Source organism: Budorcas taxicolor, chromosome 2 (genome assembly GCF_023091745.1).
Source record: "Budorcas taxicolor isolate Tak-1 chromosome 2, Takin1.1, whole genome shotgun sequence".
Lineage (NCBI taxonomy): Eukaryota > Metazoa > Chordata > Mammalia > Artiodactyla > Bovidae > Budorcas > Budorcas taxicolor.
Window position 1 is genome coordinate 155,661,866 of NC_068911.1, and position 72,089 is coordinate 155,733,954.

Consider the following 72,089-nt stretch of genomic DNA (forward strand, 5'->3'; position numbering starts at 1 on the left):
AATTTGGGGTCCTTAATACCCTGCCCTCATCTCCTCATACCTACCCTGCTCTCCTGGGTGGTTGATTGTTTCCTGAACTTTTGGTGTTTATTCACGCTATATGGTATCATCTATTCAAAATCTCTCTTCCTTTGTCCACACTTTGAAGATCATAGTAAATTACTGTTTGGGCCAAGAAGACTTTTCAGAAAAGGCCTGAACCCACCTCTTCCTTTTACTGTACTCTTCCTGAAACACTGCTTATTCTCAGTGATTAGTACTTACTGAAGTTTTTATAGTTTCAGCTCCTATATTTAGGTCTATGATCTGTTTTAAGTTAATTTTTTTGTATGGTATACGGGGTTCATCTTTGTTATTTTACATGTAGCTGTCCAGTTGTTCACTGTTTGTTGAAGACTATTTTTTCCCCATTGAGTTTTTTGCTGTCTTATTGAAAATCAGTTGCCCTAAGGTTTATTTCTGGATTCTCAGTTTTGTTCCATTAGTCTGTATGTCCTTTTGCTTGTAGCACAGTGTCTTGATTAATACTGCTTTGTATTAAGTTTTGAAATTAAGATGTGTGAGCCCTTTAACTTTGTTCTTTTTCAGAAGTTGTGGCTGTTCTGGCTAGTTTGATTTGATTTTTTTCCGTGTGAATTTTAGAAACAATTACTCTCTTAAGAGTAACAAACTCTGTTAAGTGAGCAGAGATTTTGATAAGCTTCAGTATTGAATCTGTACATCAGTTTGGGGAATGTTGCCATTTTAACAATATTAAGTCTTAAAATCCTTAAACAATGTTTTCTGTTTAGGTGTTTAGTATCTTTAAACCATTTTTTGTGGTTTTCAAGTTTTGTACTTCCTGTTATATCTCATCCTAGGTGTTTTTGAAAGGGTTGTAAAAAAAGTTTTCTTACCTTCACTTTTCTTTATTCATTGCTAGTGTATAGAAATACAGTTGATTTTTTTTAATATTTACCTTATGTCATGCAATCTTTTGCTGAATTCTGTTATGTTAGGTTTTCAGTGTATTCATCAGGATTTTCTATAATGCAGTCATATCATCTGTGGATAAAGGTGAAAAGTGAAAGTGAAGTCGCTCAGTCGTGTCCGACTCTTTGCGACCCCATGGACACCAGGCTCCTCCATCCATGGGATTTTCTAGGCAAGAGTACAGGAGTGGGTTGTTATTAGTTTTTTTAAATCACAGTATTTTAAAATTCAAGATAGAAACATGCAGTATTAAATTTCAGAGTACTTAATGAGGTAACATCATTCTCCTAGGTTATTAAGTGCATCTGTTCTCTGCAGTTCTGGTATCCTGGAAGTGGTAGGGCCCTTGGTTTCATTGTACCACTTGTCTGTATGGAAACCTTCAGAGGCTCCCCATTCCCTTTCTGGCAGAAATCTAGATCCTTTGGACTCATTCTTTAAGGTACTGTCTAACACATTGTCAAAGAAGAGAGCTGGGAATGGTGAACAGAGCCCAGAGATGAGTTGGGAGTCTTTGGCTTCTCACAAAGTCTTTGGCTGCTTCTTTATGTGTGTGCAAATTCAGAGGGGTTCCCTACCTTGTAAAAATTTCAGATTTGTGGTTTAATTTTTGAAGAATGGTTTCCTTTAGTTCTCTGAGCATAGTTGTAAAACTACTTTGATACCTTGTCTGCTGAGCCTGTCATTTGGGGTCTCTCGAGGATTTCTGCTGCCTGTTTTCCCCCCTGATGTGTGGGTCATAATTTTCTGTTGATTTGCATGCCTCCTAATTTTTTGTTGTAAACGACATTTTAGATATCTTGCAGCAGTTCTAAAGACTAATGCCCCCCTCTCCTTTTCCACACCTCCCTGTGTTGTTTGCTTGTTTAGTGACTTAGCTGACCGGTTTTGGCGACGTTCACCTTTTCTGCAGTGGGTGTCCTCTGATGGTGCTCCTTCAGGGCCCAGCCTTGGGAACACATCCAGTTACTTGGAAGTACCCTCTTCAGGGGGTGACAGCACGGTTTTAGTAGGGCTCCCTTTAACCATCTGTCTCCATGACCTGCCTCTTTTGGCGCCACACCCAGCACATACTGTCCACTGCTAGCGAGTCAATTGCTTTCTCCTTTTGGACAAAGCCCTAGGCCCTAAGATGCCCCACAGTGTGTCCAGTTAGACTAGATGCTCTTTGTAGGAGTTGTGTTTGAGGCAGTCTTTGAGCTTCCCTGGCTCCAGGAAGGGTCTTCCTCGGTGTCTCTTCCATGATTTTGTTGAACTTCTCTGGATGCCAAACTTCCTTTTGGCATGTTTTCTATTGTGGACCTACCAGCTGCATCTTAGGTGCTCACGACCAGTGTCTCCGTTGTTTTCTCCAGTGCCATAGAGCTTGAACTTGTCTGTTTTGAGTTCCAGCTCAGTCAGTCCTAAGTTAGTGACTGCTAAGGGGGCTCTGTATCCTTTCAGCCTGCTTCTCTGGCTTGTGGAGAACCTCTGTCCCACTGCTCCAGGGGCAGCACCTTGTCCTCTGCTCTTGAATGGGGTCGTGGCCTTGGCTGCAGCCACTGGTGTCTGGAGCTGCTCTCCCCGCGTGGACCTGATGAACCACAGTACCCATGTTCGTGCTTTGCTGCATCCGCAGTAGAGCTTCTGCCCTGAGCGGAGACGGGGCGGAGGGATTCCTCGGGGCTCTCGGCCACACTTTGCTGGAATAGAATTTCTGCAGCGTGAGGTGAAGAGTGGCAGAAATCACAGTCCTGGAGGTAGAGCTGGGGGGAGTAGTTGGTAGTTTGTTAACTGATAGTATCAGCTACCCGCGGTGTGAAGGCTGCATCCTCTGCCTAGCGCCCTTCTTCCCCACTCGGCTCAGGTATCACTGGCCAGAGAGGCCCACCCGCGTCCTAGAGCGGCCTCTGCGGCCTTTCCTGGTCACCTCGTGTTTCCCTGACTGGGCTCACTCTTTCCTCATGGGGTTTCTCACCCACCACCTGGCGCTAGTTGTCTTAAACTCTCCCAAGGAATGTATCCGCCCCATGGGAGGAGAGGCTTAGGCTCTTTCCTTCTCCGTTCCAGTCCCTGACTTAACACATAGAAGATTCTCAGTAAATCTGAGAAATGCAGCATATAAAATGATCAAAGTCTGCTGCCTTCTTGCTTTATAATGTAACCTGTCTAAAGTGAAAAATATCTAGAATCTCTGTGGAAAGGGAATTTCATGCGGTTTGCTAACTCCAGTTGCTTGCGGCTGCCTGGAGTGAGACAAGGGGGCGCCCTGGGAAAGAAAGAGTGGTTCCAGGGGCCGGGAGAGAGGAGAATGTGGCCTTTGTACTGTGTTTGCCATCCTGAATGTAATGAGACCCTGAAGAACAGGAAGTGGGTGCAGTGTTGGTCTCCATCTTGTTGTATGTCCGCTGGCTTGCTTTCTCCTCACCACTGGGAAGTCTTTGTGGTTACCTGGGGTTAGGTTGGAGAAGCCACCTGCTTACAGAATGATGTGGGAGCTTTTCTGTAGAAATTCCATGGTTAATAGATAATGGCACAAAATGAGTGTCCCACAAATAGCAGGAGTGGACAGTATGTTGCTGGCAGCCAGTATCCCAGCGGCTGCTTATGGGGGGTGCGGGGGAAGTCATCTGCCTAACTAATGTGAAGACTTTCCCTTTAAAATTATTGGAGAATGATTTTTGACCAATAACTTTCTTTCTTTTCCTTCTAGAGTCTTACAGAAAGCTGTTAATTCTCCTTTTTGAACACTATGAATAACCACGGGTCTTCAAAACCGTCTTCCATGAAGCTGAAGCACACCATCAACCCCATTCTTTTGTATTTCATACAGTTCATAATATCACTTTATACTATTTTAACATACATTCCATATTATTTTTTGTCTGAGTCAAGACAAGAAAAATCAAACCGAACTAAAGCAAAGCCTGTAAATTCAACACCTGACTCTGCATACAGATCTGTTAACAGTTTGGATGGTTTGGCCTCCGTATTATACCCTGGATGTGATACACTCGATAAAGTTTTCATGCATGCAAAAAACAAATTCAAGGACAAAAGACTCTTGGGAACACGTGAAATCCTAAATGAGGAAGATGAAGTGCAACCGAATGGAAAAGTTTTTAAAAAGGTAATGTGATCTTTCACGGCCTTTGAATTGGCTCTGAATTAAGAAATGGTGGCAAGGGACAAATGCGACCTGCTTCTAGTGGAATTTGCTGATGTGGCAGGAGAAATGGAGGTACGAGGGTCTAGACTGCACTGTTCCCTTTCTGTGCCCCTGGTTTGGATTTGTTCTGAATTTTACAAAGATATTGAGTGTGGAGCACTTCTGAGCCACCCAAGTGTCTACAAGACTTGGAATAGAAGGTCTAGGGCAGTTCGGATTTGAAACTGTATTCCCTGGTAGTTCCAGAAGCACCTGTGTGCTTGAGATTGCTCTCGGTTTTGGGGTATGACCTGCTTTTTATGATTATAACGTAAGTTCCATTGGATGTTTAATGTCTTGGTACTTTGGTTGTGACAAATACCTTGTTTTTTTCTTCTGGAGAATTTCTTTTCACAAATATTAAGCCATCCATTATTGATTTGAAAACAGAGGATAAGACCTCCTTTACTAGCAGTGTCACATAGTGGCTCAGAGCCCGGACTCCAGATCCAGGCTGTGGGTGGAAACCTTGTCCTTGTCACCCACCAGCTGTGTGTGACTTTGGAAAAGCTACGTAACAAGTTTGCCTCAGGGTCTTTATCTTTCACATGGAAGTAATGATCCTTCCTGACATTTTATTAGCATTCCTGATGAGCCAGTCTGCTTTAAGAGCTTTACATTTGTCAACTTAGGTAAGACTTAAAAAGGCCCCACGGGTTAGTGTGATGGGGGTGTCCCTCCTTTACAGATGATAGCTCTGAGGCACAGAGAGGCCACTTGCCCAAGGGCATCGCGGCTGGCAGGGCTGCCCCTGGGATCAGAACCCAGGCTGACTAGCTCTGTGCTCCTTAGACTAATCCCAGCTCAGAGCTCCTGAGAGAATCGATAGAGAAAGAACGTGGGAGAGATTTTTTGTGTGTGTGTGTATGTGTATATGTTCTATATGTGTGTGTGTGGAACAGTTTGTGGTGTCTAGTGTAAATGCTGTAGCTTCCGTTATCATTTGGGAATTCACTGGGCAGAACTGTATGAGTGACTAAAGAACCATGGCGCAGCCGCTGTGAAGAATAGAAATGGCGTGAAAATGCTGTTTATAAACTCAGGTGCGTGTTTTTCTTATAAACTGTTCTTGAAGCTCTGGTAGGTGAAAATTGAAGATAAAGTTTTTTTAGAGTCAGTAAGATGATCTGCAGTTAGTTGAGAATTTGGCTAGGTTATAGGTTTAATACCTGTGTAGGTGAAGTTGTTTTTCTCTTAACTACCTTTTCCAATTACATCCTGACTCCAGCTGCCTTTTTTTCTGTCAGTCATGAAGGAAGTCCCAGATCTTGGAGGAGAGTCCAAGTAAGCACAGCGATGGAATGAGATGCTCGCATTTCCTCCTGTTACTGCAGAATGTGTGTGTGTGTGTGTGTGTGTGTGTGTGTGTTGTTAATGTGTAGGGAAGGGGTGGTGGTGGGGTTGAGAATGATATTGTTTTACTTAATGGTCCATGAATTTTACCACACAAATTCTAGTCATCTTCGAAACATAATGGAGATGTCAAGCAAGTCAATATCAGTAAGTCCTAGAAATTAAAAAAACTCTATTTTAACTCTGGACAACAGAATCTGTATGTGTTCCGAACCGTCAAATAGACTGATGTTTTATCTAGTTTTATATGGAACAGTCCTGACTTGTACTTGTTACTTAGACATTAACAGTGCCCCCTTAAATTCTATGTTCACTCTACTTTTAAGGCATTTTTCCTATTTCTTTTGCTGACTTAGTTTTTTGCCTCACTTAAATGATTTTTTTGGGGGTAGGGGGTGCTAAGTTGAAATCTAGCTGTGATTAGTTAATGGCACATTTCGAGAAATTGAAGTCATATGGTTAAACATGTCTGATTACTCATCTCTAGCCTATAGATTATAATTTGCGAAATAGTTTATTATAGTGGTGTTTGTTTTTTTGTCATATTTAGTCACTACTTTTTATGGTTATACATACCATCATCCTTCATTCTGTCTTTGCGAGATCTGGTAGTTATAAAAGGTAATGAAAACACCTTTTAAGTGCTGAAGTTTTTCACTATGCCTTCTTTTTCTGTGCTTTTTGTATCTAAAATAAACATTCACTTTTGTCCTTTGACAGCTCCTACTGCTATTTGAATTCAAAGATAGGGTTCTCTTACTTTTAATGTAGCATATATCACAGAAGTCCTATCTTAGCAGAAAGCTTTATTTTTCTCGTCTCCCCCACACACCACATGCGTTCTATGGAGTTAGCACTATCTTTCAGTCATTCAGCACTCACAGCAGCAAACTAGTTCCCAAGTATTTGAAAAGGAGAAAAATATGGTCAATATGAAATTCTTCTTAATTCAAGTATCTGTATAATTAGGACAAAATAAACTCCTGGAGCTATCATAGTTGTTCCTTAAATGTGGCCGGATAACCCAGTGGTCACAAGCAAAGTTGTTACGCCTTGTGCGTGTTTTTGTATGTGTGTTTGTATGTATGTGTGAGTGTTACGTGGTTCTTTTCCTCCCTCCTGGTGCGTTTGTATTCATTGTTTATTCAACAGGAAAATATTTTGAACTCCAGTAAAAGAGTTAGAAGTCAAGAAAAAGTATTTTCAGTTAACAGTCTTTTCTGTCTCTACCACGTCACTGTTAGGGGGTCTGCCTAACACTGACATTTGCCAATGAATTTGCCTGTGATTCATCAAACTTTTTCCAAAAGCCTTTATATAAACTTTGATATAAAAAATACATAATATTTCTTCTTATTTGAAATTAGGCTCATTGGGAAAGTGAAAGTGAAGTCGCTCAGTCGTGTCTGACTGCGGCCCCATGGACTATAGCTTACCAAGCTCCTCTGTCCATGGGATTTTTTGGCAATAGTACTGGAGTGGATTGCCATTTCCTTCTCCAGAGGATCTTCCCGACCCAGGGATCGAACCTGGGTCTCCCACATTGTAGACAGATGCTTTTACTGTCTGAGCCACCAGGGAAGTCCCATTGGGAAAGTAGGTTTTGTGTATCATAAACGAAGCAAATATTTTCTGTTACCTTTCTCAAGAAGGTGTGCTATACCGCGGATTAGCCGAGACTCCAGTTTCTGTTGGTCTGCATTGCATCTGTGGGCTTGGTCTGCATGCTGGACAGGGGTATTTCCCCTGTGTCTTAAACTAGGCTCCCCCACTCCCACCCCTTGGTTTCTTATTTAACAGCCATTGTCTTGCAGCTGTAGCAGAGCTGGCTATGAAAGAATAGTGGGAAGGGGATCTTTCACAGCCTGCCCTTCCGTGGAAGAGTAGAGTTGCTTAGGCAGTGTGGCCTTTGCTCAGAGTTCTTACTGAGAGTGGGAAATATTTTTGCTGAAGTGTATCATCATTTAATAGTTTCCATATTTGAAGAAATCTTATGTTGGAAAAGAAAGCTAATGATGAGCAATATCCAAAAGTTGTCTCCCTATTTTGGGAGACTGAGCTTTGGGAATTAACCCTAGACTGTATCTGGCATGGTTAAAACAAAGATACTGAAACCTTCATTTCAAATCTATGAACTCTGAAGCTTGGTTTTCATTTTATCTTACCCGTTTGTTTTGAGCTCCCAAGGGAAGGTAAGTGGAAGAAAAGGTGGTGGTGATGATTCTGCTACAGTTTTGCCCATGATAGTATGGGCTTATTACAATAGTGTGGGCAAGCTGATACTGTTAGCTTCACCAAGACAGGTCTCTGGGGGGATGAGTAGAAGAACAGAAGGCAGAGAAGCAGAGGCTGCTGTGTTCTTGAGGCCCAGCAAGCTTGTCCAGGACTGTTGTGCTGTCATTCTGAGTCTCAATATGGTTTTATAAAACTGTGGCCGAGTGAAGCATGTGGAACCAGTGTTGGTAGCTCCTGATTTCAGACTTGCTGAAGCAAGTGCTGGTACTGATGTTTTTTGAAATTAATTAACAATGAGATGATGATTTTCTGGAACAGTTTTGAAATACATGCACTTGTAATAGAACAGAGTTGCAAAGCATACAAATTTTTTTTTTTACAGTGAAACAGAAAACATGAAACCAGCTTAAACATTTAGTGATCTAACTACCAGAGACACTTTACATTTTTTCCCTATATGTTTTACATACCTTCGAAGAAAATAGAAGGAATTATGCAGTCATAGTGCTTAGAAAGAGAAGTTTCACTGTGTTACTTCTTCTGAATTGTTCAAAAAAGATACTAGAAATACTCGTTTCTGTTCTTAGGAGTTGACTTAGCTTTTTTTCCTCTTAGTGCCTGCTTTTGTGTTATTTCATTCTTGAGTCACATTTTTATCCTGTTTGCACATGTATGGCTTTTATTTTTGACTTATTAGGATATTTACATGCTTGATTTATATAAAAAATAATGGCTGATCTCCCGGTCAGAATTTGTGGTTGGTTATCATATTAATACTCTCCCCAGCCAGAAGTCTTGATTTTCCTTTCCACACTAGCTCCTCACCCTGTCATTGCCATTTATTAAAGGCTCTCCTGTGTACCAGGTGGCTCAAGGTGAAACCCAGGAGTCTGATTCTTTTTTCATTTCCCTCCTCACTGCTCTTTCCACTCCCGCCCCGCCCCCTCCTTTCTTTTATGCAAGTCTTCTGCTTCCACTCTGGCCTCTACTATTATGCAGTCCATTCAGACACAGACCTTTTACACTTGTTAGTCAGGCTGCCTTACTCGCCTGCTCAATAACACCCCAACTCCTTTTTGTAGTGCAATTGGAGTGTGTGGTTTAGTGCTTAGACTCTGGAGTGAGTCTGCCTGGATTCATATTCTAGTCTGTCACTTAATAGCTGTGGGATTTGAGCAAATTATGTTTATTCTCTTGATGCTTCAATATTCCCATCTGTAAAATAGGGGTAATAATAGTAACTGTCTTAGAATTCCTGTGAGTGTTATTTGCAGTATGCCTAGCACATAGTAAACACTAGTTGAGGTTAGCTGCCTTCTTATCATCATGGTTATCGCCAACTGTCCAGATCTACTGAATATTTTCACTCTCTCTGGCTCCCTCACAATAATATCTTCAGAATGATGCTCATTTGCAGAGAGAAATGTAAACTTAGTCGAAGGTAGGAAGTATATACTTTTGAAATAGCTCTATTCTGCATGGTAAAAGTAAAAGTTTTAACGCTGATAAAGATTAAACTCAGCTACCTGAAAAGTTAATTTTTATAGACTGTCTCGTTCTCCAGGGCCCTGACTGGTTAAGTATGGTGTGATTTTGTTTTATAGCATGTTCTGTATCTTACCTCCATTTTATTTTTATAGTCCTCTTTTGGGATAAGAGGCCTTCCTCATCAGCATAATCCAGGCATCTAATTTTATAGGTTCCTGAACAAAAGTAAATTCCTGATTTCCTGTGGCTCTGGCAGCAGCAGTTTGAGTGATAGCACTGATGTTTACTTGTGTGTATGTCACACCTGTCACAGAGTAAGAATACAGCCAGTCAACTGTGAGGGAGCAAAGTGACTGGAGGGATCCTTTAGCCCTTGAGTAGGTTTACAGATGAAGAAACTGCTCAGACTCCGTGGTACACTAGTTGTGTATTTCCCTGACTCAGGACAGTCAGACATGTTTATGTCTCGTGGGTCATAGAAAAGAATATTTGAGGTGGGAGTACAGGACGTATATGATGAAGGATGATCAGAACAAAAGGAGCTGTGGAAGTTAAGTGATCAGGTGCATATAGACTTCTTTAAAAAGAAATCTTTTAGAAAATGAGTCTTCTGGAGGAGAGATGGAAGACTCCAAGGCCCAGAGTGAACTGAAGTTGTTCGGTTGCACCAATTCTTTCCACACATTTAGCAAATAATTGCTGGGTGCCCGGTATGTGCTAATAGTGGCCTAGGCACTGGAAGACACTACTGAGCAAGACACACAGGTTACTCTTCTCTGGATCCTACGTTTGTATGGGAGGAAGAGAGATGATAAGTAAGAAGGTAACAGATTTAATTGTAAAGAAATAAAGCTGATTGGAGATCAGGGGTAGCCTCTCCGAGTCAGTGATGGCCTAGTGGAGGCCTGAAGGACACGGAGGAGCTAGCTTTGTGAAGATCTGGTAGGAACCCTCTCTGCAGTGGGACCGGATGGTGCAGTGGCTCTGAAGTAGAAATGAACCCAGCTGGGTGAAGCGTGAGGGTGCAGAGCTCATAGTGGCACTCAGACCGGAGACTGAGTGCCTCCTTACATTTTGTGTCCCAAGCACCTGTCTTGCCTCATCCTGGTTCCCGCACTGCCTGTTTGAAGGACAGAAAGGACAAAGTTGTATTTATAGGCAGTGAGTCAGGACAGAGGGTTTGAGATGGGCCCAGAGACACTGCCAAAGTCTGGGGCCCTTAGGACTTTGTAAGGCAGACTGTGGTGTTCTGATTCCATTCCTACTGGAGAGGCAGAACACTTGCAGGGCAGTACGTAGACTTACATTTTTAAAAACTCACTACTGTAGAGAGAAGGAGCTAAAGAGGAATAAGAGTGGAAGTTGGCCAGTCAGCATTCATTAGTTCAGGAGAGATGGGCTAGGATGACAGGGTAAGATGGAGGAAGGGACTGTTTTGAGGGGAGTATCAGTTAAAGTCATCCTTAGTTGAATATTCAAGTGAAAAAGTAGCTTGGATATCCAAGTACAAGTCAGGACTAGAGATGGCAATTTAGGAAGCTCTTCAGAGTCCTAGTGAGTTGGATTACCTTCAGGGACACTTCAGCCACTGTCATACCCTGGGGACTGCAGACTGTGTGTGTACCTGTATGGTATTGAACTTGGTGGTAGGAAAGCAAGGGAGTTTCTGTTTAATTTCTAATTTCTCAGTGGAGTGTGAGATAGTGTCATCAGGTGGAAATGGAGAAGGGAGAGAGGAAGACTGGAGGACATTTGAGTAGAGGGGTTTCAGATAGGGTGAGAAAATGAATATGCCAGGGAAATGCAATAGGATTGCTGGATGGTGAGGTCTGTGATCCTGGATTTAAAAAGTTTGTTATTCTTCAGCAGTTCTCAACAGTATAGGCAGGGAATAGGATAATTTAACCTCCAGGTTGGACTAACCATAGGGACCAAGTTAGGATCAGAAGCCTTTTCTAGCAGAAATTAGATAAAATTACAGTGTAGGGAGAGTCCCTTAAATATAATCTTTATGGGAAAGATCACTCCTAGAAAATTCAGTGGTTTAAAGAATTAAATTCAGAATTCCCTTACACTTGAATTAAACTCTTAGCTTGATTTTTTTGCAGCATCTTTTGAGTTTATATATTTTGGTCATATATCTAGTGCTTTTTCAGAGCACATATATTCTCTGAAACTTATGAAACTCATTTAGATTCTAGAACCTAGGAGGTAGCTCATAGGCTTATCTTTGGAGTGTGAAATTCTTAAAAATTATAATTCTGTTCCTACACATTTTGGTCAGGTTCTCATCTGCTTTCTCACCCCCACAGAGCTCCTTTTGAAGTCATTGGAGCTCCTTGTGCTGAGCATTTCATGGGGGGAGGGTGCAGTGAGAGTTTGGGACTACTAAAGTTAAACAAGTATCTTAATTTCGGTTGCCTTAACCATCAAGTTCAGTTCAGTCGCTCAGTTGTGTCTGACTCATTGTGACCCCATGGACTACAGCATGCCAGGCTTCCCTGTCCATCACTAACTGCCAGAACCCACTCAAACTCAGGTCCATCGCATCAGTGATGCCATCCAACCATCTCATCCTCTGTCGTCCCCTTCTTCTCCTGCCCTTGATCTTTCCCAGCATGAGGGTCTTTTCGCATCAGGTCGCCAAAGTATTGGGAATTTCAGCTTCAGCATCAGTCCTTCCAATGAACATTCAGGACTGATTTCCTTTAGGATGAACTGGTTGGATCTCTTTGCAGTCCAAGGGACTCTCAAGGGTCTTCTCCAGTACCACAGTTCAAAAGCGTCAATTCTTTGGCACTCAGCTTTCTTTATAGTCCAACTCTCACATCCATACATGACTACTGAAAAACCATAGCTTTGACTAGATGGACCTTTGTTGTTAAAGTAATGTCTATGCTTTTTAATATGGTGTCTAGGTTGGTCATAGCTTTTCTTCCAAGGAGCAAGCATCTTTTAATTAATTTCATGGCTGTAGTCACCATCTGCAGTGATTTTGGAGCCCTCCAAAAACAGTCTCTCACTGTTTCCATTGTTTCCCCATCTATTTGCCATGAGTAATAGGACCAGTTGCCATGATCTTTGTTTTCTGAATGTTGAGTTTTAAGCCAACTTTTTCACTCTCCTCTTTCACTTTAATCAAGAGGCTCTTTAGTTTTTCTTCACTTTATGCCATAACGGAGGTGTCATCTGCATATCTGAGGTTACTGATATTTCTCCCGGCAATCTTGATTCCCACTTGTGCTTCATCCAGTCCAGCATTTCTCATGATGTGCTGTGAATATAAGTTAAATAAGCAGGGTGACAATGTATAGCCTTGATGTACTCCTTTCCCAGTTTGGAACCAGTCTGTTGTTCCATGTCCAGTTTTAACTGTTGCTTCTTGACCTGTGTACAGATTTCTCAAGCGGCAGGTCAGGTGGTCTGGTATTCCTATCTCTTGAAGAATTTTCCAGTTGGTTGTGATCCACACAGTCAAAGGCTTTGGCATAGTCAAAGCAGAAGTAGATGTTTTTCTGCCATGAACTATACAGTCCATGGAATTCTCCAGGCCAGAATACTGGAGTGGTTAGCCTTTCCCTTCCCCAGGGGATCTTCCCAACCTGGGGATCAAACACGGGTCTGCCGCATTGCAGGCAAATTCTTTACCAGCTGAGCCACATGGGAAGCCCCTTATCCATCAAAGAATTTATTTCTCAAGTCCAACTTGGAATTGGACACTAGAGGGCAGTATTCAACTGTTTTTCCATTTTTATATTCATCCAACCTGCTTATTTCTATTATTGAAATGCATTTTTGAAAATGAATATGGTTAGATGGTTTTAAGGTGTGTGAGACATATGTTAATGACACAGGCATGTTTGGGAACTGTCCATGTATTTTTGCAGCAAGAGTAGCTTTCTGTCTAATCTGTGTAAAATTAGGAATTTATGGTTTGATCTAAGTTGGAGAAAATTCCTAAAGACACTTGAAAGGGGATTTCTACTAAGGTAAGACTTGATGTTACCTGCACAAATGAAATGATGAAAGCCCTGCTGAGCCAGTGAGTATTCTCCAGAGGGACTTGGGTGACTAGTATAGCTACACCCTGCCTGGCTGTATCAATGGAGACTTGTTTTATCAATACTTTGTGTGTCCAGAATTAGTTACAGCAGTTCAAATTGAATGACCATAAACATTTCTGTTAGCTTGGGTCTGGCCAGTGTCTGTTTGTGAATCATATTGTACTATCTGATATTGAAATCCAATAATTTTTAAGTAGTAGAACTTATTGTTAAAAGAAAAACAATTGCCCGAATGATAAAAATTTAGCAGAAAATTTGCGTTGTCATAGAAGATACCACCAAACAGCTAATTTTCAAAATAGAGTTTTCCCTTGAAACTTGCTTTCTAGCTTTGTTAGAACAAAATAGTTTATATATAGACATAACTTTCTGTTGAAATTTGGAACACATCCTGGCATCCTTCTGGAGATTAATACTTTGATGATTGAAAGCTCTTTGTGTGTGTTTTTTTGTTTGTTTTATCAGGTTATTCTTGGAAGCTATAATTGGCTTTCCTACGAAGATGTCTTTGTGAGAGCCTTTAATTTTGGGAATGGCTTACAGATGCTGGGTCAGAAGCCGAAGACCAACATTGCCATCTTCTGTGAAACCAGGGCTGAGTGGATGGTCGCTGCACAGGCCTGCTTCATGTATAATTTTCAGCGTACGTGGGCTTCCTTACCTTCTCGAAGCATGGACCTAGTGTTGTGGGAGAGATGATACTTACTATTTATGATAAGTATTTCCTCCTGAGATAAAATTCTGATGTTAATTTTCACCTTTGTTACAACTTAAGACATACTGGTCTGTTTTGGAAAAGAAACCAGTTGTGGAACAAATTACCCATGTAGTAAGAGGACTTGAACCTATTCTGAGGGGACTTTCTGGGTCTGGGGAACTAAATCTATACCTGTGGGTCATTGCTCTGCTACCCCTTCTCAGAATTGTCCTTTAAAGTTAGTGTCATCTTGTTAGGCCATTTCTATAGTTGACAGCTGGCCTCTAAAGTACTTCCAATACTCAAACCTAGCTGCTAGTTAAACGATAGAGAATTTTTATGTTGTATAACTATAACACAACTTGTGGAAGTTGTGATGCCTGTGAAGTAGTCTAAGAAGTTTCGTTCAGAGGTTATGGTGTCAATTGTGGTATTAAACATGGACATTGTTTTATACTTAAGATGAAATGGAAAAGATAATTTTTATCATCAAGTTTCTTGTTATAAATGCCTCCACTGTATTTTGTTTTTAAACTGGTATACCTTTTTGTTTTCACAGGTTTGGGTTTACAGTGTGTTTCTTTTAAGAAGCTTTAGTTATCTCTTAAAGTGACTTTGTTTAACTCTTTTGAGTTAGGTGGAAAGCATATAGAAGTCCTCCTCCCCCTCATTATTATTTAATTTTGACATTTCTAAGACTTTTTCTTAAAATTATTCTACTTTCGAATAGTATTACCACTCATTAGTGCTATTTTTTTTAAAGAAATAATCTTAAATATGACATTCAGTGTGTTATTTTATTGGTTTACTTTTTATATTTTAGTATCAAATAGTTAACATCTATGACTTTGACATTTTAGAAGTCAAATCAACATTACAGTTCCAGAGTAGCATCTGTAGGTGAAAGAAAACAAAATTTTAAAATGTTGAAATTTTGTGGGGGAATTATAGAAGAGTGAGTAGGCGTCATGTTAATATATTAAAATAATTTAGAATAACACAGCACAATTAGATCACAAATTATGGATCTAACATTTTAGGGTTTAGATGTTCTGTCAGTGGTCAGAGGCTTTATTTAATTGCACTTCGTACATCTATGAAACGTCCAAGTATTTGACTTGCCCTTTCTTTTCTCTGTAGTTGTTACGCTGTATGCTACTCTAGGCGGTCCAGCAATTGTTCATGGATTAAATGAAACAGAGGTGACCAACATCATTACTAGTAAAGAACTCTTGCAGACAAAGTTGAAGGTGAGAACTAGTTTTCTAATAACTGCCCCATACTTTAGAATTTTCAGTATCATGAGTTCATTATTAAACTTAATTCTTTTATGATCTTTAAAATCTCTATAAATGTTGGGGAATATCATAATTTAGTCTCCTTTAGGAAAGAAAAAGTAGATTTCATATGTATTTGTGTTTAAGTTGCACATAGAGCTCCAAATCCGTGTAAGGTGAAGGGGTTACAGCTTTTCTATCTTGTGCTCATCTATTTTCAATAAATTTTTAATTTTAAGGGTTATTTTAAAACTAGTAATTCACTTATTCTGAAACATTGAGTACAAGTTTCAGAACTTTTTAAAGGGAAGTTAACGACTTTATGAAACTATGGGAGAAAGAAGTTTTAGTCTCTGTACTCTCTATGAAAACAATATCTGACTTTTTTTTTTTTTTTTTAAACAAGCTTATAAGAGCATTCCCTTCCTCTCTCCGCATATCTTTATTTGCCTCTTAAAGCATGGGGAACATTTGGCTACCCTGTAGTTCAGGCAGTATGTGTTTATAAGCCCATTTTTGCAAGGAATTAATTTTATTGATTAAGTATACCAAAGAACAGGTATACACAGTAAATCTAATGTTGTAAAACAGCAACATATATTCCAAACCAATAGTTGTCCATTTGAAAAAAGGGGTAGTCATGCCAGTGCACTTCACCCTTGCTATTTTGAGGCAAGAAATTAACAATTTGAAACATGGTAAACTACTTTTCTTGTGCCCTGTATTATTTGCCAAGCTCGTTAATACAGAATAATAAAGAATATGCTTCTCAGGTGGCGTAGTGGTAAAGCCTCCACCTGCCAGTGCGGGAGATGTGGGTTCGATCTGTGGATTGGGAAGATCCCCAGGAATAGGAAATGACAGCCTACTCTAGTATTCTTGCTGGGATATTCTCATGGACAGAGGAGCCTGCTGGGCTGTAATCCATGGGGTTGCAGAGTCGGACATGACTGAGCACGCACACACGTTCACTCATGTTCAGAGAAAAATGCAGTGAATCCTTGTGTTTTTCCAGGACATCGTTTCTCTGGTCCCTCGCCTGCGGCACATCATCACTGTAGATGGAAAGCCGCCGACCTGGTCTGAGTTCCCTAAGGGCGTCATCGTGCATACCATGGCCGCCGTGCAGGCTCTGGGAGCCAAGGCCAGTGTGGGTATGTGGCGGTTCCTTGCTTCCTTGTGTATGTTCTGCAGTGACTGTGTTCTCTAGACGTGATCCAGATATCTGATTCTAAAGTTAGATCAAGTGATAAACTGGTTTCCAGATCATCACTTTAGGAAGAAAGGTCACCCTAAGTATACCATCATCTACCCTTTAAAAAAAAACTTAAGGAAAAATACAAACATTAATTTATGAATGTTCTAAAAGTGGTATTTATTTGAAATTAATTTAAAATACTTTTATACATGATACAGTTTTCCTGTTCGCCTTTTTAGATGGTTTAAAGTTAGTTTTAGAAATGATGTCATTAAACTTGTAGGATTTCATAAAAGCTATTAGGATGGTAGGACTATACTTCACTTGGCTTGGAAACAGGGTTATGCTGAGGTTAATTTTGTGCATGTTGAATTTAGGTGTACATGGTACATTCAGATACAGCTTTGTAGTGGGCAGTGGCGTGTACAAGTCTAGGATGCTGGAGTTAAGTTTGGAGTTAAAAGATTTAGAAGCTGAGAACAGGTTTTAATTAAAGCCAAGGGAGTAGGTTACACCCATAGAGAAAGGTACCTTCAAAGGCCACCACGAATTGCCTGGAGAAGAAGGAAGAAGATGGGTGGTGTGTGATTCATGGGGGTCGAGTGGAAGGAGCCTCTCAGAAGGTGGGAGTCTTTCATAGGACCAGGCACACTGGAGGAGCCTAGTGACACACGGACTGCAAAAGCACCGTTGGACTTCTTGGCCAGAGTCGCTTCAGAGAACAGTTCCTAGAAAGTGGTGGCAGTGGAGAATGGCACCATGGGACAAAGGAGTGAATGGACAGGTTAGGAAGCAAGAACTTGAGTAATAACAGTTGTCAAGAAATATATCTTGACGGGTATGAGAGCAAGGGTGCACTTGGGAACAAGTTTAAAATGTTTTCCCTGTTTACTGAAGAAGACCACGTTTAGGGTAGTTCCCAGATTAATTCAGGCAGAGAAGTGGTGCTGTCCATGACCTACTTCTCTTTGTTTTTCTACTGTGTCACCTGTCTGGGATGTTGCCTGCTGTTCCTGGGCTTGTGCCAAAGGGGGAAGAAGTCTGAGTATAGCCATGTTAGCTTCACACTGTGAAGTAGAGAACAGTTTTAGCAAATGCCTAGGTACCCTAGTCTAATTTCTTAGTCGAGTCACTGGCATAGCCTTTTGTTTCTCTGCTTTTGTTGTTTCCTTTTTGAGTTAGGTAGCCACACAGTAGCTAATGTGATCCTTGTTGTGGACAAACCCCTGTTCAAAATGACGTTGCTTTCCACGCAGTGTGAAATCCAGAGTTGTAGGCATGACCTTGGAGACTGCACGATGGGGTCCTGGCAGTTACTTCACCTTCGTTTCCTGCCCCTTTTCCTAACATTTTCTCACCTGGTCTTGCTTTATTTTTCTTCATAACTCTTATAAATTATAGATTTGTGTACATCTGTCCAAGTAGACTATGTCTCATGTGTAGGGACTTGATTTATTTTATCGACCTTTGTGTGAGTACAATTAATAGTTGTTGAGTTAACAAATGATTATGAAAAAATTGGTGATATAGGTAAATTTCTCAGGAGTATGTGTCTTCTCTAATGCAGAAAACAAACCCCTCAGCAAACCAGCGCCCTCAGATATTGCAGTGATCATGTACACAAGCGGATCCACAGGAATCCCCAAGGGGGTCATGATCTCTCATAGCAACATCATTGCTGGGATCACTGGGATGGCAGAGAGGATTCCGGAACTTGGGTATGTTGGTATTTACGTTAATTACTTACGTTAAGGTCGTTTCATAGTGTATGATCAAGTTAGTCCTTCAGAGTCTGTTTACAGTTAGGCATTTCTTCAAAAAAGACATTAAAATTACAAAATAATTATAGTTGTGGGCTTTAAAAGGTATCATTGTTAATATTTACTTTTTACTTTCAAAGTGCAAACTTGACCTGATTTAAATGTCTTAAATATTTTTATCAGTTCATATTGTTACCATCTAGTCATTTTCATACCTCAGTATTATAATTCCAGTGAACAGATAATACTTAGTGGATATATTTATTGAGCTTCTGTATTCAGTCTCTGATTTTCCCTTTCAAGACACAGTCAGGTAGTAGCAGGGGGAGAGTGGGTCTCTGGGAATGGGAAAGGGATCAGTGAGGAAGCCAGACGGGAGGGAGTTTTAGGGAAGTGAGGATAACATTCCCGGAGATGGAATCAGTATTGTGATGACTGATCTTGTAAAGCGGTTGGATATTTTTGTTGCCTTTAAGTGTAGCGATTATAAATACACACATGTTACTGTGGAATTGAATTTGGGGATGCAGATAGAAATCTCTTATGTATGCATAACTTTCAGGAAAAAAATTAAGAGCGACTAGTTCCTTCTAGGAAGTTGCCCTTCATATTTTGACAGTGGAAGCAGTTCTTGAAATAATATGGACATGTATACATACACATTTTATTATATAATATATAATTTAACTTTCGGAACAAGAATCTCTTCCTGAGATTCCTGGCAGGCAGTTGTGCATTCTCTTTGAACTGTCCTTTTTGATATCCCATTAGTTGTCAAATCCCTCCTTGGGGGATTTCTTCTGTGCTTCAGAATCCCTCATGTTTTTACACCCTCTGAGTGCTGATCTCTTCTGCTCTAGAGCTTTGCTTGTGCAGTGCTCAGTTAGGGAGCACCTTCCAGGAGGACTGAAAACGGAGCCACCTCCTTGTGTGTCTGCCTCCTCAGCTTCAGAAGGAGCTGTATTGTAGTTCTCTTCCCCTGACACCCCAGGCTCTGCCATACACACACACGCATGCACACGTGGAGCCCAGAGGGTCCTCCCATCGCCTTTTAAAGCTTGCCTCCACTGCAGTCACTTTTCACAGAAACAGCGCCTGACTGTTGCTTCTTGCATCTTCCTTTTCTTCTAGGGAGAAAGATGTTTACATTGGATATTTGCCTCTGGCCCACGTCTTAGAATTAAGTGCTGAGCTTGTCTGTCTCTCCCATGGATGCCGCATCGGCTACTCTTCACCGCAGACTTTAGCAGATCAGGTAACAGAATTTCTGTGATTTGAGATACTAAGAAACCATAACCAATACAATATTGTAGAGTAATTAGTCTCCAACTAAAATAAATTTATTTTTAAAAAATGGCCAAAAATTAAAAAAAAAAAGAAACCATAATTATCTTTAACACAATTTTCATTCAGTATGATAGTATACTATAAGGATAACAGTTAATCATTTCAAAAGAACTTGCCTTTTAAGATCTGTTTAGAATATGAATTGATTAAAATGGGCTTCCCTTGTGGCTCAGCTGGTAAAGAATCCTTCTGCAATGAGGGAGACCTGGGTTTGATCCCTGAGTTAGGAAGATTCCCTGGAGAAGGAAAAGGCTACCCACTCCACTGTCCTGGTCTGGAGAATTCCATGGACTGTGTAGTCCATGGGGTCGCAAAAAGAGTTGGACCCAGCGGAGTGACTTCCACGTCATGTCACAGACTAAAATTACAGAATTTTGTAATATATTTTTAAAGCGTTTCATTGAATTTTTAAAATAATGATCACTTTATGTAAACCTATTTTTCTCTCTGCAGTCTTCAAAAATAAAAAAAGGAAGCAAAGGAGATACATCCATGTTGAAACCAACACTGATGGCAGCTGTCCCGGTAAGAATTGACCATTAATCAATCAATATTGAGTGCTAAAAAAAAAAAGCATCTCCAGAATGTAACTGCTAGTGGAAAAGACATTGTTGACAAGGTAGTTTATGTAGGATTTACTCATTTGTTACCTGTATTACCTTGAGCTCTGAAGTATTTATTTGATCATGTATTATCATTTTCATCTTACTTATTAAGCAATCAGCTTAATAGTAGTTTCAGCTTCCATATGATATTATCAACTCCTTTCCTTAAAGAGCTTCTGCTCAAATCAGTTTTGTGATATCTGTTTGCTGTTAGTAGAGACCTGAAGCCCAGCAGGAGATAGGAGGAGAGGTTGGAGATCATCTCCTGCTAAGCAAATCACACCTGCCGAGTCCCTTAGGGAGAGTCTGGCCTGGACGCCAGAAAAAAGAGACAGAAAAGTTGGGGCCACTTTGAACTGCCCGAGAATCACTGTGATGGCGCAGATGGTAAAGAGTCTGCCTGCCATGTGGGAGACCTGGATTCCATCCCTGGGTTGGGAAGATCCCCTGGAGAAGGAAATGGCAACCCACTCCAGTATTATTGCCTGGAAAATCCCATGGACGGAGGAGCCTGGCAGGCTGCAGTCCATGAGGTTGCAAAGAGTTGGGGACAACTGGATGACTGACGCAGAAGTACTATGTGTCTTAATTTAGTATCAGGCATAGGGAGGAACCTGGGAATGAGACCAATAGAAATGGGGGGATAGTGATTTTCTGTGCCTCTAATGTACATTTTACAAGACTTTCTGATTTTGTTTGAATTTTAACTGGATACCGAATGTTCTGGATGGCTCAGAGGGTAAAGAATCCTCCTGCCAGTGCAAGAGACGCAGGAGACACTGGTTTTATCCCTGGGTTAGAAAGATCCCCTGGAGAGGAAAATGGCATCCCACTCCAGTATTCTTGCCTAGAGAATCCCATGGACAGAGGAGTATGGCGGGCTACAGACCAAAGGGTTGCAAAGAGTCAGACACGACTGAACTACTGCGCCCACCACATGTTCACATTCGAGCATTATTATGTAGTTTTTCCAAAGTCAAATATAAATGATCAGTAGTTTTGGAGTTTTAGTACGTATGTAGTTTCCTTAATAATATCCTTCTTTAAATTTTTGATTCATATAAATATTAAATATAGTATAAAATTGTGGAGGGAACCTATTTCAAGTCAATAAAGTGTATGTCAGAGTAATAGCAGTAGCAAGCAGAATACAGTGCAGGCAAGGAAATTTTTTTCCTGGGTGCAGCATTAAAAATCAAAACAAGCAAGCAAAATGACCCCATGGTTTTTGTGAGCCGAGAATGTAGTACTTCATATCTTCATAAGATAAAATTATGAGAATTTAAAAAGCCATTTCATATAGGTGTTCATTTATTTAGTGAGTTTAGTTTTTAGCTCAGAATAAGTAAGATAACCTGGAGAAGGAAATGGCAGCCCACTCGTGTATTCTTGCCTGGAGAGTCCCATGGACAGAGGAGCCTGGCAGGCTTGCAAAGAGCTGGACACAGCTGAGCAAACACACACAAGTCAGATAAATAAACAAAGCAGTGTAAAGAATCAGTGATGGCATATTACTGCCCTAAGGTTTTTAATATCTCCCCCTTCTTTACTATTGCTGAATATCTATTAAAAATTACTTTTACTGAAATCTCATTTTTAAACAAAGTGTGGCTCTATTTTAAAAGTTTATTATTGACGGAATGTCTCTTTTAAAATGTCTCTATTAATGGAAATAGTAATCTGATGTTAAGCTTTTAAATAAGGTAGCCAAGAGCATTGTTGACTGTATTAAGTCATTTGTATATTTTTAGGAAATCATGGATCGAATCTACAAAAATGTCATGAATAAAGTGAATGAAATGAGCAGTTTTCAACGCAATCTGTTTATTCTGGCCTATAATTACAAAATGGAACAGATTTCAAAAGGGCACAGTACTCCGCTGTGTGATAGGTGCGTAAAGGCTCTCCTCCTTCATAATTTGATCATTTGTTCACATTAATTATCTTAAGGGTCTCTAAAAATTCCATCTCGCATGAGAATATGAGCAATTAAAGAAGCTTTCAGTGTTATTTGAAAAATATTATCACCAAAAATTTTATTGTACTAATAGTGTGTTTATATCTTTGGTGGCCACTTACATGACTTTAATTATTTTGAGAAGTAGTTTCTCTTTGCTTTTAAATTTATTTCGATATGAATAGAAAATGGCAACCAGATATTAAACGTTTTGTGACCTATTCCACCCCTTCCCCCTTGGCACTAATAGAATAAGTATATTTAACTGTAAAGTATTTGAGAAATTAGAAAGTAACAGTATGACATTCAAATTACTTTTATGGGGATATTAATATAGTTTTCAAATGTGTCACATTTAAAGCTTTATAATTTTTTCCTGCCTTTTACTAATCTCTCCAGTGAAATACATAACTGCTTTGTAAACCTATTATATATATATTTATATATACACATATATGTATATATAATACACACATGTATTTATACACACATATAACATGTATTTATATGTGCACATATGTTTATACACATACATATATGTATTTATATACACACATGTATGTATTTATATACTTTCCTGTAGCTCAGATGGTAAAGAGTCTTCCTGCAGTGCAGGAGACCTGGGTTCAATCCCTGGGTCAGGGAGATCCTCTGGAGAAGGAAATGGCAATCCACTCCAGTATTCTTGTCTGGAGAATCCCATGGACCAAGGAGCCTGGCAGGCCACATTTCATGGGGTTGCAAAGAGTCAGACACGACTAAGTGACTAACACTACTATATATACAAACATATATATTAGATATATTTATATAGACACTTATATTTTAAACGGTTGCCTTTTGGTCTTTGCCTTTTTCAAAGTTATTAAAATACAGAGTTATTAAAATAACTTTCATCAAGTTATTAAAATAACTTTCATCAAGTTAGTAAGCAGTCTGTGTATTTTCAGAAGCATTTCAATTAGATATTTGAGTTGTTTCCTTTTTAAATTTATCAGATACTTTGAATTAGTGAAATTCTAAAGAGCTAAATTGCTATTTACAGATATGTATACATTTCTAATGAAATAAGCTAAAGGAAAAAATAATTTGCTTTTAATAATAAACTTCATGAAGATATAGTAAAGTTATTCAGTATTAATATGTATTATATAATGATATAAAACTAATTATTCTGGCCATAAACGAAGAATTTCTGTTACTATACAAAATTAAACCTGGCAATTTTGAATTCTAACATTTCTTACAGTTCTTAAGAGAAAATCACATTTTCTTGGTCGAGTAAACTTAGTTGGATAGACATTTAGATTTAAATAGTGGGTCAAGAGAATCTCTTAAATTGGCTTTGTGGCTTTGGATAAGTCACTTGATCTCAACATCTCATTCCCTGGTGGCTCAGAGGTTAAAGCATCTGCCTGGAATTCAGGAGACCCAGGTTTGATCCTTGGGTCGGGAAGATCCCCTGGAGAAGGAAATGGCAACCCACTCCAGTACTCTTGCCTGGAGAATCCCATGGAGGGAGGAGCCTGGTGGGCTACAGTCCATGGGGTCGCAAAGAGTCGGACACGACTGAGCGACTTCAATGTCAGTTTTGCTTTATTGTATTTCACAAGTAACTGTGGTTTTCTTTTTAAACAAATGGAAGGTTTGTGGTGACCCTCTATTGTCAGATGGTTAGCATTTGCTAGGAATAAAGTATTTTCTTAATTAAGGTATGTGTTGCTGTTTATACATAATACTGTTACGCTCTTAATAAACCACAGTATAGTATAAACATAACTTTTGTATGTACCAAGATACCAAAAATTGAAGTGACTTGCTTTATTGTTGCAGTCTCTCTATTGCTATGGTCTGGAACGGAACCCTAAATTATCTTCGAGGTGTTCCTATATATCAAAATTGGGAGATTAGTCTAAATGATTTGGAAAATCCTATTCAGCTTTAAAATTTTGTGATTGGATTTTTTTTTTTTTAGCTTTATTTTCCGGAAAGTTCGAGGCTTGCTAGGTGGAAATATTCGACTTCTGTTGTGTGGAGGTGCTCCACTTTCTGCAACCACACAGCGATTCATGAACATCTGTTTTTGCTGTCCTGTTGGTCAGGGGTATGGACTCACTGAATCTTGTGGGGCTGGAACAATTACAGAAGGTTAGTGTTGCTGCAGAGTGGTGTCTACAACAGAGGCTGGGGTACAACTCCTGGCCCTTTTGGTATCGGTTGTTTTTTGCAAGTATATAGAAAATCAGTTAAAATATTTCTGTAAATCCCAAGTACTGTGATTGTTGAAATCAGTTTTCAGAATGTATTCAGTTCAGTTCAGTCACTCAGTCGTGTCCAACTCTTTGTGACCCCATGAATCGCAGCATGCCAGGCCTCCCTGTCCATCACCAACTCCCGGAGTTCACTCAAACTCACATCCATTGAGTCGGTGACACCATCCAGCCATCTCATCCTCTGTCGTCCCCTTCTCCTGCCCCCAATCCCTCCCAGCATCAGAGTCTTTTCCAATGAGTCAACTCTTCTCACGAGGTGGCCAAAGTACTAGAGTTTCAGCTTCAGCATCATTTCTTCCAAAGAACACCCAGGGCTGATCTCCTTTAGAATGGACGGGTTGGATCTCCTTGAGGTATATCTAAATGTCACTAGTTCATCTAGAGGAGTTTTTCATGTTAAACTATGATAAGTAGTATTAAAAACTACTTAACACTTAGCAGCAGCAGCATTCTAGAAAAAAAGGTTTAGTAACAAACATTAGCTATATTGTATACATATATGATCTTATATCAGTTATTAAATTTCTTTTTATGTAGAAAAATTAGTGTTTGTTTAGTTGTTTAGGTTTATTAAGGGTCAAATTCAGAAATGTTTATTGAGGTGAGTGGTCTGTGTTAAAATAAGTGCAATGAGAAACTAGAGAATCTAATTTTGGTCTGGAGAATCTAATTCCCAGAAATTTATCATGGCGACAAGTTTAGATGACTGGTCCATTACCCAAGTGGTTCCCAGGTGACTGTCTAGTGCCCCATGTGCCCTTTTATAGAGGAAAGTTACTTTGTTCTCCAGTCCAAGAAAAAACTAGGCTTCTCCTTTGTTTTCTCTAGATATTTGTAGACACTAAACCTTATTCATTTTCCTTTCTTGGCCCTAAGTGATTTTGTGTACCATTCTTACGCCAGGTTTATCCTGCACTACTTCCATATTTTCCAGTTTGCCGTTGTGTTCTTTATCATTTTCATATTTTTGGAAGCTGCTTGTAAGTCTTGTTTCATAGAATATACACAAGCATTCTTAAAAACATGCACGTTCAGTTCCTAAGGAGCCTTACTTTCTTTGATTTTTAAGTTTTCCATTGGTTGTGCGATTAAGTAGTGATGGTTTATGTTGTAAATAAATCTGTAAAGTATCATGTATCAAACTTTTATTTCTGATATTTGAATGGTCCTTGAAACCTAATGCAGTAGTAACTCATAATATTGGTGAAGTCTTGCCCCAGATCTTTGAAAGTGAACAGTCTGAACCTCCAGCCTGGCCTCTGAACTCTTACTGTATGAGTTTAAATAGGGTATGGTAGCATAAGCTGATGTGAGGGGAGCTTCAGAGGTCTCACTTTGAAGACTGGAGAGGTTATTTGTCCTGCAAAGCTGTGTTAAGTCGAGTAAGAAAGTGGAATAGCTGTAAACCATTGTGCTCCTTCATCCTTAAAAACAGGGAAGGCAGAATCATGAACCAAGCAGCTACTTAGTGGGTGTAAGAAAATGTGATGGTATGGAATCTGGGGAAACTGGAGCAGGCCTGTCCTGTCTGTCAGGGGCTATAGTTGTTGCTGTGCTGGAAATGTGGACCCACGGTTCTTGGAGATTCTGACTCTTCTGTAAAGTGTCCTGTTTATAACCACTTCAGATTAAAGACACGAAACACCTCAGTGTGGGCTACACAGCCTGATTCACCAGTGTGCTGCTTCTGCTTGTAAAGGTTCTCTGGGGATGTCTAAGCTTTGGGATAAATCTTTGTAATTAAAAAAAAATGAAGCAATTTATTAACTACCATAATCAAATACTTTTTTTCGTTTACGTCTTAGTGTGGGACTACAATACTGGCAGAGTGGGAGCACCATTAGTTTGCTGTGAAATCAAATTAAAGAACTGGGAGGAAGGTAATAACCTGTTTTAACCACAGAGTGTTAATTTGTATAGTATTAGAATTGTACTTCATTTTCTTCCTTATTTTAGAATATAAAATCACCCATAAGTGCTTACTTTTGTTTTTTATAAATAGAAATATTTTTATCTAGAGCTATGAGTGAATTTATTTTGCTTGTTTCAGAGATGATTTTGAAGAATTGTTTTTTTGCTTGTTTTATTATTACATAAATGCAAGTAAGAATTATGGGGAAATTTTGAAGATGTATTAAATGAATAATGCCCATAAATTGCAAATGATCATATTTTATAGAAACAAAATCACAAAATTCATTCTATGAAACGGAAGATTTTAACCTATTCTTTTCTTTTTTCTCTTCTCTTCTCTGAGGGCTTCAACCCAAAATTATCAGAAGGAAATGTTTACTATAATTACATAAAAATCTCTTGCTCATTCCATTTAAATACTAGTCATTTTTAAAATATTTGCTCCTATGAACATGTGCATGTTATTTCTCGTTTGTTTGGATGCACTTTTCTTTTATACAAAGAGATTCTAAGCCTTGGGTGTCACTTTTCAGCTGTCTTTTAGCAAAACTAGTGAAAATGTTTCATAAACTTGGAACCATTCTGAAGTTATCTGTAAGGAATAAATCCTCTAAATATATGCTAGTTTGACTTTATACTGAGATTGATTCTCAAAATGCACAATTTAACACTTTCATCAATTAGTATGATATTTAAGCGTCTCTACAGAATCCTTAAAGGAACTGACCTGCACAGTACATATGTAACTGTTTTATACACTAGTTGTTTGGGTTTTGAGTTTATTTTTCTCGGAATAGTAGTTTGAAAGCAGAAGTGCTTATGGTTAAGCAACTGAAAATTTGTAGCTACATTTAATAATGAATTTTGTTCATAGTGTCTGCCTTACTTTGCGAAACCCTAATTGGATCAAAATCAGATGAGCCTATTTGGAAACTAGCAGTTTCAAATACTCACCTGATGCGTGAGGGATAAAACTATTCAATTAACTCTAAATCATTCTGTTTACTAGGTGGATACTTCAATACCGATAAACCACATCCCAGGGGTGAGATTCTTATTGGTGGCCAAAATGTGACAATGGGGTACTACAAAAACGAAGCAAAAACAAAAGCTGATTTTTTTGAAGATGAAAATGGACAGAGGTGGCTCTGTACTGGAGACGTTGGAGAGTTTGACCCTGATGGTTGTTTGAAGATCATTGGTGAGCCAGCTGATACTGTTTTTCTTTAAGTAGATGTTCCTGTAGTGTCTTTTCAAAAAAGAGATTGCATATTTAGAGAAGTTGTTTAATAGTATAAGAATTCATCTTCCTGTAATGTTGGTATGGTCTCTGTATCAGCCCTGGAATGTAAAAATGCACAAGAGGGACTGTATGGAATTTATAAGGCTTGACATGCTATGAGGCCTTAGGGTCTATTCAGAAGTGGTATTTTTAATTACTACTAGATAACCCTTAAAGAGTCCAATTCTTAGTAGGGAGTATTCATTTTTGTGTGCTGTGCTTAGTTGCTCAGTCATGTCCAACTCTTTGCGACCCCATGGACTGTAGCCCGCCAGGCTCCTCTGTCCATGGGGATTCTCCAGGCAAGAATACTGGAGTGGGTTGCCATGCCCTCCTCTGGGGGATCTTCTCAACTTAGGAATCAACTGGGGTCTCCTGCATTGCGGACAGATTCTTTACCAGCTGAGCTACCCGGGAAGCTATCATTTTTGTGTATGTAGAGGTTATTGGGCAAGACTCTTGCCTGTCTGAAGCATTTCCTTTCCTTGCCATTGAGAGCTAAGGAATGCCTGGCAGCTCAGTACCAGGACTGACAGGTGAAAAATACATTCCCCTGCTTCTCCTCTTGGGTTCTTTGTCTCAGTTAATGGCACTTCTATCCTAGTCATGACATCTAGACACTGGCAGGAGGTGAAAGCCTCTGCAGCCAGCTCTCCATAGTTAATCCATATCCCACTGCTTTACCTTATAAAATATGCCTCAAGATCGTTCTGTCCATCTCTCCCTGTTTCTGTGATTGTAGGTCAGGTCTGTACCTTTTGCCACCCTGTTGCAAGAAATTCCTTTCTGTTGCAATGCCTGCCTCTGCTGAATGCATCCTCTCGTGGCCACCACGTGATTACTGAACCCCTATCTCACTGACTGCTTTCCTGCTGGAAACCTTTGAGTGGCTCCCAGAGGCTCAATTGAGGGTGGCCCCGCTCACCCATGTGCCCCCATTGCCTTTGTGCTGCAGTAGTGCAAACTGGCACAGCTCTGTTCTTTGCCATTCCACTTGGCTGCAGCTCAGTCTTCTCTGAAGACTCAGTTCAGGCCTCACTTGCAGGAATTCTCCCAAAATCAGCAAGTTGGAGAGTCTGAACACTTAGCACTACCATGTTGTACTGAAGTAATATGGTTTTTCATCCTGCTTCTCTTTCGACAGACTGTGAGCTTTCACATGGCACTTGAGTATATATTCTTGACCTTTCTGGTATTAATGTGTCCTGGGGACATAATCTGTTGAGCAGAACGTACCTGAAGCCCTGAGGATGGGGTCCCTTACGAAGCTAAGTTTTTAAAAGAAATGTATTCAGTGATACGGAAATAAAGGCCTTGTTTTATTTGTGTTTTAAATTTCAGCATAACTCTTATAAGGAACTTAACTGATCGCAAATTACTTAGGGGATGGCCAGTATTTGTGGGGAATGGTCAATATTTGTATGTATTAAAGGTGTGTTAATACTATCCTCCAATGTGCCCCCGCTCCTGGCCCTGTTTTTGCACAGATCGTAAGAAGGACCTTGTAAAACTACAGGCAGGAGAATATGTTTCTCTTGGGAAGGTGGAGGCTGCTTTGAAGAATCTCCCACTAATAGACAACATTTGTGCATATGCAAACAGGTAAGAGCATAGAATTTATGCTGCTTAAAACATTTGGTAATGCTGTCGGCCCTTCCCTTCTCTGCTGGCCTTCTTTGTATAATTATCCCAAGACCTCTTCCTTCTCATGTGTTTTCTTCTTCTCATTACAGCCACTGGCTGATTCTTGCCTTGTGAGGCTCCTCTCCATCATCCTCTGTCTGATTTCTGTTTTACATCTCGGGGCAGAGTCCCATGTGATAGGAAGGTGAAGGAAATAACCCTCCTTCCCGCTGCTTTGTTTCTCTGAGCTACTTGTCCTTCTACACAAGGAGGCTTCCCGCAACCAGTCTAGAGGAGAGGGGAGTAAAGAAGGAAATTGGTTGGCCAACAGTGCTCTGCTCAGTTCTTACTACCCTTTCTCAATTTGAGCCTGCCTGGGGCCCCAGGAACCCCAAAGGAGGGCTTCCTTTCCCCTTTAAGCTAGGTTAAGCTGTGGCTTCACACATAGCGTCTCTCGGCCATGATGATTCCGAGGCAGCTCGGAAGGAGAGTTTAAAGTTAAAATCCCAGGAATGCACTCTTGGGAAATGTGTTGGAATTTCAGATTGACACACTGTTCACATTTTTCCATAACACTACTGTATGTGGCAATCATTCCCCAGTGGTAGTGATTTGAGTGTTTTGTGGCCAGCCTAGAAGACTTACTGCCACAGTTAACATAATACTTATTATGAAAAAATAAAATCTGATATTAGAAGAACCAGTTTAGAAATAGACTGAGGTACAGCCCACTTTAGAGATTTATCATATCGATTTATAAATGATTGTGCCCTCTGTTAGTTATGAAGTGTTTTCTTTAGTGATGCCAGCAGTTCTGGATTTTCTGGTGTGATATTAACCAGAACTGTCTTTCTTCTGATGCTGTCATTTCTTCAGGTGACTGGTTTCTGTGGGTGTGCTTAGAGTTCCTCTAGAATACAAAAAAGAATAAATATATATAATCACATTAGTTTGACTTGTTGCCATAATTTTTAAAAAACAGCTTCTTACTTTCATTAGCTTTTTTTTTTGTTTAGTCTATTGATGTGAATTTTTAAAGATAAATTTTCTAATTTCTTTCAAAAGCATGATTCATAATAGTTATTATATACATAGCTGAAATTCATCATGAAATGTCAGATTAAGGTTTATTTAGCAATGAATTCTGCCAGAGCATCAGAACGTGTTATGAATCAGACAGTAAAATTGGCTGTTGCATGAAATAAGTGTGGCAAATATGCCTTATGTGTATTCTTTAAAATGGTAGAGAGTTGGCTACTAAATTTGAGTGTAATCAGTAACCACAGTTAACATGGTATATGCCATTTAGTGCCCTAACTAAGTTATCCTTTGTATATTTCAGTTATCATTCCTACGTCATTGGATTTGTTGTGCCAAATCAAAAGGAACTAACAGAATTAGCACGAAAGAAAGGACTTAATGGGACTTGGGAGGAGCTGTGTAACAGTAGTGAAATGGAAAACGAGGTACTTAAAGTGCTTTCTGAAGCTGCTATTTCAGGTGAGTGAGAGTGTTAACTGGTTCTGGGAACGAGATGGGAAGAGAATACTTAAACTTGTTTATTCTGTTTTTGTTACAAGGGCTTAGGTTGCATTTCCTGCTCAGAAACCAATCATATTTTCCTACCATTAGTCGGGAGAAGAACATGCTTGTCACCCCCATTCAGGCTCCTCTGGGGACACACAAGGCCACCACGCCCACCACTGATGTACACATATCAGAATGCTCTCTTCTCTCAGCTTCTGTTTTCTGGGTTGGCCCTTTCTCCACTCTGCTCTGCTGTTTGCAAGGCCCTGCTGGGCTTCCCAGACACCCCAGCCCACAGTGAACCATCCAAGACTCGGTGGTGGTTGGCTGTACTCACGTATCCTCTACGTGTGTGCGTGTGTGTGTGTGTGTGTGTGTGTGTGTATTGTGGAGGGGGCACAGAGAGACGTAGTTTGATATTCTTGGTTTAATAAAAACAGCTATACTGTCTGAGTCATCAGCGTTAAGTAAAATATAAGTGTGCATTTTTATTCTCCTTAGATATGTCATTCAAGATAATGAAAAATGTAGATCTCATTTAATCAGATGAAGTTATTCTGACCCTTTATTTCAGCAGTAATTATGTTTTGTAGCATGTCAGCCTGAATATAGTTTCCAGCTTTTCTAGGTAACTCAAAATCCTTGCACTGATGCTGAATTAAGTTTAGGTTTCTAATTAAAGTTAGAAACCTATATTGTTTCTCTGTAAGGTGGAATACTGAAATAATTAAGCATAATTTAAAAATTTATATACTTAATATATATTTTTTAAAAATAAATTTTATAAACAGACATAACTTAGACACCAAACAACTCAACCATTTAGTATACAGTAGTTTTTTAGTATCTTGGCAGAATTGTACACATTGCCATATCAGTTTCAGATTGTTATCACCTCATTGTCTTTGTCATCACCTCAAAAAAGAAATATTGTGTCCATCAGCAGGCACTCCTCATCATACCTCAGACCTCTTAGTCCTTGGGAGCCACTGGTCTTTCTGTTTCTGTGGATTTGCCTGTTCTAGAGTTCTTGTACAAGTCGAACCATGTGATATATGGGTTTTTATGACTGGTTTCTTTCACTTAGCATGTAATGTTCATCTCTATATTTTTGTCGTAGCGTGTATCAACACTTCATTTCCTTTTATTGGCCAAAGTATTGGAACTTCAACTTTAGCATAGTCTTTCCTATGAATACTCAGGGTTGATTTCCTTTAGGATTGACTGGTTTGATCTCCTTGCTGTCCAAAGGACTCTCAAGTTTCTGCAGCACAATTCGAAGGCATCACTTCTTTGGCATTCCTCCTTTATGATCTATCTCTCACATCTGTACATGACTACTGGTAAAACCGTAGCTTTGACTACACATGGACCTTTGTCAGCAAAGTGGTGGCTCTGCTCTTTAATATACTGTCTAGGTCTGTCGTAGCTTTCCATCCAAAGGGTAAGCGTCTTTTAATTTCATGGCTGCAGTCACCATCTGCAGTGATTTTGGAGCCCAGGAAAATAAAATCTGTCACTATATGGGTCTTTATATATTTTAGATGCAAATCCTTTATCAGATATGTGATTTGTAAGTATTTTCTACCATTGTTTGGGTTGTGTTTTTACTTTCTTGATGGTATCCTTTGAAGTACAACAATTTTAATTTTTATAAGGAACAGTTTCCTTTTTTCCCTTTGGTTGCTTGTACTTCACATTTGAGAAGCCACTGCCTAATCTAAGTTACAAGTAAATATTTTCTTCTAAGAGTTTTGTAGTTTTTGTCCTTATATTTGGGTCCTTAATCCATTTTTATATATGATGTGAAGAAGGGATCCAACTTCATTTTTAAGCCAAGTCTATATTTGATTCACACCAGAGAAAAAGAATCAGTCGGTTGAATATATTTAACTGTGGAAACTTTTTTTTTTTTTTTTAATGGAAACTTTTAAGGCAGGCAATTGGTGTGCCTTTTCACTGGGGCTGGCTGGACAGAATTGGCAATGTATAGGATAGGCTGTTGAAAAAGTGAACTGGAGCTCTTAGGCAGGGATCAAAGCCCTTGTCCATAGGCAGAATTGCTTCTTTTTTGAGGGGGGGGTCCTCAGCTCAGCTCTCAAGATCTTTGAACTGACTTAGCCATATCTGTAAAACCACTTTCAAATTGAATAACTGGGAACTCTAGCCTAGTCCAGATGATGCATAAAACCACCACAGTCCTCCTATTGTCAGCTTGGCACCCACATACATTTCCTTAAACCATAGTTTAAGCTCCAAGTAAAGATAGTAACAAAGTCAGACTGTCACCTAACATTAAACAGTTATCTTGTGTGCAACTGAAAATACATGAACCTTTTCTCCAGAAGTGTTTGCACACCCCTGAGTGATTTTTTAACTCTGCTACTTTGATATCCTGTAACTTAAATACTGTGATATAAAGTCAACTTATTAATATATTATGACAAGAGAACTGGGGGAAGAAAACAAAAGTATTTGCTTACCATATATACAAACATATTCACAGCAAAATAAGGAAGGAATACTCATAGTTTTTGTTAGAGTCCCCATTTCCCCAGCCTGTCACGTGATTGTTGCTGTGTTCATTTTTCTAAAACCTGGTGTAGGGTATATCGCTGTTGCTAGCATCATTTTGAGTCCAATCACGGAGTGCAGTGCTGACTGTTTATAGCTGAGCGTGGGCTTCCAGGGCTTGTGTGCGAGTCTCCGTGCATCTCAGTGTTGTCAGACTCATGTCCCTTAATGCTTGGTCCCTACCGTACTGCTTTTTCTCATGGTGGCTTTTCCAGTTAGAAACCACTCCTGAAATACTTGTCATCTTTGAAGAATGAAACTTTGTTATTTAAGTTAATATATCATTTTTGTTCCCAAGGCACTTATATCTTGAATTCAATTCTTTAAAAATATATGAATTATTATGGCTAAGTGTTTACCCTTTTCCCAATAGTATACCAGTTGAGAGCAGAAACTATTCATTTTTGTATTTTAAAACAATGTTTACTGAAGCATTTTACACAATAATTTTTCTGGTAAATATTTGTGAAACAAGTGCTGAGAAGTAAATCAGCCTGAATAAGGAAATGTGCTTCTTCAGATCTCCTTTGCCCACCACCCTAATCCTTCGCCTCTTGCAGATCTCCTTGGTATCGAGCGGTGTGTGAGAAACACAGTAGGGAGCACACATTCTTCCTCAGAGCTCACGGCGACTATCCTGGCTCAGTCACTAGATTTCTGTTTTAACTTGATTATTTCTTAGTTTTTAAAGTGATTTTTAGAAAATGATTTATTTTATTTTTGGCTGTGCTGGGTCTTTGTAGCTGTGTGGGCTTTTTCTCTGGTTGCAGAGAGCTGGGACCACTCTCGTTCCAGCATGTGAGCCTCTCATCACGCAGGTTCTCTTTGCCGTGGCTTCTCTTGCTGTGGAGCACGGGCTCTAGGGTGCTCAGGTTTCAGTGGTTGCAGCTCCCGGGCTCTAGAACACTGGCCCAGTAGATGAGGCGCATGGGCATAGTTGCTCTGAGACATACGGAATCTTCCCAGATCAGAAATTGAACCTGTGTCTCTTGCATTGGCAGGTGGATTCTTTACCACTGAGCCACCAGGGAAGCCCTCTAAAGTGATATTTTAAAAATAAATTCAAAGAAAACAAATAGGTATAAGATCAAACGTGACACTTCCTTTTTTTTAATCCTGGATACTAGCCCCTCGAGGCATATGGTTTATTTTGTCTGTATCCTCGTCCTACACATCTAGTTGCATGTAAGTTTATGTAGGGTTCAAACACAAAGCAAAGTCATTTGTTTTAAACCTAACAATATATGGCAAGTATTTTTATATACCCATACCAATAGATCTAACTTATTTTTAATGAATGAATTGTGTACATTTTATGCCTATATCATAATTTATCCAACTCATCCTGTTGATGGACATGTAGATTTTCTAAACAGTTTTTTGCTATTATAATTCTTATATATGTATCTATGTTTTGCTTCTAGTATTTCTGAGGTATAAATTGCTTAGAAGTGAGATTTATTAGCTGTAGGTTTTACATTTTGATGGGTGTGTGGAGACTGAGGAAGTTAAAACTATTTGCTAAGAATTTTAATTGTATATTTTTCATGACTCTGTGTTCACTTTTTAATTTCTTTTTTCCACAATCTCAGCAAGTCTGGAAAAGTTTGAAATTCCAGTAAAAATTCGTTTGAGCCCTGAACCGTGGACCCCTGAAACTGGTCTGGTGACAGATGCCTTCAAGCTGAAACGCAAAGAGCTTAAAACACATTACCAGGCGGACATTGAGAGAATGTATGGAAGAAAATAGTTATTCTCTTTCAGCATCAGTTTGCTGCAGGGAGCTCAGATCAAATAGGAAAATACTTGAAATGCATGTCTCAAACTGTGAGGCAGAGTCCATTCCTCATATTAAACCTAAACTGTTATTTCTCATGACATCACCATTTTTAACTGACAGGATTAGTAAAATATTAAGACAGCAAACTTGTGTCTGTCTCTTCTTTCTTCCCCTCCTCCAGTTTACTTTACCACCTAGGACTGCACTTGTCAGCATGAGGACTTTTATGAATCATATTGGGGAGCAGTGATTTTAAAACCTCAAGTTTTTAAACATGATTTATATGTTCTGTATAATGTTCAGTTTGTAACTTTTTAAAGTTTGGATGTATAGAGGACTAAATAGGAAATATAAGAATTGGTTATTTGGGGGGCTTTTTTACTTACAGTATTTAAAATGCAAGGGTATGGATGTGAAATTATGTAAATTTCATTCAAATGCTTATGAATCAAATCATTGTTGAACTAAAGATTTGTTGCTGTGTAATTATTGTCTTGTATGCATTTGAGAGAAATAAATATACCCATACTTATGTTTTAAGAAATTGAGACCTTGTGAATATATGCCTCACAGTGTCTTCTTTATATATTTATTTTTCTTAGGGAAAAATGAAGTTGGGTTGGTGCTGCATGAAACAAAATAGCAATAGAGGGTTACGGTTTCATAGTAAAGAAGGAAACACAGCAAGGGTATCACCAGTGGATCATTAATTTCTAGTAGCTGACCATCAAAATATCTAGTCTTCTAGTTAGCTATGGAAACTAGGAAAATATCTAAATTTTTAGAATTGTTCCCAATTCTAAAAGGTAAGGTAAAATTTAAAAACAATAAATCAAAGGATGGAATGTTATTCTTTATTTTCACTGACTGCATATACATATATACACACACATTGAATTGTCTGTGATTATGCCATATTAATGCTGGAAAGCTATTTCTCATTTTACCTTTAGTCGAGCTGTGTAGTGAAACATCTCATATTAAAATAAGGATTATTTTCTTGGATAGTTTGCACTGAGTGTATATGTGTCAGGCTGTTGGTAGCTTATTAAAAATGCACCTTATTTTTTCTACCATAACCTTTCTACACTAGAAAATGAAATAATTTAGAATGCTTCTAATAGTAGCATTCTTACTATGATACATGAGAATTTCACTTTATAATGAGGTGAGTTAATTTGCAGATTTTTCATGTCATTGTGGAAATTGTTTATGATTCTGAAAACATTGTATTATAGTATGTCATTTCATATGTATCGCTTGCCTATTATTAAGAGTAATATTGTACCAATTAAGATGTGTTCAGATTAGGATGTAAAAAAATCACAGGTACCCTGTTTTACATGTCATATTAGGTATCTTTTTGAGTCTCAGTTACTTTAGGCACAAGAGGCAAAATAAAAATACATATATATGAAGAGATATGAACATAGATCTGTGTAGGATATGAGAGAGTTGCGGGCCTGCACCCTGTGGTTTTTGGTCATTTCAAGAGCACATCATATTTGGAGATACTGTAATGCAATATTTTTGTTTTAAACTTTTGTATTCTTGTATATATTTGTATTATGTTTTGAATGCTTTTCTTGTCATAGTTTAAATTTTCAGTTTGAAAAAACTGCCAAGAAGAAGTAAAAATAGGAAAAATTAAATGATGTATCTCTAAAATGTTGTGATCTGAAAATTAAAGTCACCTTGGGTGGAGAGAATTTGTTTCTAATGCTTTATCTTTAGAATAATTATTTGCTTTCAAATGATGTTTGGAAAGTAGAAAAAACGGTTCAGTGTTTCAAAGGAGAGATGTCAATATAATTGTGACTTGAAATAGTGGCAGATGAATATGTAGCTTATCACTGATTCAGAATAAAAGTTATTTTTCAGAAACATCTAATAATGCTGGCTTAATCTGTACACAGTCCTATTTTTCTCACTTTTTATGGTTCCTGTCATTCCTAAAATATCGGATACCAGGTGTCAGATGACACGGAAGAAATGAGATTAAGTAGCATCCCCTTTCTAATTACTTTAATCCAAACCATCTCTAGTGACTTGGAAACTGGTATGTTTTAATATTATCCTCTCAAGAATAAAAAGTTGGTTGATTTGAAAAAAAAAATGGGGGGTGGGGTACGGATGAGATGGCTGGATGGCATGACCGACTTGATGGACGTGAGTCTGAGTGAACTCTGGGAGTTGGTGATGGACAGGGAGGCCTGGCGTGCTGCAATTCATGGAGTCACAAAGAGTTGGACACGACTGAGCGACTGAACTGAACTGACCCAACAACTATAATTTGAATATAAGAAAAATAAATATTGGTTTAATCAGAAGAACTTGAAGGGGAACTTCAAGAATTATCTAACAGTCTATTTTCAGTTATGTGTCTCAATTCTAAACAGAATGTTTTCTGAGAACTGTTGTTTTCTGGAAGTAAGCTATATAGAGAATTGTTGAGTCTCTCCTGAAACAGTCTTGCTCGTGTCCAGCTCTGCAATCCATGGACTGTAGCCTGCCAGGCTCCTCTGTCTGTGGGATTTTTCAGGCAAGAATACTGGGTAGGTTGCCATTTCCTCCTCCAGAGGATCTTCCCGACCCAGGGATTGAACCCATGTCTTCTGCCTTACAGGCTGATACCTCTTGAGCTATCAGGGAAGCCCAACAATATGTCCAGCAGTTTACAGTCAGGTAGATGGGTGGCCATCTCTGCTTTGCGCCAGCCCCCCACCTCCATCCCTCTTCCCCTCTCCCCACGTCTCCACTCTCCCTGCTGGTATTTCTTAGCTTAAACTTCATTAGAAAGTTTTTTATTGACAACAGAACAAAACAAAGTGTTAGCTACTTTCTAAATGCTACTTGGTTTAAGTAATGGGTTTGATGTCTGTGATCTCTAAAGCTTGACGTTTTTTCAGCAATGTTTAGTCTGGGATGACTTTGCTTCCAAAATACACAAGGCTTTATAGTTTTCAAAAATTATTCCCTGTGATTCAGCTTTGAAACTTAATAAATCTCTGTGTGGGTTCTTTTGTGATAAGAATTATGTACATGTGTGATGTTTTAGAGGAGATGCACTTTTAAATTGTACATAATGGACCACACTGGAATGTACTGTACACTTAATATAATGAAAATCGGTTGTTCACTGAATTCATTTTCAGTGTTTTCTTGTTATTACTCTTTCTGCCTGAAAGAGTGCACATCAAAAAGAAGCAAGATAGCTACTATGTGGTATGGACTATATATCTGTGACTTGACATGAAGTTTGAAGAATAAAGATAGGTAAAAAATTTATGATATTAAAACTCAATATTTTGTTTTTCCAAAGAAAGAAAAGCTCTCTCCATAAAAGTTAATTGACATTCCTGAAATAATTGTCTTTCTTGGGCTGGCAATCCATTTGAAGGGAGATTTGATTCTAGGAGTTCTGTTCTTGATGTACTTTGCTAGCATCTGTCCTCACTTGCCCTGAGCCCTCTGAGCCCTGCCCTTCCTGTCCTCCCTTGGGTTTTGACAGCACAGGAGCCATGCTGTCTGCTAAGTCTGTGGTGATAAAAGGTTTTCTGCACATAAGTGTTCACATAGCATCAAGTCTTGAGATGATAAAGTTTGGTGTTAAAATTTATGGGGTAAAAGCAGTTCAGTTTGCTCAGTCATGTCCGACTCTTTGCGACCCCATACATTGCAGTACACCAGGCTTCCCTGTCCATCACCAACTCCTGGAGTTTACTGAAACTCATGTCCATTGAGTCGATGATGTCATCCAACCATCTCATCCTCTGTCCCCTTCTCCCACCTTCAATCTTTCCCAGCATGAGGGTCTTTTCCAGTGAGTCAGTTCTTTGCATCAGGTGGCCAAAGTATTGGGAGTTTTAGCTTTAGCATCAGTCCTTCCAATGATCATTCAGGACTGATTTCTTTTAGGATTGACTGGTTGGATCTCCTTGCAGTCCAAGGGACTCTCAAGAGTCCTCCAACACCACAGTTCAAAAGCATCAATTCTTTGGTGCTCAGGTTTCTTTATAGTCCAACTCACATCCATATATGACTACTAGAAAAACCATAGCTTTGACTAGACAGACCTTTGTTGGCAAAATGTCTCTGCTTTTCAATATGTTGTCTAGATTGGTCATAGCTTCTCTTCCAAGGAGCAAGCGTCTTTTACTTTCATGGCTGCAATCACCATCTGCAGTGATTTTGGAGCCCCCCAAAATAAAGTCTCACTGTTTCCATGATATCCCCATCTATTTCCCATGAAGTGATGGGGCCAGATGCCATGATCTTAGTTTTGTGAATTGAGTTTTAAGCCAACTTTTTCACTCTCCTCTTTCACTTTCATCAAGAGGCTCTTTAGTTCTTCTTCGCTTTCTGCCATAAGGGTGGTATCATCTGCATATCTGAGGTTATTAATTCTTCTCCCAGCAATCTTGATTCCAGCTTGTGCTTCATCCAGCCCAGCATTTCTCATGATGTACTCTGCATATAAGTTAAATAAGCAGGGTGACACTATACAGCCTTGGTGTACTCCTTTCCCAATTTGCAAGGTGGCAGCAATAAAATAGCTAGATTTTGTACTAACGTTGAATCCTGGGGTTGTGGGAGGAAGTGTTCTGTCCTGCCTGATGTCTCAGAAACCTGCCTTCAGCTGCCATTTATGTTGGTTTCTGATAAGACTGGGTATAAGTACCTTTGTACTAACTTAAACTTTCATAAAAAGTAGGTCTTTGAATGTAGTCTTGTAACTAAGAGAACATCTGGGGAACTTCAATGTTTGTTTTATTTGAATCAGTTTAAAAAGATTATTGTGCCTAATTCCTGTCATTAGCTTTGCTCAGATTATTAAACACAGGCAGCTTAATGTTTCTACCATCCTAAATACACCTTATACTTTTAAGATGAGGTTGCTAGGTCATGGAAAGATTGTCATGTAAAGATTCCTCTGACATAACCTATACAAACAGCAGGCTATATACCAGTGTAGCCTGATTTGAGCCATGAAAATAGGTTATTCTTCAATTGGGTTCCCCCCAAACTTGACTCCTGTCTCTGATTCCCTTCTCATTGGTCCCTGTGCAGCTTGCAGGCTGTAAGAGCATGTCTGTTTAGAAATAACTTCTCATCCCAGGACCTTGACATGGGACTGACTGACTTGAACAGATTCAAGTGTTGAAATTATTACGATGCATATGTTTGTCCACATTTAATGTTACATTCGTGCTTCCCTGGTGGCTCAGAGGTTAAGGCGTCTGCCTCCAATGCGGGAGACTTGAGTTCGATCCCTGGGTCGGGAAGATCCCCTGGAGAAGGAAATGGCAACCCACTTCAGTATTCTTGCCTGGAGAATCCCATGGACGGAGGAGCCTGGTAGGCTACAGTCCATGGGGTCGCAAAGAGTCGGACACGACTGAGCGACTTCACCACGACCACCACCAATGTTACATGCATTTTTCTAGTCCCTCCAGGCTTCTAAGAACAGTCTTCAGCAAGCCCCCATCAATGCCTCCTTTTACTGATACCTTTGAATACTGTTCACTTTGGTGGGATTCATTCAGAAGAAACTTCTACCGTTTGGTTGGGGTTCAGGCTGGGTTGGAAAGGGAGGGGATGGGATAGGAAGGTGCTGATGTGTAAGATGTAACACCCTAACAGCCCAGCAGTGTGTGCCCTGGGATCCAGCTCCCCCCTCCACCCTGCCCCCATCCTGTGGAGAGCCCACCCCAGGCCCCCCGCACCCTTTGGGCACGTAGCAGGCAAGCCCAGGGCATGCTCCCCTCCTTTGCTTATGTACTTGGCCTGCCCTGCGATATAGCCCTCTGCTCAGTTGTAGAGCTGACGCCAGCATCACTTATCTACCTCGGGGTCTGAATGACTTTTGCCTCAGGAGGAGTGCATCAGGACCTTGGTGAATAAAAGGAAAAAAAAGAAAAAAATTCCCACTAATGGAGAAAAGATAGCTATTCTATAGCCAGTCACAAGTAGCCACCAGAATCTGACTTAAACCTGTTCAGCTGATCAATAGTTCATCTTATTTTGAAAAGCAAAAATTCAGAAGAAACAAAATTTTCTTTTTCCTGCCCATTAATTCCATTTCTAGGTATCTACAAAAATACCTGAGATGTGGCTTGAGAGTTCCTGCACAAAGACCTTTATTTTGATGTTTATAGTAATACCTAAACAGCTAGGTGTTATGTAACACTCATCTGATTGATTACTTGGGCAAGAAAAGTATTGCTACCACTTCTTATATTTAATGTTATGCATTGGTTGGGGAAAGAAAGTGGGAATAAAAATTCAGTAGGTCCTTCTGGTCATGAAATTGTGTATGTATATGTATGTACAAACGTGTTGTGTGTGTGTGTTGTGTGTATACTGCATTAGAGAAGAGCCTGGAAGGAAATGTGCTCACAAGGTGGTTTATGAAGTGTGACTAACTTTTCTTTTCATATTTTCTTAAAAACTTTTTACAATGGCATTACTTACTGCTGTCATAAAAATCCAAGCTTATGAGAACGACTTTTGGCTCAGCAGTAAAGAATCTGCCTGCAATGCAGGAGGTGCAGGTTAATCCCTGGGTTGGTCAGATCCTATGGAGAAGGAAATGGCAACCCACTCCAGTGTTCTTGCCTAGGAAATCCCATGAACAGAGGAGCCTGGTGGGCTACAGTCCATGGGGTTGCAAAGAGTCAGTCATGACTTAGTGACTAAACCACCACCATGAGAACAACTAGTTTAAAGCTTTATTTTTCTGATCCTGGAAATAATAATTTTTAAGAAAGACAGCTAGAAATTGTCTCATGTTTTGGTAAAGAACTAACCAGAAACTTGTGTTTTCTAATCTGGTATTTATATTAGTGTCCTAGGGCTGTCATAAAATAGTACCACAAATTGAGTGGTTAATGCGACAGGAATCACTCATGTTTCTGGAGGTGTCGGCCGGGCCGGGCCCCTTCCTTGTCTCTGTTTCTGGAGGCTTGCATGATCTTTGGCGTTCCTTGACAAGTGGATGCATCCTCCAATCCTCTGTCTTCATGTGGCATTCTCCCCAAGGCTTCACATCATCTTCTGGGTCCAAATTTCCCCTTTTCATAAGGACTTGGTCCTCTTGGGTTAAGGTCCGCCCTAATGACCTCGTCTTAACCAGACCATCAGTGACGTCTCTGTCCCCAGATAAGCTCCCCTTGGCTTCCCTGGTGGCTCAGTCAGTAGAGAATCCGCCTGCCATGTGGGAGACCCAGGTTTGATCCCTGGATTGGGAAGATCCCCTGGAGAAGGAAATGGCTACCCGCTCCAGTATTCTTGCCTGGAGAATTCCATGGAAGGAGGATCCTGGCAGGCTATAGTCCATGGGATCGCAAAGAGTCAGACACAACTGAAGCAACTTCAATTTCCTTTTCTGAGGTTTAGGATCTAGGACTGTAGTGTATCTTTTTTGGTGGTGGGGAGAGGGGGACACAATTCAACTTGGAGCTGAATTTGGGTGTTTTTTGAAACGCTTTCTTCAATTACACTCCTGCTTATCAGTCTTGTTCTGCTTGTTCTATCTTTATAATGTGATATGTGAGTACCTGCCCCTATCTTCCACGCTTACATTAAAAAAGTTTCCTCTGGTAGTTCCTTCCCTCTTGAACAGCTTTATTTTCACATCCTTCATCTGATTTTTTCCTCTTATTTACTGTTTCATGACTCTGAGTTTTCAGTTCAGTTCAGTCGCTCAGTCATGTCTGACTCTTTGTGACCCCATGAATCGCAGGATGCCAGGCCTCCCTGTTCATCACCATCTGAGTTTTATCATAACTGAATTCTGTGGACATTTTCTCCTTCAAGCAGACCTTTTCTAGGCCCTTCATGTACTTTCAATAGATCATATACATGCTTCTCCTTCCCCTCTAACATGCAACTTTATCAGTATCAGGTCAGGTGGTATATTGTTTTTCAGACCATCCATTTAAGTAAGTATAGATAATTCGCTAATATTTTCTTTAAAAAAATTGTTGGAGATAGTTGCTTTACAATGCTGTGCTTTTGCTGTAGAGCAAAGTGAATCAGTTATGGGTATACACATATCATTCTGTCTTAGATTTCCTTCCCGTTTAGGTCACCACAGAGCACTGAGTAGAGTTCCCTGTGCTGTACAGCTGTCTCACTAGTTATCAATTTTATACATAGTAGAGGACTGTGAAGAAGGCTGAGCGCCGAAGAATTGATGCTTTTGAACTGTGGTGTTGGAGAAGACTCTTGAGGGTCCCTTGAACTGCAAGGAGATCCAACCAGTCCATTCTGAAGGAGATCAACCCTGGGATTTCTTTGGAAGGAATGATGCTAAAGCAGAAACTCCAGTACTTTGGCCACCTCATGTGAAGAGTTGACTCATTGGAAAAGACTCTGATGCTGGGAGGGATTGGGGGCAGGAGGAGAAGGGGCCGACAGAGGATGAGATGGCTGGATGGCATCATGGACTCGATGGACGTGAGTCTGAGTGAACTCTGGGAGATGGTGATGGACAGGGAGGCCTGACATGCTGAGATTCACAGGGTTGCAAAAAGTTGGACACGACTGAGCGACTGAACTGAACTGAACTGAGAGAAACGCTGGGCTGGAAGAAGCACAAACTGGAATCAAGATTTCTGGGAGAAATATCAATAACCTCAGATATACAGATGACACCACCCTTATGGCAGAAAGTGAAGAGGATAAAAAGCCTCTTGATGAAAGTGAAAGAGGAGAGTGAAAAAGTTGACTTAAAGCTCAATCTTCATAAAATTAAGATCATGGCATCTGGTCCCATCACTTCATGGGAAATAGATGGGGAAACAGTAGAAACAGTGTCAGACTTTATTTTGGGGGGCTCCAAAATCACTGCAGATGGTGATTGCAGCCATGAAATTAAAAGACGCTTACTCCTTGGAAGGAAAGTTATGACCAACCTAGATAGCATATTGAAAAGCAGAGACATTACTTTGCCAACAAAGGTCCGTGTAGTCAAGGCCATGGTTTTTCCAGTTGTCATGTATAGATGTGAGAGTTGGACTGTGAAGAGAGCTGAGTGCTGAAGAATTGATGCTTTTGAACTGTGATGTTGGAGAAGACTTGAGAGTCCCTTGGACTACAAGGAGATCCAACCAGTCCATCCTAAAGGAGATCAGTCCTGGGTGTTCATTGGAAGGACTGATGTTGAAACTGAAACTCCAGTACTTTGGCCACCTCATGCGAAGAGTTGACTCATTGGAAAAGACTCTGATGCTGGGAGGGATTGAGGGCAGGAGGAGAAGGGGACGACAGAGGATGAGATGGCTGGATGGCATTACGGACTCAATGGACGTGCGTTTGAGTGAACTCCGGGAGTTGGTGATGGACAGGGAGGCCTGGCGTGCTGTAATTCATGGGGTCGCAAACAGTCGGACATGACTGAGCAACTGAACTGAACTGATTGTATGTATGTTAATCCCAATCTCCTAATTTGTTCCCCCTTTTTTGGTAACTACAAGTCTGTGGGTCACAGATGTAGAGAATTTGCAAATCTTTAAAAGCAGCTCCCACAAGAAATGGAAAATCAGAGAGACTGCACTTTCCTCCTCTTTTTCCTGAAAGCAAAAGTTCTCATTTGCCTTTTGGTTTTGTCTTTGGCTGATTTTCTGATTCTGGTTCTTGGCATGGGTGTGTCCTTGTCGTGTCTCCTCTCTGTCCCCAGACCAGCAGCCTCCCCTGCAGTGGTGACACAAAACATCTTTAAAGGACCTGACTGTGGCTCCATCCTACTGAGACACACTTTTTTTTTTTTTTTTGGCACTTTTATAAAAAGAAAGTTTCATTTGAATGTAATTACAGACATAAAACATTGGAAAAATGTTTTAAAGAGTGGCTGACCTCTGATATGCAGATGACACCACCCTTATGGCAGGAGGTGAAGAGGAACTAAAAAGCCTCTTGATGAAAGTGAAAGTGGAGAGTGAAAAAGTTGGCTTAAAGCTCAACATTCAGAAAACGAAGATCATGGCATCCGGTCCCATCACTTCATGGGAAATAGATGGGGAAACAGTAGAAACAGTGTCAGACTTTATTTTTTTGGGCTCCAAAATCACTGTAGATGGTGACTGCAGCCATGAAATTAATAGACGCTTACTCCTTGGAAGAAAAGTTATGACCAACCTAGATAGCATATTGAAAAGCAGAGACATTACTTTGCCAACAAAGGTCCATCTAGTCAAGGCTATGGTTTTTCCTGTGGTCATGTATGGATGTGAGAGTTGGACTATAAAGCAGGCTGAGTGCCGAAGAATTGATGCTTTTGAACTGTGGTGTTGGAGAAGACTCTTGAGAGTCCATTGGACTGCAGAGAGATCCAACCAGTCCATTTTGAAGGAGATCAGCCCTGGGATTTCTTTGGAAGGAATGATGCTAAAGCTGAAACTCCAGTACTTTGGCCACCTCATGTGAAGAGTTGACTCTTTGGAAAAGACTCTGATGCTGGGAGGGACTGAGGGCAGGAGAAAAAGGGGACGACAGAGGATGAGATGGCTGGATGGCATCACTGACTCGATGGACATGAGTCTGAGTGAACTCCAGGAGTTGGTGATGGCAGGCAGGCCTGGCGTGCTGTGATTCATGGGGTTGCAAAGAGTCGGACACGACTGAGCAACTGAACTGAACTGACTTAACAGATGAATTTATACTCATAAGATTTCTAGCAATTCAGAAATATATATTGAAAATGAAAACTTTCATATACACACAGAATGTTTTAAGAGCATGTTATGGGCAAGAAGAACTGTACAAAAAAGATCTTTATGACCCAGATAATCATGATGATGTGATCACTAATCTAGAGCCAGACATCCTGGAATGTGAAGTCAAGTGGGCCTTAGAAAGCATCACTACGAACAAAGCTAGTGGAGGTGATGGAATTCCAGTTGAGCTGTTTCAAATCCTGAAAGACGATGCTGTGAAAGTGCTGCACTCAATGTGTCAGCAAATTTGGAAAACTCAGCAGTGGCCACAGGACTGAAAAAGGTCAGTTTTCATTCCAATTCCAAAGAAAGGCAATGCAAAAGAATGCTCAAACTACTGCACAATTGCACTCATCTCACATGTGAGTAAAGTAATGCTCAAAATTCTCCAAGCCAGGCTTCAGCAATACGTGAACCATGAACTCACTGATGTTCAAGCTGGTTTTAGAACAGGCAGAGGAACCAGAGATCAAATTGCCAACATCCGCTGGATCATGCAAAAACCAAGAGAGTTTCAGAAAAACATCTATTTCTGCTTGATTGACTAGGCCAAAGCCTTTGACTGTGTGGATCACAAGAAACTGTGGAAAATTCTGAAAGAGATGGGAGTACCAGACCACCTAACCTGCCTCTTGAGAAATCTGTATGCAGGTCAGGAAGCAACAGTTAGAAGTGGACGTAGAACAACAGACTGGTTCCAAATAGGAAAAGGAGTACGTCAAGGCTGTATATTGTCACCCTGCTTATTTAACTTCTATGCAGACTACATCACGAGAAACGCTGGACTGGAAGAAACACAAGCTGGAATCAAGATTGCCGGGAGAAATATCAATCACCTCAGATATGCAGATGACACCACCCTTATGGCAGAAAGTGAAGAGGAACTAAAAAGCCTCTTGATGAGAGTGAAAGAGGAGAGTGAAAAAGTTGGCTTAAAGCTCAACATTCAGAAAACAAAGATCATGGCATCTGGTCCCATCACTTCATGGGAAATAGATGGGGAAACAGTGGAAACAGTGTCAGACTTTATTTTGGGGGGCTCCAAAATCACTGCAGATGGTGACTGCAGGCATGAAATTAAAAGACGCTTACTCCTTGGAAGAAAAGTTATGACCAACCTAGATAGTATATTCAAAAGCAGAAACATTACTTTGCCGACTAAGTTCCGTCTAGTCAAGGCTATGGTTTTTCCTGTGGTCATGTATGGATGTGAGAGTTGGACTGTGAAGAAGGCTGGGTGCCGAAGAATTGATGCATTTGAACTGTGGTGTTGGAGAAGAGTCTTGAGAGTCCCTTGGACTGCAAGGAAATCCAACCAGTCCATTCTGAAGGAGATCAACCCTGGGATTTCTTTGGAAGGAATGATGCTAAAGCTGAAGCTCCAGTACTTTGGCCACCTCATGCGAAGAGTTGACTCATTGGAAAAGACTCTGATGCTGGGAGAGATTGGGGGCAGGAGGAGAAGGGGACACCCAGGATGAGATGGCTGGATGGCATCACTGACTCGATGGACGTGAGTCTGAGTGAACTCCGGGAGATGGTGATGACAGGGAGGCCTGGCGTGCTGTGATTCATGGGGTCGCAAAGAGTCGGACAGGACTGAGTGACTGAACTGAACTGAACTGAACTATGGGCTGAATTGTATCCAACTCCCAATTCCACCCCCCTCCACCCCGTTCATGTGTTGAAGCCCATGTGTTCTCAGCACTTCAGAATGTGACTATTTGGAGACAGGGCCTTTAGCAAGGTAATTAAATAAAAATGAGGCCTTTAGAGTGGGCCTTCCCTGTAGCTCAAATGGTAAAGAATCTGCCTGCAGTGCAAGAAACCCGGCAATCCCTGGGTCAGGAAAATCCTCTGAAGAAGGGAATGACAATCTACTCCAGTATTCTTGCCCGGAGAATCCCATGAACAGAGGAGCCTGGTAAGCCACAGTCTGTGGAGTCGCAAAGGGTCGGAAACAACTGTGTCACCAACACCACTACTAAGCCTATATGGCTGGTGCCCTTACAAGGAGAGATTAGGGCACAGACACACACACAGAAGGAAGAACAGGAGGCAAGCCAAGAAGAGAGGCTTCAGGAGAAAAAGCCTTGCTGATACCTTGACCTCTGATGTGCAGCCTCCTGAATTGTGAGAAAATAGATTTTGGTCATGGTATTTGTTTTAGCAGCCCTAGCAAGCTAGTATAGAACAAAATTGGACCACAATGTATATTTTGAAACTAGCCTTTTCATTGTGAGTGGACAATGATCATCTTCCTAGGTCAGTACATGTAAGTTTGGTGATGGTTTAGTTGCTGAGTCATGTCTGCCAGGCTCCTCTGTCTATGGAATTTCCCAGGCAAGAATACGAGAGTGGGTGGTCACTTCCTACTCCAGGGGACTCTACACATGGACATCTCCAAATGGTCAGTACCAAAATCAGATTGATGATATTATTTGCAGCTGACTATGGAGAAGTTCTACACAATCAGCAAAAACAAGACCTGGAGCTGACTGTGGCTCAGATAATCAGCTCCTTATTACAAAATTCAGGCTCAAATTGAAGAAAGTATGGAAAACCACTAGGCCACTCACATATAACCTAAATCAAATCCTTTATACAGTGGAGGTGACAAATAGATTCTAGGGACTAGATCTGGTAGACAGAGCGCACAAAGAACTATGGACAGAGGTTCGTAACATTGTACAGGAGGTGGTGACCAAAACCATCCCCAAGAAAAAGAAATGCAAGAAGGCAAAGTGATTGTATGAGGAAGCCTTACAAATAGCCGAGATAAGTGAAAGGCAAAGGAGAAAAGGAAAGATCTCCCCAACTGAACGCAGAGTTCCAAGGAAGAGCAAGGAGAGATAAGAAAGCCTTCTTAAGTGAACGAAGCAAAGAAATAAAGGAAAACAATAGAATGGGAAAGACTAGCGATCTCTTTAAGAAAATTAGATATATCAAGGGAACATTTCATACAAAGATGGCCACAATAAAGGACAAAACTGGCAAGGACCTAACAGAAGCACAAGAGATTAAGAAAAGGTGGCAAGAATACACAGAAGAACTACAAAAAAAGATCTTAATGACCCAGATAACCACAAAGATGTAGTTACTCACCTAGAGCCAGACATCCAGGAGTGTGAAGTCAAGTGGGCCTTAGGAAGCAGTTCTATGAACAAAGCTGGTGGAGATGATGAAATTCCAACTGAGCTATTTCAAATCTTAAAAGATGAGGCTGTTAAAGTGCTGCATTCATTATTCCAGCAAATTTGGAAACAGCAGTGGCCACAGGACTGGAAAAGGTCAGTTTTCATTCCAGTTGCAAAGAAAGGCAATGCCAAAGAATGCTCAAACTACCGCACAATTGTACTCATTTCACACGCCAGCAAGATTATGCTCAAAATCCTTCAAGCTAGGCTTCAGCAGTACGTGAACTGAGAACTTCCAGATGTACAGGCTGGATTTAGTAAAGGCAGAGGAACCAGAGATCAAATTGCCAACATACGCTGGATCATAGAAAAAGCAAGGAAATTCCAAAAAATCATATACTTCCGTTTCATTGACTATGCTAAAACCTTTGACTGTGTGGATCACAACAAACTGTGGAATATTCTTAATGAGATGGGAATGCCAGACAACATTACCTTTCTTCTGAGAAATCTGTATGCAGGTTAAGAAGTAACAGAACTGGACATGGGACAATGGGCTGGTTTCAAATTGGGAAAGGAGTACGTCAAGGCTGTATTTTGTCACCCTGCTTATTTAACTTATATGTGGCATATATCTTGCGAAATTCTGGGCTGGATGAAGCACAAGCTGGAATCAAGATTGCTGGGAGAAATATCAATAACCTCAGATATGCAGATGACACTACCCTTATGGCAGAAAGTGAAGAGGAACTAAAGAGCCTCTTGATGAAGGTGAAAGAGGAGAATGAAAAAGCTGGCTTAAAACTCAACAGTCAAAAAATTAAGATCATGGCCTCTGGTCCCATTACTTCATGGCAAATAGAAGGGGAAAAAATGGAAACAGTGTCAAATTTCATTTTCTTGGGCTCCCAAATCAATGCCAACAGTCACAGCAGCCATGAAATTAAAAGACACTTGATCCTTGGAAGAAAAGCTATGACCAACCTAGACAGCATACTAAAAAGCAGAGACATCACTTTGCCAACAAAGGTCCATCTAGTCAAAGCTATGGTTTTTCCAGTGGTCATGTATGGATGTGAGAGTTGGACCATAAAGAAGACTGAGTGCCAAAGAATTGATGCTTTTGAACTGCATTTCTGGGGAAGACTCTTGAGAATCCCTTGGGTAGCAAAGAGATCAAACCAGTCAGTCCTAAAGGAAATCAACCCTGAATATTCATTGGAAGGATTGATGCTGAAGCTGAAGCTACAATATTTTGGTGGGAAATATTCTGATGGGAATAACCGACTAATGGGAAAAGACCCTGAGGCTGAGAAAGATTGAGGGCAAGAGGAGAAGGGGGCGACAGAGGATGAGATGGTTGCATATCATCACTAGCTCAATGGACATGAGTTTGAGCAAATTCCAGGAGATAGTGAAAGACAGAGAAGCCTGGCATGCTGCAGTTCATGAGATTGCAAAGAGCTGGACAAAACTTAGCAACCAAACAACTCCAGGGGATCTTACAGACCTGAAAGGTTGTTGTTGAATCATGACGCTGGGATTCTTGGCCCCCAGAGAAGAATTCAATCTGGGGCCAGAGACGAGGCTTGATTGCTCAGAGCTTTTGTGTAATAAAGTTTCATTAAAGTATAAAGGAGATAGAGAAAGCTTCTGACGTAGGCATCAGAAGGGGGCAGAAAGAGTGCCCCCTTGTTAGTGTTAGCAATGAAGTTACATACTCTCCAGTGAATCCAAAGAATGTCTGGAGGTTGTAAAGACCTCAGCAGACCTACTCCCATAATTTACGTTTTAAGATAACAGAATTAGCCAGAAGGTTTAATCCAGAGACTGTCCTTAGGCAGAATACATTGTTGTTATATAATCCTAAGGAATGTAGAGAAGGAGAAAAAGTTTGTCCTTTCTTCCTCCTTGAGAATTCCAGACCCCTCTCTCCTTGGGGACCCCTAGACTTCTTATCAACCTGCCTAGGAAATGACTCTCTCAGACCCAGGGATATAACCCACATCTCTTGCATTGCAAATGGTGTCCTGAATTGGAAGGTGAATTCTTTACCGCTAAACCACCGGGGAAACCCATGCATAAGTTTACCTAAGTAATTAATAATCTGATCTTTTTGTGGCTTCATGGTATTCCATAGCATGAATGTATTGTTATGTGTTTAATTATTTTTTATTGCCGGGCATCTAGGTTATTTCAGTTTTTACTACTAGGATCAGGGTGACAATAGACAATCTTTACTAATATTTTGTGCCTAAGTGAAAACTCATCTATAGGATAGCTCCCTAATAGTGGACTGGCTAGATCAAACCTTAGAATTTTTGCAGGCTATTCAACTGGTATTTTGTTTCAACTGTATGCAACCTAACTCCTCTGGTAAATTTAAATTCTGGAGGGTAGTGATTTCTTTATATCCCCCAAGTCTAGTGTACTATGTCTTTCTCGTAAGAGATTCTGAGTAAGTGTTTTCTACAGATTTGCACTCATCACTTAGTCTTTAATTTGGGCTAAAATGCAGGAAACAAGGGGAAAGAAGTCAGCCACTATGGACCCTGTGTTGGGTTAGGATCTTTGGTCAAGTGTTTCCTCCATCCATCCCTCCCTTTTCCCCCGATTATAAATCATAATTTCATATGCCTTTTGAGTCATTCTGTTTCCTAGGAAATAGGCTAATAATAACAGAAAGCCCAATACTGTTTCATGAATCAATCAGAAGAGGAGGACATACGTATTTTCTGTAGAACTTGAGGCAGCCTTGCTGTCGTGTATCTTGCCTTCCCTCCTCTGCAACATTTATGGGAAGGGCTGCGTGGGGATAACTGATGCTTCTGTCTGCAACTGTCTGCCATCCCTTCTCCTCCCACGAATCAGCAGCCCCGTGATGCTGTCCACCATGCATGTGGATGGTCATCAACTGCGGCTTCTCATTTTCCTGATGGGGCAGAGACACAGCCCATCTCCTGCAGACTCGGGGGACTCTGGGCAGCAGGAAAGTCTATTTCCAGAGGCAGAGAGAATGGTGGACACAGGCACTGTAGCAAGACACCCACGACTATTGGTCACTTGCCTGCCTATGATGTTGAAACCGATGATGGTCCTGGGGTACCACACATTGGCTATGTGCAGACAGGAAAATGACAATACCCTTAGAATGGAGCTTTGTTAACTTTGGTCGAGAGTGGGCAATCTAGTTATCCTGTTCCTGACATGCAAGTCATTTCTAGTAGTTTCTATTTTGGTTTGCATCTGATGATGAGAGCCACATTTTCCATTAAAATTTTCCATCTACTAGTTTCCTTTTTCTTAAAAAAAAAACACTTTATTGAGGTATAATTTATATACCATAAAATTCACCCATTTTAAGTGTGTAATTCAATGATATTTAGTCAGTTTATAGAGTTGGGCAACCACCAGCACAAGCCAGTTATAGAGTGTTTCTCTGACCTCATAAAGATGTCCCACGCCCATTTATAGCCTCTCTGAGGGCTTCTTTTGCTCCCTCCTGCCTCCATCCTGGAATTTTAAATTCTTTCTCAAGAAAGGGGACAGAATTTGCCCTGTGGACCCTCTGGGACTTCCTTTGTTAGTATGGCATCAGTGCAAACAGTCTGGCTGTTGGTTTTCTAAACTCTGTGGCTTCAGTTTCTGAAGGAGACCTCAGACACCTGCCGCCTCTCCCCTGGCCACTTCACCCAGAGCCTCTTGTTACAGGGGCAGACACCCACTGGAGTCCCAGAAGGCTTGCCTCCTGTTTCTGCCCTGTCTTTCTATGGGGCTCTTTCACCTTGATGGGCTTCCCAGGTGGTGCTAATGGTAAAGAACCTGCTTGCCAAGGCAGGAGACACAAGAGACACAGGTTTGATCCCGTCCCGTGGTCGGGAAGATCGCCTGGAGAAGGACATGGCAACCGACTCCAGTGTTCTTGCCTGGAGAATCCCATGGACAGAGGAGCCTGGTGGGTTACAGTCCACCGGGACGTAAAGAGTCAGTCACGGCTGAAGCGGCTGAGCACACATGCACGCTCTCACCTTGATGGAGAGATGGGGGAGGAAAGAGATGGCACGTCCTTGGGACCACAGACAGACTTCTCTGGGTTCATGGCGCAGACCTCCCCATGATGCCCTCCCCCTCTGCTTGGGGGAGTGGTGGTGGGTGGGTTTGCTTCTGTGGCTTCTCCCGTCCCACGAGGCTGCACCGTCATCTTCCCATGTTCTTTCTTCCGGTTCATGAGGCTGCACCGTCATCTTCCCATGCTCTTTCTTCCGGTTTTGACGGCCCTGGGAGTGGCTTGCCAGTTCTGCTGTTGAGCAGAGCGCCAGTGGATGGAGTGTCTCCCTCCACCCGCCTCAGGAGGCAGTCGAATGACTGCAACCCCAGACCCCTCTTCTCCGTCCCACTTCATGTAGTTGTTTGTTTGCAAAAGTCGCCAGGCAGATGTGCCTCTTGTGAACTGTAGTGTGGACTGAGATCCTCTCACCAGGAACTGGGCTCCTTGAGCTGAGCTATGTCGAATCTAAAATCTTTGTTTTCCCTGGGCACTTGGTCCACAGCAATCCCTTCACCTCTTGTTGGGGTACTTCACACACCAGTGCCCCACGTGCACACACAGTCCTGAGGCTGAGAAAAACTGAGACTCAGGGATATTAAATAAAGTAGACATGGTCACATGGCAGAGATACACACAAACGGGACCTGTCTGCAGATGGGAATGTAACAAGGCTCATGGAAGAAATCTTGTACCCAACACCGGGGTATAGATTAAAATAAAGGTACAATCCTATGATGGACTATTATGTGTTTATTAAAATTCCTCTATTTAAAATTATTTAGGGCTTCCCTCGTGGCTCTGTGTTAAAGGATCCACCTGCCAGTGCAAGAGACACTTTAAAAAAAAACAATTTATTTATTTTAATTGGAGGCTAGTTTTTATAATATTGTAGTGGTTTTTGCCATACACTGACATGAATCAGCCATGGGTGTACATGTGTCCCCGATCCTGAACCCCCCTCCCCCCCTCCTTCCCCATCCCATCCCTCAGGATTGTCCCAGTGCACCGGCTTTGAGTGCCCTGTTTCATGCACTGAACTTGGACTGGTGATCTATTTCATATATGGTAATATACGTGTTTCAATGCTATTCTCTCAAATCATCCCACCCTTGCCTTACTCCCACAGAGTCCAAAGAGACACGGGTTTTTATCCCTGGTCCAGGAAGATCCCATGTGCCCTGGAGCAACTAAGCCCCTGTGCTACAACTACTGAGACTGCCCTCTAGCGTCCAGGAGCTGCAACTACTGCGCCCGCAGGCTGTAGTTACTGTAGTCCACACTCCCTAGAGCCCATGCTTCACAAGAAAAGCCACCACAATGAGAAGCCAGTGCATCACAGCTAAGGAGTAGCCGTCCTTGCTGCAAGTAGAGAAGCCTGTGCAGCCTTGAAGACACAGCCCTGCCAAGATAAATAAATGAGCAAAATCATAAAATTATGTAATTGAGCAATTGAGCCAGTTACAAGCTATGGGGGGAATAATGGAGCTTATGAACACACAGAGTGAAAAGTTCAGCCCAGCATGGGATGTATAACACCCATACTCATTGCATAGAACAATGCACATTATAAAGCACATGCAAATAAAAAGGAGAATGAGGATAAAGAGAATGAATAAAAGAGATCATAACATCACACTAAGCTGATAAGTCGCTTCAGTCGCGTCCGACTCTTTGCGACCCCATGGACTGGAGCTCACCAGGCTCCTCCGTCCATGGGACTTCCCAAGGAAGAGTACTGGAGTGGGTTGCCATTTCCTTCTCCAATGCTTGAAAGTGAAAAGTGAAAGCGAAGTCGCTCAGTCATGTCTGACTCTTAGCGACCCCATGGACTGCAGCCTACCAGGCTCCTCCGTCCATGGGATTTTCCAGGCAAGCGTACTGGAGTGGGGTGCCATTGCCTTCTCCGAGACAAATATAAATACAATATAGACTCCTGGAGGCATAACTCCCCTCTGGCACCACTCCCCTTACACTTCTAGATCTTTCTTCAGCTTCCCTGTGTGGGTGTACCTCCTTCTAGCCAGCCATTTAAACAGACAGTGTTGCTCAGGCTCAGCCCATAGCCCTCTTCTCTCCCATGGTAATCTTGTCCAAGCCCCGAACTTCATTACCAAAACACACTGGGAACCCCACAGCCAGGTGGCGCTATTGGTAAAGTCCCCATCTGCCGATGCAGGAGACGTTTGATCCCTGGGTCGGGAAGATCCCCTGGAGAAGGGCATGGCAACCCACTCCAGTATTCTGGCCTGGAGAATCTCAGGGACAGAGGAGCCTGGTGGGCTACAGTCCATGGGGTTGCAAAGAGTTGGACACGGCCAAAGTGACTTAGCACACACACAATCCACACACTGCCTTCCCCAGCTGTCTTCCCTGAATACCAATCCAGAGGCTCTGTTTACTGAACAACTATATTTAAAAGTCCCAAAGCACCTCTAAATTAAACTCATAATGACCCTGTCCATAAAACAAGCTTGGCTCTTTCAGTATGCTCTCTCTTAGTGAATATAACCATTTATCCATCTAGCGTAACCTGGGTGTCATCTTGGGCTTCTCCCTCATGCTTGTTTCCACTAGGCACCAGCTCCTGTGCATCTCACCTTCTAAATCTCTCCTGGATGATCTGTATCTCCGTCTCTTACCACCGCCGTAGTGCAGTCTGTCACCAACACCCACCTCAACTGTGAAGATAGCCTCCTCACTGATCTTTATGTGTTCATTTTCTGTACTCCTGATTCTTCCCACACTGCTACCAGATTGATCTTTCCAAAACATAAATCTAATCATGCCTTAAATAAAAGTCTTATTGAGGTATAATTCACATACCACATAATTTACTCATTTAAAGTATAAAATTCATGCTTTTGAATATATTCACAGAGTAGTGCAAACATCTCCATGATCTAATTTTAAGCATATTTCCATCACCCTCCAAAGAAACTGCATATCCGTTAGCAGTGACCTTCCATTGTGGTATATTCCAGCCCTAAGTGACCACTAGTACTTTCTGTCTCCATGGATTTGCCTATTCTGGACATTTTCTATAATCATACAGTATGTGGCCTTTGGGGACTGGCTTCTTTTACTTAGCGTACTACTTTCTTTTTAAATTTTTTTCTTTTTACTTTATTTTACTTTACAATACTGTATTGGTTTTTGCCATACATTGACATGAATCCACCACGGGTGTATACAAGCTCCCAATCCTGAATCCCCCTCCCACCTCCCACCCCATATCATTTCTCTGGATCATCCCCCTGCACCAGCCCCAAGCATCCTGTATCCTGTATCGAACAGAGACTGGCACTTCGTTTCTTACATGATAGTATACATGTTTCAATGCCATTCTCCCAGCTCATCCCACCCTCTCCCTCTCCCTCACAGTCCAAAAGTCCTTTCTATACATCTGTGTCTCTTTTCCTGTCTCGCATACAGGGTCATCATTACCATCTTTCTAAATTCCGTATATATGTGTCAGTATACTGTATTGGTGTTTTTCTTTCTGGCTTACTTCATTCTGTATAATCGGCTCCAGTTTCATCCATCTCATTAGAACTGATTCAAATGTATTCTTTTTAACGGCTGAGTAATACTCCATTGTGTATATGTACCACAGCTTTCTTATCCATTCATCTGCTGATGGACATCTAGGTTGTTCCCATGTCCTGGCTATTATAAACAGTGCTGCGATGAACATTGGGGTACATGTGTCTCTCTCTATTCTGGTTTCCTCGGTGTGTATGCCCAGCAGTGGGATTGCTGGGTCATAAGGCAGCTCTATTTGCAATTTTTAAAGGAATTCCACACTGTTTTCCATAGTGGCTGTACTAGTTTGCATTCCCACCAACAGTGTAAGAGGGTTCCCTTTTCTCCACATCCTCTCCAGTTATTGCTTGTAGACTTTTGGATCACAACCATTCTGACTGGTGTGAAATGGTACCTCATTATGGTCTTGATTTGCATTTCTCTGATAATGAGTGATGTTGAGCATCTTTTCATGTGTTTGTTAGCCATCCGTAAGTCTTCTTTGGAGAAATGTCTGTTTAGTTCTTTGGCCCATTTTTTGATTGGGTCGTTTATTTTTCTGGACTTGAGCTGCATAAGTTGCTTGTATATTTTTGAGATTAATTGTTTGTCAGTTGCTTCATTTGCTATTATTTTCTCCCATTCGGAAGGCTGTGTTTTCACCTTACTTATAGTTTCCTTTGTTGTGCAGAAGCTTTTAATTTTATTAGATCCCATTTGTTTATTTTTGCTTTTATTTCCAGTATTCTGGGAGGTGGATCATGGAGGATCCTGCTGTGATTTATGTCGGAGAGGGTTTTGCCTATGTTCTCCTCTAGGAGTTTTATAGTTTCTGGTCTTACGTTTAGATCTTTAATCCATTTTGAGTTTATTTTTGTGTGTGGTGTTAGAAAGTGATCTAGTTTCATTCTTTTACAAGTGGTTGACCAGTTTTCCCAGCACCACTTGTTAAAGAGATTGTCTTTACTCCATTGTATATTCTTGCCTCCTTTGTCGAAGATAAGGTGTCCATAGGTGTGTGGATTTATCTCTGGGCTTTCTATTTTGTTCCATTGATCTATATTTCTGTCTTTGTGCCAGTACCATACTGTCTTAATGACTGTGGCTTTGTAGTAGAGCCTGAAGTCAGGCAGGTTGATTCCTCCAGTTCCATTCTTCTTAGCATACTATTTTCAAGGTTCGTCCATGTTGTAGCATTTATCAGTCTCAGCTGAATGAATGAGTGATGGATTTGGGACCTGAGGACATCGTGGGTGAGTTCTACTCTAGCACCAACCAGCTATGTAACACAGTTGCCCCTCAGTTTCCTCTGGGATTGGATCCAAGGCCCCCTCAGATATCAAAACCCACGGGTGTTCAAGTCTCTTGTATATGATGGCATGGTATTTGCATAAAATCTGCACAATCCTCCTGTATACTTCAAATCATCTTTAGGTTACTTATAATACCTAATACAGTTGCTGGAAAATGACAGATTCAAGTTTTGCTTGTTGGAACTTCCTGGAATTGTTTCAGAATATTTTCCACTGATGGTTGGTTGAATCTGTGGATGTGGACCCCGTGGATAGAAAGGGCTATTGTATATTGCTTCTTTCTCCCTGGCTGAGTGTTCTGATCCATAAATGAGAGCTGTAAGCTGGCTGTGATGATCCCACTGGCTACAGTACACAGGGACTTAGATTAGTACCTGGAGATGCTGATGCTAAGGAAATGGCTGATTCTATGCAGTTTCCATGGGCACAAACTATGCTTTTTCCTGGTCTAAACTCTTGTTTACAGGTCTTGCATTATCTCTACTTCTCCCCATGGGTCAGAATCTGGCTCATCCTTCCAGGCTGAGATGAAAACTCCCTTCCTTTTGCCATCTTTTCTTACTACCCAAACCTCTGACTTCTCACTGTCTTGTATTACTTCTTTGATAATTTTTTCTTCTACGTGTTTTGTTTCTCTTTTTTTCTAGAAGTGTTGTTAGTATGATATTAGATCCATAGATTGGTCTTCTAGGTTTTCATATTTAAAAAAAATAGCTTCATTTATTTATTTACTTACTTATTTTCAGCTGTACTGGGTCTTTGTTGCTTTTTGGAACTTCCTGGAATTTTTTGGGAATATTTTCCATTGGTGGTTGGTTGAATCTATGGATGTGGAACCCATGGATACAAAGGGCTAACAGTATATTGCTTCTTTTCTTCTGTTGCTTTTCTCTCTAGTTGCAGGGAGCAGGGGCGACTCCAGTTGTGGTGTGCGGGCTTCTAATTGCTGCTAGTTTTCTTGTTGCAGAGCCTGGGCTCTAGGCCCGTGGGCTTCTGTGGTCGTGGCTCCTGGGCTCTAGAGTACAGGCTCCGTTGTTGTGTGCTTACTTGCTCCACAGTGTGAGATATTCCTGGACCAGGGATCGAACCTGTGTCTCCCACACTGGCAAGAGGATTCTTTACAACCAGGGATGCCTCTCTGCTATCTTTTATATCATCTATTTTTAGCTCTAGTATTTTGGACCTGATTCTGGTAAAGTTATCAGGGTTTTATTTTCCAACTCTTTTGATGATTTGTTCTGTTGACAGTTAAAAAAATTTAATAGCTCTTATTTTGGTCTACAATTTTCCTTTATTTATTTAGCTTTATGGTGCAATTACTAACTAGAGTTTTCTTTTCTTTTTTTGAGTTCTCATCTATGCCCCATTTTTCTTTAAATTGGTTGGAGACATTAAAAAATAAAGGTCTTTATCTTGAATGGCTGGTTATCCTTGTGTTCATTCAAATTAAAGTGTGAGGCAATAAAAATGTCCTGTTTATGGGCAGCACCTGTCAACTGGAGGGCCTTGGAGATTTAGGGCATCCTAAATGCCAGAATGCAGAGATATTTCTAGGGGGGCCATTTGACTTGTTTTGAGGAGAACTCTCTGGTGTTTAGGGAACTGGGTGGGTGGGGAATCCTGTCTGGCTTCCAGGCGTTTTAGATGAGTGCAGTGGGGCAGAGCAACTGCTTCTTGTACGTACCTTCATTTCATTACACTCATCATTCTTGCTGTTTCTGAGTTCTGAACCTCACTGGGGATTGTCTATTGGCAGAATAGACAAACTTTTTTTTTTCTGAAACGGATGCCTTTCCACATAGACTCACCAGACTGTGATTTCTTCTTATTGTCATTTTAACATGCCTTCAGCCACCTTTTAACTTCCAGACCTGTGTTATCATTAAGCTCCCCACCCCCTTTAATTTTCTTCACTGTTGCTGGTTCATGTTCACTTAAACTTTCTGGTTACCATTTTAACAAAAACTCAGGAAAGAGAACGAGTTAAATATACTCAACCTTCGTATAGAACTTTCTATGTTACTTATTTAATTAGCTATTCTAATCAACATAGTCTTCTGCTTATGAGACTGGTTTTTAAAAATGAAAAACTGGGCTGTTGAGGATCATGCTTATTCTTTTTCTTGTTTGTTTTGATTTTATTTCGGAGTATTGTTTTTTAATTAATATACATTTTATTGGAATATAGTTGCTTTACAATATTGTGCTAGTTTCTTTGTACAGCAAAGTGAGTCAGCTATACCTACACATATATCCACTCTTTTTTAGATTCCCTTCCCGTTCAGGTCACCTACCGTAGAGCAATGAGTAGAGTCACCTGTGCTACACAGGAGGTTCTCATTAGTTTTCTGTTTTATATATAGCAATAAATACATGTCAATCCCAGTTTCCCAGTTCATCCCACCCCTCATTCCCCTCTTGGTAACCATACGTTGTTTTCTAATCTGTGACTCTGTTTGTGATTTGCAAATAAGGCAATCTGAAGTGTGTTTCTGGATTCTACATGTGAATGGTATTATATGGTATTTGTCTTTTTCTTTCTGAATTACTTCACTCAGCAGGACAGGCTCTAGCTCTGTCTATGTCACTGCAAACGGCATTATCTTGTTCCTTTTTTATGGCTAATGTTCTGCTGCATATATATATATATACCACATCTTCTTTAGCCATTCCTCTGTCGATGGACTTTTGGGTTGCTTCCATGTGTGGCTATTGTAAACAGTGCTGCAATGAACACTGGGGTGCTTGCATCCTTTTGAATTCTGATTCTCTCTGGATGTATGCCCAGGAGTGGGATTGCTGGATCATAAACTAGTGCTATTTTAGTTTTTTAAGGAGCCTCCATGTTGTCCTTCATAGTGGCAGGATCAGTTCACATTCCCACCAACAGTGTAAGAGGGTTCCCTTTTCTCTACACTCTTCACACCCTCTCCAGCAGTTATTGTTTGTAGATATTTTGATGATGACCATTCTGACGAGTGGGAGATGATCCCTCACTATAGTTCTGATTTGCATTTATCTAATAACTAGTGATGTTGAGCATCTTTTCATGTGTTTGTTGGCTGTCTGTATGTCTTCTTTGGAGGAAGGGCTATTTAGATCTTCCACCCATTGTTTGATTGGGTTGTTTGTTTTCTTGATATTGAGTTGCATGCCCTGCTTGTATATTTTGGAGATTAATCCCTTGTCAGTTGCTTCATGTGCAAATATTTTCACCCATCCTAAGGGCTGTCTTTTCATTTTTCTTATGGCTTCACTTACTGTGCAAAAGTTTTTAATTAGTTCCCATTTGTTTATTTTTGTTTTTATTTTCATTACTCTAGGCGGTAGATGATGTTTATTCTTTTTATTTATTTTCAATGAAGTATGCACGCAGGCTAAGTCGCTTCAGTCATGTCTGACTCTTTGTGATCCTACGGACCATAGCCCACCAGGCTCCTCTGTCCATGGGATTCTCCAAGCAAGAAGACTGGAGTGGATTCCCATGCCCTCCTCCAGGGGATCTTCCCAAATCCAGGGGTCAAACCTGTGTCTCCTGCATTGCAGGTGGACTCTTTACTGCTGAGCCACTGGGGAAGCCCCCTTAATGAAGTATAGTTGATTTAAAATATTGTGTTAATTTTTGATGTGCAGATAAGTGATTCAGTTGTGTGTGTATGTGCATATATTCTTTTAGATCATGTTTATTCTCTATTTCATGGATTCTAGCCCAATTTTTTCTATGTGGGTGCTCCATTAAGGTTTTTCAACTGAGCTTTAACATTTAAGCTCCCCATTTTTCTTCCTGTTTCCCAATTTTATCTATCCTCACAAGTGCAATTTCTCCTAAAATGGACTTACATCTGGAGAGCCATTTGAATCTTCACCTTATGGGCTTTCTATTTTCTGTCTTGACTATGTACTTCTGCAGGATTTGAAAGAGGTGAGAAAATATGGTAAGTACTCTATCTAGAGAAATTCATTCTGTAACTTGTCTTCAGAGTGACAGTCCTCTTGGCTTATTTTCTTTCCAGGGGAAAGCATAACCTGGACATTTTATCCCTTATCTCTTGCCGTGTTTGGTTCACTGGGAAGCATAGGCTATTTCATCTTGTTTGTTCTTGTTTTCTCTGGGTCAGGGGTGACATCCCATCTTCTCCATGGCTCTGAATATGTTGGGAGCACCCTTGCATGACCCCCCCCAACACCCTAGTATACTTTGGACATTTTTCCCCTCAAAAGAAAATCAAATTAGTACTTTCATTTCATCTAAATAAAAATTATCAAGCAGAACAATGCGACACAGTCCTTAAATCCCATAGGCCGCATTTTTGGCAAATAGCTACATCCTGTAACCATCATTCCCATAATGTCCAGCTTACTCATCCTCAAATGCATGGCTTTTTCTTGGCCCTGGAATGTTCCATCTCAATTAAATGTGGAGGACAAAAGACATTCTTCTACACTGTGCATGGAAAAAAAAGTCCATCATGGAGACTTTTCTCATCGAACTGCAGAAGAAGAAAAATTGGTGTCCTGCTGGGGTCTCCCAGCGGACATGCCTGGCCCAGCTTGGGAGGAAAGCTGGAAGGTTCTTTTCTACTTCATATTGTGTACTTGGAAAAATTCATGGTCTGTCTTTTCTTTCTGTGCTTCAGTAATTAATAAAACCACCACAGTTAATTCACAACATCTATTCAAGGTATTCTCACAGAATCAAATTTAACAAATCCATAATAAAACCCCTTTGGAATTAGACAATATAGTCAAAAGAACATTGATTTTGGGAGCCTGAGTTACACAACTTTGAATAGTAACTCAGCATCATTCTCTATCTTTCTGTTTATTACTGTGGTAAAACATGTAATATAAAATTTACCATTTTAACCACTTTAAGTGAGCAATTCACATATTCACAAGGTTGAGCCAGTATTGCTGCTACTGCTGCTGCTAAGCTGCGTCAGTCGTGTCCGACCCTGTGCGACCCCATAGACGGAAGCCCACCAGGCTCCCCCATCCCTGGGATTCTCCAGGCAAGAATACTGGAGTGGGTTGCCATTTCCTTCTCCAATGCATGAAAGTGAAAAGTGAAAGTGAAGTCGCTCAGTCGTGTCCGACTCTTCGTGACCCCATGGACTGCAGCCTACCAGGCTCCTCTGTCCACAGAATTTTCCAGGCAGGAGTACTGGAGAGGGGTGCCATTGCCTTCTCACTCTTCTTTTACAGAACTTTTCATCATCCCAAACTGAAACTGTGCCCATTAACACTAATTCTCATTACCTGCTCTGCCCTCCAGTAGTTGTTCAGCATTTTGTCTCTATGAATTGAACTGACCTATTCTAGGTACCTAGACATGTACAACAACTATCCTTTTGTGTTTGTCTTATTTCACCCAGCGTAATGCTTTCAGGCTTCATCCATGTTGTAAAATGTGTCAGAGTTTCATTCCTTTTAAAAGCTGGATTCACTATATGTATGAATGTAGCACATTCTGTTTATTCATTCATCTGTTTATGGATATTTGGGCTGCTCCCATTTAAAAATTTTTTGGTGGCTAATGGTGTGTTGAACACAGTCGGACACCAGTGGGTGACTGAACAACAACCACGCTGTGTTGGACACTGGTGTACAAATATCTGCTGGAGTTCCTGCTTTCACTTCCTTGGGATGTAGCACCAGGTTAGGAATTGTGGGACCAGAGGGTGCTTCTAAGCTTAAGGTGTTAAGGAATCATCAAAATTTTCTGCATCATCAGAATCATTTTACAGATGAGGAAACTGAGGCTTGAAGAGGTTATATTACTAGTGCAAGGTCACAGAGCTGGTCTCTAAAGAGAGTTGTTCAATTTAGATAAATATGTGTGTAATAAGTCTAGATAGAGCTTTCCATAAGTAGGCTCTCAATAAATGTTTATTCTCTTCCCTTCTCCTTCCTGTTTACATTTACTCAAGACCCCACACTCTTTCGTGTTCTTTACAGATCTCACAAAAACAAACAAACAAAAAGCCCCCCTGCATCTTGGCTAAAGTGATTCAAGAAACTTCTTATCCTTTGGAAGTGCCAGCCCCTTTCAAATAACCCATGGGCTAATGACAAACCATCCATCTGTGTCCATAGCCTTTCGTCAGACTTTGGTGGCTGCATTAATTTGTAGTTTGGGATTCTTGAGAGTTATAGGACTGTTTTATCAATTGCTTTAATGTTGAATTTTCAGAAATGAAGATTGATCTGCCCTTTTCCTTCCTCAAGCCCAAATACACAGGATGGAGGTAGTGAGATCACTCTGGGGGTAGATGGGCTGAGCAGGAAGCAAAGGATAGGGTGTGTGAAGTTGAATTTGAAGGCTCTGCTGAACTTTCTTTGTCCCAAACTCTGCTCCTTGGGGTCTGCCTTTAAACTTTGCCTTCTGGCTGACAAGCGACCTTCCTCTGTCCTCACTCTTTAACACATGCCTGTAGGTCGGATACCGGACATGTAAGTTGATGTGAGTGGAAATCAAGCTGTCACTTCTTCCAGGAGTATTTAATCTGAAGCCTGGGTTCTGGTAGTGAAATCAAAGGTGTCATATTATAGGAGTTCCAACAGGCTGGTGGGTGAGATGGTTGGCCTTCCATGATGACATGGAAATCGTACCTCGTAGGGTAGTTGTTTTCCATATGAAACACTGAAGTTACCTGTAGTATGTCCTGACTTACTGACTAGAACTGGGTGAAGCTGCTAAGCAGAACAGTTTGGGAGAAGAGAAAACCTCAGGCACCCTTGGTTCTCTCCTTTTTTGGGCCAGGAGGAAATCGATTTATTCCTGAAAAAGGAGATCACCAATCTAAAACCCAGTCATGGAGGAGTTTGGACGTCAAGATAATGAGGAGAGGAGTTGCATTGCTTTTAGGATGGGGAGGAGAGAGGTAAACAGAAGCCTCAAATTTCAGGCGCTGGAACACAGGACAAACCGCTTCAAGAGGTGTAGTTCCCACTCTGTCCACAAGATGGTGTAAAAACTCCGCTCTCAGCCTCTCCTCCGGGGCGAGATTTGTAGTCTCAGCAAGACTCCTCGTAGACTGATAAATGAAGCCTTAACCGTGGCGAAGATACCTTCTGACATTTTAAGCATTCAGATTGAATGTTCAATTAGAAATGGATGGAGTTCCTAATAAATTAAATGAAATTACGAATGTGTACAAGTGCCTCTTCGAGGGATCAGTGCCAGACGGAAGCGAAAGGAGAGACTGGACATAATGCTGGGTGGGGTGATGCAAAGCAGCTCCCGTTCCCAGAGCATCTTGAAGTCTAACTGAGGATTCGATCCTTCATCACATTGGGCGTTTACTGCAGATGGCTCTGCTCTGGGGGCTGTGCCAAAAGTCCCCGGCCTGTAGAGAGCTTGCATACTGTTGGGAAGATTAGACAAGTTCGATAAGAAAAATACGGTGATATAAACAAGCTAGATAAGAAAAATATGGTGATATGCACTGTGGGAAAAGTATTAAAATTGACAAAGGGAGGTGGAAGGCTGCAATTTTTAAATCACGTGGGCTCTCTGAGAAGGTGACATTTGGATAAGACCTGAAAGACTGATGGGGCAAGTCATGGGAATTTTAGGGGGAGATCGTTCTAGGCAGAGGGTACAGCCAAGGCAGACGTCCTGAAGTTGGGGGTGTGTTTGGCTGGCCAGTGTGGCTGCAGAGTGAAGAAGAAGAGCAGTAGGATATGAGTCAGCAAGATATTGCTGAGGATAGACTAGGGGATTTCGAAGCAGATGGATCGTGTAAAACCTTGTAAGAAATTATAAGAACTGTGGCTTTTATTTTGGTATTGATAAGAGCCATTGAGGATTCTGAATACAGAAGTGACAGGATTCTGACTCATCTTTTAAAAGAATCACCCTGGCTCCTGAACCGAGAAGGGGCTAGAGGTAGGAGCAGGGAGACCCGTTAGGAGACCACTGAGATGCTCTTGGTCAAGGGATGAGGGTGGCTTGGGCCATGGTGATAACAGATTTTGTATGTGTTTTGAGTCAACAGGATTTAATGGTAAATTGAAAGTGTGAGAGAAACAGAGGAGTCAAGGATGACTGCAAGGTTATTTCTCTGAGCAACTGGACAGATGGAATTGCCATAAACTGAGGTTGGTTGGGGGAGCAGGTTTTGGGGGGAAAGATCAGGAGTTCACTTTTGGATGTGTGGAGTTTTGAGATGACTTGGAGATGTTCATGGGAAACGATTAACATCTGTGAACCTGGAATTCAGCTGGGGCGGGGTGTCTGGACCAAGATTTGAATTCAGGGGAGGGATATGGGTAGGGATGCAGATATTTCAAGGTGTAGACCGGACTGAGACTGGGCAGGAGGATGAAATCCAAGGACCGAGCCTGGCACACACCGGTGTTTAGAAGTTGAGGCATTGAGGCGGGGCCACAGAGGTGACAGAAGGACAAAGCAGGGAGCCTGGAGGAGACATGACAGGCATGGTGTCCTGGAAGCCAAGTAGGAGAAAGGGCAGAGGAGGGAGAGCTCTGCGTGTCAGCACGCGAGCACTCCAGCAGGGCGGGTTTCTTAACCTCAGCCGCCGATGTTTGGGGCTGGAAACCCTTTCTTGGGGGGCTGTCCTGTGAGCTGTAGGATGTTTAGCAGCAGCCCCCAGCTTCTCCCCACTAGATGCCAGTAGCACCTCCCTCCCAGTGATGACAATAAAAAAAAGTGTGTCCATCAGAGTGCATGTTTCTTTTTGTTTGTCCGTTTTTTAATAAAATGTTTTATTGGAGCATAATTGCTTTACAATGTTGTGTTTCTGCTGTATAATGAAGTGGATCAGCCACACTTATACATGTATCCCTTCCCTCTTAGACCTTCCTCACCCCCTCCTCCATCCATCTAGATTATCACAGAGCACCGAGCTGAGCTCCCCGGTGCATGTATCTTTTTGAATTAGAGTTTTCCCATAGCAGCACTATTTACAATAGCCAAGACGTGGAAGCAACCTATATGTCCACTGATAGAGGAATGGATACAGAAGACGAGGAATATATTTATATATACACAGCGGGACACTACTCAGCCATGAAAAAAGAGAAAATAATGCCATTTCCAGCAACATGGGTATTGGGCATTATTGTACTAAGTGAAGTAAGTCAGAAAGATTTATCATATGATATAACTTATATACTCCATGTCCAGTTCTAACTGTTGCTTCCTGACCTGCATACAGGTTTCTCAAGAGGCAGGTCAGGTGGTCTGGTATTCCCATCTCTCTCAGAATTTTCCATAGTTTCTTGTGATCCACACAGTTAAAGGCTTTGGCATAGTCAATCAAGCAGAAATAGATGTTTTTCTGGAACTCTCTTGCTTTTTGCATGATCCAGCAGATGTTGGCAATTTGATCTCTGGTTCCTCTGCCTTTTCTAAAACCAGCTTGAACATCTGGAAGTTCATGGTTCACGTATTGCTGAAGTCTGGCTTGGAGAATTTTGAGCATTACTTTGGTAGCATGTGAGATGAGTGCAATTGTGTGGTAGTTTGAGCATTCTTTGGCATTACCTTTCTTTGGGATTGGAATGAAAACTGACCTTTTCCAGTCCTGTGGCCACTGCTGAGTTTTCCAAATTTGCTGGCATATTGAGTGCAGCACTTTCACAGCATCATCTTTCAGGATTTGAAATAGCTCAACTGGAATTCCATCACCTCCACTAGCTTTGTTTACAGTGATGCTTTCTAAGGCCCACTTGACTTCAAATTTTAGGATGTCTGGCTCTAGGTGAGTGATCACACCATTGTGATTATCTTGGTCGTGAAGATCTTTTTTGTATAGTTCTGTGTATTCTTGGAGTACGTCAAGGCTGTATATTGTCACCCTGCTTATTTAACTTCTATGCAGAGTACATCATGAGAAACGCTGGACTGGAAGAAACACAAGCTGGAATCAAGATTGCTGGGAGAAATATCAATCACCTCAGATATGCAGATGATACCACCCTTATGGAAGAAAATGAAGAGGAACTAAAAAGCCTCTTGATGAAAGTGAAAGAGGAGAGTGAAAAAGTTGGCTTAAAGCTCAACATTCAGAAAATGAAGATCATGGTATCTGGTCCCATCACTTCATGGGAAATAGATGGGGAAACAGTGGAAACAGTGTCAGACTTTATTTTTTGGGGCTCCAAAATCACTGCAGATAGTGACTGCAGCCGTGAAATTAAAAGACACTTACTCCTTGGAAGAAAAGTTATGACCAACCTAGATAGTATATTGAAAAGCAGAGACATTACTTTGCCAACAAAGGTCCGTGTAGTCAAGGCTACGGTTTTTCCCGTGGTCATGTATGGGTGTGAGAGTTGGACTGTGAAGAAGGCTGAGTGCCGAAGAATTGATGCTTTTGAAGTGTGGTGTTGGAGAAGACTCTTGAGAGTCCCATGGACTGCAAGGAGATCCAACCAGTCCATTCTGAAGGAGATCAACCCTGGGATTCCTTTGGAGGGACTGATGCTGAAGTTGAAACTCCCGTACTTTGGCCACCTCATGCGAAGAGCTGACTCATTGGAAAAGACTCTGATGCTGGGAGGGATTGGGGGCAGGAGGAGAAGGGGACAACAGAGGATGAGATAGCTGGATGGCATCACTGGCTTGATGGACGTGAGTCTGAGTGAACTCCGGGAGTTGGTGATGGACAGGGAGGCCTGGTGTGCTGTGATTCATGGGGTCGCAAATAGTCGGACATGACTGAGCGACTGAACGGAACTGAACTGATTACTTATATGTAGAATCTAAAATAATGGAAACAGATGAACTTATTTACAAAGCGAGAATAAACTCAGTTCAGTTCTGTTCAGTCGCTCAGTCATGTCCGACTCTTTGTTACCCCATGAATCGCAGCACGCCAGGCCTCCCTGTCCATCACCAACTCCTGGAGTTTACTCAAACTCACAGTTATAGGAAACAAATTTACGGTTACCAAAGGGGAAAGGTAGAAGGAGGGATAAATTAGGAGTTTGTGCTTAACAGGTACACACTGCTATATAAAATAGATAAACAGCAAGGACTTGCTGTATAGAACAGGGAACTGTTATCACTATCTTGTAATAACCTAATGGAAAAGAATATGAGAAAGAATATATATGTATGTGTATAACTGAATCATTTTGCTGTACAAACTAACATAACATTGTACATTAACTATACCTGAATCACAAAAATGTGTCCAACATGTACTCCAATATTTATTGCAGCAATATTTACAACAGCCAGGACATGGAAGCAATCTAAATGTCCATTGACAGATGAGCGGATAAGGAAGATGTGATACATAGAACAATGGAGTATTACAGCCATAAAAAGGAATGAATTTGAGTCAGTGGTAGTGAAGTGAATGAACCTAGAGCTTGTTATAGAGCATGAAATAAATCAGAAAGAAAAAACAAATATCGTATATTAATGCATACATATGGAATCTAGGAAAATGGTACTGATGAACCTGTATGCAGGGAAAGAATGGAGACAAAGATGGAGAAGATGGACTTGTGGTCAAAGTGGGGGAAGGAGAGGGTGGGATGAACTGAGAAGGTAACCCTGACATGTATACGCTGTCTGTATAAAATAGCTAGCTAGTGGGAAGCTGCTGTGCAACACAGGGAGTCGAACCTGGTGCTCTGTGATGACCTAGGGGGTGAACTGGGGGCAGAGGAGGGGGGCTCCAGAGGGAGGGGATACACACATATATAATTTTGACTGTTTTGCATTGTACAGCAGAAACCAACATTGCAAAGAAAATTTTCTCCAGTTAAAAAATAAATTAAAAAAAAAAAAAACGTGTCCAGACATTGTCACAAGTCCCCAGAGGCCTAAAGTCACCTGCAGTTAAGAACCATCGCTCCAACTCAAGGTCTGAAGAGCTAATGTTCAGGGGAAGGAAGATCTCTCAGTGAGTGGGGAGGAAGATTGTGGAAGAGCTGATCAACCTGAATTTGACTTTAGAGGTGGGGTAGAATACTGGCAGGGGTAATGGGACGGAGTGGGCCAGGGCGTCTCAGCCAGGGGACCAGTCCTGATGGCTTGACTACTGATTCTGTGGGGAGACCGACAACTTCCTTCGGAGTCAGGGCAACAATCCTATCATTTCCACCGTTTCCGGCTTTTGGCACAAGCATATTTTCATGACGTCTTTCTTCCTCACAAAGGAAGGCTGGAGGTTAAAGGGTTTTTTTTTCTCTGAAATATGATTTAGAGAGATGAAGACAAAGCAATACATGTTAAACCATTTAAAAGCCGTGACTGAAAAAGAAAACTACTCTTCCCCAGCCCTCACCTCTGCCGCCTCTCTACCCCTGGCGTCTTTCCAAACGGATATAAGAGAAGCTTGTCTTTCCCCCAGTTTCCAAATACCAGGTCAAATCGTTTTTCCTCTATTGGAACACACAATTAATTTGTTGCTTTGCTTAAATCTGACTCAAAAGCTCTCCTCCCCTCCAACACACACACACTCATACACCCCAGCCTAAATAAAACAGTCTTTTTTTTTTTTAAAGCAGAAACTCCATGGACACATTAGGACTTTCACTAAGCACCTGTCAGAGTAATCATTTCCCCACTATTCTTTTACTAGACATTTAGCCACTATGTTCCAAGGGTAAATTTACATTGCATTTACCAAATTCTCAACAGGAAAAGACTTCAGTGTGGAAAGGGGTAAGCAGGATTCCGCTTTGACAGTGGAAGGTTCAGATACAGCTCAAGGTAATGGCTGGTTTAAGCAGAAAGTGTGAGGACTTTGGAAGGAGGGACTTTTTGCAGCAGAGGGGCAGGAAAACTCCTGGATACTTAGAGGAAATGGGCTACTGGTGTCACTTTATCTTCTTGGAACCAGCTGGACAACTTCCCAACGGCGAGTTCCAAGGGCGATCACGAATGAGGAGATGACGTTCTGGTGTAGATTCTGTAAAGCTGGCTGAGGAAATGGCCTTTTCCCACAGTTCCCAAGGTTAGTCACCCATCACAATCATCAGGGATGCTTAAAACCATGTGGCCCCACCCCTGGAGCCCCAGGTCAGTCTGTGTGGGGTAAGTTCACGGCGTCTGTAGATCCCATATGTTCCTCAGGTGATTCTGACCAGCCCTGGACTCCCCATTGGCATTTGGGAATTATTTGCCCAATTTCAATAGAAATGAAGACATTGTAGGTCTTAGACAAGGGACAGGTTCTTTACCTTTGTGACCCTGACTTCTCCATTTTTTAAAAGTCAACAAATTGATATCTAAATGAATATGTTAATATCATAGCAGATATATAGCTGAGAAAAATGGCTTTTTGATTTTTTTGTTTGTTTTAGGGAGATTCCTATTGAACATCTGGCAAACTTTTTCATTCCTTTTTTTTTTTTTTTTAAAAAGTTCTTCCAGTTCATCTTGGCCATGAACCCTACCATTTAGCACTATTGTACTTTGGCCGGTGATACGCTGGCAGGGCTTCCCCAGCGGCGCAGCAGTAAAGAACCTGCCTGCAATGCAGGAGACACAAGAGATGGCGGTTTGATCCTTGGGTTGGGAAGATCCCCTGGAGGAGGGCATGGCAACCCATTTCAGTATTCTTGCCTGGAGAATCCAATGGAAAGAGGAGCCTGGCAGTCTACAGTCCTACAGTTCATAGAGTCACTCACACACACACACACACACACACACACACACACACACACTCACATGCATGCCCTGACATAGGCACCTGAGATGAGATTCTGCTGGCCAAAGCAGTTTATACGTGTTGGTGTTCATTTGTCAAAATAGTTTATACATCTTGGTGTGCAATCAGCTGAAGTGATGGACTTTATTCCTTCTCTCTTTTGAGGTCTCAGTCTCAAAAACTCATCCCTCTTGTCCTTTTCAGGATACCTTTGGCAAGCTTGGCTGTATAACTCCATCATCAGGGATGGGGAAAGTCAAATGTTTCCTAATGAATGGCCACTGTCATACCATCCCTTTTTCATTAGTCATGATGCAAAGTCCCACTCAGCTTGCAGGGCTTGACTTCACTGCCTTATGTCTGCCATCCTTATTTTTATGATCACATCCCAGCACCGTATGAAGTGATCTTTTTCTATGAGCAGTGGAAAGAACATGACTGATGCAAGACCACTCTTCAAAGATCCTCATTTACTCTGAAACCATAAACATACAATGATGTGAAATATTTAAGGAGTGTCTCCTCTGTAGGATCTTAAAGGCTCCCTGCAAAGTCCTAACTAGCTTTGATCAAAGAGTTGAAGGCAAAAGTCTACCTGTGC

The 72,089-nt window shown here is 41.0% G+C and overlaps 1 protein-coding gene across 1 annotated transcript; it reads left to right on the top strand.

Moving 5' to 3' along the window:
• Positions 1 to 3,676: 3,676 nt before the first annotated feature.
• On the top strand, positions 3,677 to 35,510 carry ACSL3 (acyl-CoA synthetase long chain family member 3). The gene is made up of 14 exons (XM_052662807.1): positions 3,677 to 4,081; positions 13,765 to 13,942; positions 15,137 to 15,246; positions 16,289 to 16,427; positions 18,039 to 18,189; positions 19,363 to 19,486; positions 20,032 to 20,103; positions 21,935 to 22,074; positions 24,116 to 24,288; positions 26,219 to 26,293; positions 27,337 to 27,528; positions 29,097 to 29,211; positions 30,575 to 30,732; positions 34,926 to 35,510. The coding sequence occupies exons 1-14, from the start codon at positions 3,704 to 3,706 to the stop codon at positions 35,081 to 35,083; spliced, it is 2,163 nt and encodes a 720-aa protein (XP_052518767.1). The 5' UTR covers positions 3,677 to 3,703; the 3' UTR covers positions 35,084 to 35,510.
• The last annotated feature ends 36,579 nt before the right edge of the window (positions 35,511 to 72,089 follow it).

Excerpts from the sequence above, each read along its gene's own strand:
- ACSL3 (XM_052662807.1), top strand. The coding sequence starts at position 3,704 with ATGAATAACCACGGGTCTTCAAAACCGTCTTCCATGAAGCTGAAGCAC. Across the intron at positions 15,247-16,288 it reads TCTTGCAGACAAAGTTGAAG|GACATCGTTTCTCTGGTCCC; the intron begins GTGAGAACTAGT and ends GTGTTTTTCCAG. Across the intron at positions 22,075-24,115 it reads AGTACTCCGCTGTGTGATAG|CTTTATTTTCCGGAAAGTTC; the intron begins GTGCGTAAAGGC and ends TTTTTTTTTTAG.